This window comes from Vicugna pacos, chromosome 12 (genome assembly GCF_048564905.1).
Source record: "Vicugna pacos chromosome 12, VicPac4, whole genome shotgun sequence".
NCBI classification, from domain to species: Eukaryota; Metazoa; Chordata; class Mammalia; order Artiodactyla; family Camelidae; genus Vicugna; species Vicugna pacos.
Window position 1 is genome coordinate 65,632,604 of NC_132998.1, and position 70,057 is coordinate 65,702,660.

A 70,057-nucleotide genomic window follows, 5' to 3' on the forward strand; every position below is an offset into this window, starting at 1 on the left:
CTTTTTGTTCAGTTTTGTGTTTTCAAAACTCGCTCAAGCACATCCCCACTCCTCTTCCCCCTGACTCTTTGCCTGTGCTGTTGGCTCTGTCCCGGGCGGCAGGCCTCGGGGGACAGTGTCTCCTGCTGCGTGTGGTCGCGCACAGTCAGGGCGAGCGTGGCTGCAGGGCTGGAGGCTCTGGGCTTTGATCCCGAAGGTGCAGACTCCAGAGCAAGTGTCCTCATTTGTGGAGAAGCCGTGCTCCCCTGGTCAGAGGGGACGGATGGGCGTTTGATAGCCTTTGGGGCTGCAGACTGGCCTCACAGAGCTGCATTCCTCTGCCTGCTGCTCCCGTCCCATGAGGAGGACCGTGGACGGGCCCCCCGCAGAGGCTGGGGCTGCCCCAGGGTTTGTCTGTGGGGGGATCCGGTCTCCCCTATGACTACGGGCTTCGGGGGCCGAGACAGGGTGGGTGGCAGAGCCCCTGAGCACAGATGCCTGGAGCGAGGGGCAGTGCAGGGCGGGCGACGAGGCGGGAGAGGCGGGCAGCGGTAAGGAGGGAGGCCCGCGTGGGCGAGGTCCAGGGTCCAGGCGAGGGGGGAGGCTGCCGGAGGGTCGTGAGCAGAGGGAAGTATCACTGAAGTTGCACTTCGTGAAGGAGCACCCTGCTTCCCATGGGGCCTGGGGCGAGGGAGGGACGACGAGGAGGCTCGGGAGACGTCCGTGTCCGAGTCCGAGAGGCGCTGTGGCTGGGGTGGGAGCGGGGCAGGAGGAGACCAGGACCTGGAGCCCCGGGGAGCAGAGATTGCCTGGAGGGCAGAGATGCGTTAACTTCAGACTCCGCAACGTGAATATTGATGACGTTTATTTTAAGGCTGTGGGTGCCCTGGGAGCATCCCTTTGGCCAAGCGTCGTGTCCCGTGTGTCGTGAGGACGACTAACCGGAAGTGCGGGGCTCTCTGTGCACAAAAGTGACCATAACAACGTCTCCTCGGCCAGCGACATGGACAAACACCGCTGATGTCTCTGACTCCGGAGGCCAGATCTCTGTCCGTCCGTCCGTCTGTGGTGGCCGCTACATTCAGGGTTTGTCTCACTGCGTGTCAGACACGACGATGGCCTGGGCTTGGGCTTGGGTTTGGGTAATCCCTGTGAGCTCTGCGTGCTGGTGCACGTTCGTGAGGGCGCTGTCAGCGCTGGACCAGCGCCTGCGCCGACTGTGGGTGGGAAGCCGCGTCTGCGTGTGAACACGGCCCCTCACCTGCTCAGACGTGTGTACTGGAGAGTCACCCGCGGGACACGCGGCAAGTGTTCACTTCCGCTGCGGGGGTCGTGCTCCGGTGCCGAGGCTTTTACTACAGTTTCATTTATATTTGTTTTTCCAAGTGGTTTTTACGGTTGTTCTGTGTGTTTTGCTATTTTATGACGTGCCATGTACATTTTTTTTTAAGTTTTATGAAACTCAGATCCTGTCCCTTGTCCGTGTGGAACATCCTTTTCTTCCTTTTTACTGCGTTGCTTGAGCTCAACTTTGTCCGGTCCTAACAGGACCACAAGCTCTGTCACAAGCAGCCTGCAGGATATAAATTAGCAAACGGTCGCGTGGGCCTCCGGAAGCCGGGCTCCGAGCCCCCCACCCACGAGCCCCCCGGCTGCTTCCCCAGGTGCTGCCCAGGTTACCCGGCTGCAGAAGCTCCGTGGTTGGGGCAAGTCCCATCGAGTCCCATGTTTCCTGAACCTGCAGGTCACTGACACCTGCTGCCGCCGCCCCAGGTCCCTGCCGTGGATGCCCGCTTATGCCCCCAAAGCCCCTCTCTTGAGGTCCAGATCCCCGAGGGTGTTGGGAGGTGGGGCCCTCACGGTGGGATCAGTGTCCTTGTGCAAGACAGGGAGCTCTCCGCCCTCTCCCCACCGTGTGAGGACCTGGGGCTACAGCCCGCCGAGGCCGGGAGAGGGCTCTGGCCAGAAACCCCCTCTGGCGCCTGGTCCAGGATGTGCGGCCTCCCGGAGCGTGGGAAGCGAGCGCCAGTTGTCTGCAGGCCTCCAGGCTGCAGTGATTGGTTTTGGCAGCCTGGCTAAGGCGGCTGCTTCCACCCCCGCGCTGTCCGAGTGCGGGCAGCCCCCTGGTCGGTGAGCTGCGTGTCTATGTGACACTGCTGCCGCCGCCCCGTTGCCCTCCGAGCTTAGCCAGCACCAGAGCTTTCCTCCCTTTTAACTCCCTGAAGCAGGTGCAGATGCGTGTTTACGTGAGAGCAGTCAGAGCTGTGTAAGCCGCTGCCTGAAACCGCCAAGGTGCGTCCACGAAGGCGGCCCTGGCGCCTCCCGCGGGGCTGGAAGGACACCGAGGGGCTTCACAGGGGCCTTGGGTCCAGGGGGCCCCCCTGCCCTGTCCACACTCCAGCCCCGAGGCGGCTGTTTCTGGCCCGCCCGGCCGGGCTCAGCCGGATCTCAGTGGCCTGGTCCCCTTTCTCACCCAGCTCATAGGAGGGTGGGACGGACGGAGTGAGCACAGAACAGAAACGGCCAGCTGGCCCGAATGGATCTGCTTCGGAGTCCCTGTGCCCAGGACGTCGGGCCTCGCCCGGTGTGGGCTCACCCCGATTCTGCTCCTCTGTAGCTCACACAGGCCGCCTGGCCACCTCCCCTCACTCAGCGAGGTTGGGGCGCCCAGTGATTCCTGGGTCCCCACTCAGTGCACCTGCCAGCCACGCTCTTGGCGACTCTGAGCCTTCCGATCTCGCAGGGCCGAACAGAGGTACCTCCAGGCCCCTGAGACGTGTCCTCTAATTCTCAGACGGAGAATTAAAGAGATGGGGGTGCTCAGCTCTGCAGCCCACCCCCCACCCATTTGATGAGTGATACAGGGAAAGATCCCCCTGCTGTCTGCCTGGGTTTTGTTTCTGCTTTTTCCTGTTGAGACAATTTGTTGTTCACGTGGTCTGCATGAGCTCGTTAGAACTGACCGGGGACCCCTGAACGAGCAAACGCTCCCGGCCCTGCCCCCGGGGCTGGGTCTGACGCTCTGGGCAGGAGCACAGTCTAGAGCCCCCGTGAGTGCACCGAGCAGGCACACCTGGCCTGGAGCACCCGTGGGCACCTGCGTGCCTGGGTCACTGCCCCAGGGCCCTCGTCCCTGCCAGCTGCCATCTCCACCGCTGATGGCTAGACCGCCTCCCCCCAGGTCTCCAGCCAGGAGGCCTCCCAAAATGCCGAGGCAGGGAGGGTGGTTTTAATCGGAGATAATAAATCATTTTGTGCTGCAGGTTTTACAAGCCTCTGTTGGTTGTCACTGCGATAAAACTTGATCAAACAGTGTCATCCAGTGGGGAAAGGAGCCAGCGCCTCCCAGGGGGTGGAGTCCCCTGCGCTTCACGCTTTTCAGCCGCATCTGAGAACCCGCTCGAAGTCCAAAGGGCCCCCCTCTGCATGCGTCTTGTTTACACCAGGCGCCCCTCCCACTGTGCAGCGGGGATGGGGGTGTGGAGAATCCCGTCTCTGCTCCGACCTGCCCCCTCCCTCTGCCTCCTTTATTTTCCCAACCACTTTCTTTTCACAAGAGCACAATTTGAATCATTATCAGCTCCTGACAGTTGCACCAGCCTCTGCTATCTCCCCGAACAAAAGGGACAATATTCAATTCAACCCGCTCGCGTGTCAAAGGGAATCGCAGGTGATTAAGCTCGGGAGGCCTCGTTTACTGTGGATTAGACGCGGCGCCTGCTGCACGGCTCACTGCAGGCCCGCCCAGCTCCGCTCCCGCCAGCCAGCTTCGGGAAGTCAGTGTCGATAATCCCGAAGTCTCTTTGGCACCAAAATGATCTTCAAGCTGTGGATGCCTTGGGGCAGATGGAGCGATAAACCCAGAGTGCTTGCAAATGGAAAAAACACCCACTCTGTTTCCTGCAGTATTTCCTGAGCAGCGAGGGGTCTTTGTGGATCAGCGCTGAGGGAGGGGGGCCTCACGCTGCATCTCAGGGGAACGGCGGAGCCCTCTGCACCAGCCTGTCTGGGGCAGTGAATCTGGGGCAGCTGGGAACTGCATCCATTGTCAGTCTCTCAACAAGAAGTGCAGTGACCACAGACCCTCAGGGACTGCCCAGGGGCACGAGCAGGCGGACTCACAGGGCAGCAAGCCCGCTCATCGTGGAAAACGGGGCGCCTGAGCCTTGAGGGAGCGCGGGCTGCCGGCGACCCTGTCTGGGCCTCTGCCCCTGGTCGGGACTCAATTTCCTCGTCTGCTCAATGAAGAGGTTGGGCTGGGTGACCTCAGAGGCTCCTGCCTGCGCTCACATTTTATTATCTTAATTGTGTGCTATCGACTGCTGGAGAGGCCGGTCACCCTGGTGCTGCCAGCGAGCGGCTTTGTGTATTGATCTCCGAGTTACTTCGCGAGCTGTCAGACAAACTTCCCAAAGTGACTTTCGTTTGGCATCGGACAAGACACGGTATTGTTTGAAATTATTTTAACTTCATGGTGATGGGAGCACTACAGATTGGGAAAGGCTGTGGGGCATGATGGGCGGGACCTGGGTCCTGGCCGAGCCCCTCCCCATCTCCGCATCTCCACCTGCGCCTCGAAGGTCGGTGCCTGGTGAGCAGACACACATGTGCCTGCCCTGCGGTCGCCCCACAACAGAACACCAGGGCTTTCCTGGCATTTTTCTCAGATGTATTCAAGAAGCAGACTCAGGAAGGCCCATCTGCAGATGCAGTCACAGTGGAGGGGCGGGACAGGGCCTGGACACATGCATCTGGGGACACAGTCCAGTCCATGGTGACGAGACAGTCAGGAAGCGAGGGTGGGGACCGGTTCTCCATGCAGGTGGAGGACGCCAAGTCAGACAGTCTTGGGAGTCAGGATTTGGAAACAAGACTTTCTACACTGGCATGGTGGGGGTCTTGCCATTGTCCTTGGAGTCAGGGGCTGAGGCGGACTAGACGAGAGGCCGTACTTCAGACAAGGGAGCAGAGAGCATCGAGGACCCAGGTGGCAGGTGCAGTGGCTCCCCCAGGTTGCTGGGGAGTCACACCCAGAATGACAAGGCAGTGAAAAGGGGGTGCCTGAGCCCAGCACTAGGGGCTGAGTTGTGTGTCCCCCAAATTCACGTGTCAAAGTCCTAACCCGGGGACATAGAGTGTGGCTGTGTCTGGAGACGGGTCTTTATGGGGGCAGTCATGTTAAATGAGGTCACAGGTGTGGGTCCTGGTCAAACGTGACCAGCGTCCATATAAGGTGAGGAGATCAGGACACAACACACACAGAGGGATGAGCACGTGGGGACGCAGGGAGAAGATGGCGTCTGCATATCCAGGAGAGAGTCTTCAGAAAGACCCAGCCCTACCAGCACCTTGGTCTCTGACTGCCCGCCTCCAGTATGCGAGATAATAAATGTGTGGTTTAAGCCCCCAGCCTGTGGTGTTTGTTACGCAGCCTGAGCTGACCAAGACTGCCAAGAAGGGCCAGGTCCTAACTTACCTTTGAGTCCCCCCCCTCGGTAAACGCCTGCTGCACAGAGCCCAGTATCCTCTTGGAATGTCATGCGTCCCTCATCTGTCACCAAGGGGGTGCTCACGCTTCAACAGACGTCCTCCTCCCGCTGTGTCCTCAGTACGCACTCCCCCTTCCTCCTGCTGCCGCCCACTGCTGGGCCTGTTAGAGTCCGTGGCTCTGCGGGAGGCACTGGAGCCACGTCCCCGGGCAGGCTCCACCTCTGTTAGCCCACAGCCCCCACCGACGCCCACGTCTCTGCGTGGGAATGCCAGCTCCTCACTGGCCTCATCAGCGACGGCGCTCCCGAGGGACATGGGCGAGTACCATCAGCTCAAGTCAAACACAGGCATCTCACGAGACGCAGGAAATGCCCTCAGACGGTTTCAGCGTTGATGATGTTTCAAGTGTTTATGGCACTGGGATGCTTTTTCTTAGCTCCACTGCCCCATCTTTTCTCCAGAAGGAATTTGCCAAAGGCGGCGATGGAATTCCCAGGGGCAAGCAGTGTAAATGCTAACAGAGGTTATAAACAGCAAGGTTTCCCAGTGCGTCCACTGTTCGGGAACAACTGAAGCCCGCCCCGTGGTTTGGGCAGAGGGGGGCCCGGAGCAGCCTGAGAATGGCCGTCGTTCTCAGAGAGAGGCCGCCGGTCCCAGATGGACAGTGTCCCCTCCTCCTGGGGGAGGTTCTGCCCTTTCGGCTCTGCGGTCTTTCGAGTGTCTGGGAGGAAAGGCGGTGCCCAGGCCAGACCAAGCCCCAGACACCCACACTGAGGGCCGTGCGGAGGTGGGGGCCCTGGAGCAGAGCGGTCAGGCTGTGCTCAGGGCGCCACACACACACTTGGCTCCCTTCTGTCCCCAGATGAGCTGCGGCTCAGACGATCCGATTTGCTCGGAGGCACAACAGGCTGAATTCCTCAGCGCCTGGCAGGGAGCTCTCGGTGTGGCTGCTGGGGTCGGGGGGGACTCACTCATCCCCCGAATAACGAAGTTGCGTCACTGGGGACGGTGGCTCCCCAAGCCCTGAGGAGACCATAGGATCCGATGGTCACGTGACCCCCTCTTCTTCCCGAGAGCCAGAGGAGAGACAAGGGAAGCGAGGGCATCTAAGTGACGGGCTGCCTCTCGCAAGAGCAGAGCCACGGCGGAGGCCGAGCTGGTGATGCCGTGACCCCGGTGCTCTCGGGCCTCCGGTCAGCTGACACGTGCACTGGACGAGCCCCACACCTCGGAGGCTCGGCCGCTAGACCCAGCTGGCAGCAGCCGGATTTTGGCGGGGGCCTCTCCATCCCCCACCCCGACACTGCTCTTCTCAAGTTGTGTCTCTTGGGTCTTGCTTAATTCAGGGTCCCAAGTCGATGGCAAAGCAGCTCTGTGGGGCTTGATCAGCATGTGGGGATGTGGGCAAGCTGCATTATTATCTGATACATTTATCATGTGTGGCGTTGTACTTGTTGGTTATGAAAAATCAGCGGTTGCCTGGTAACCGAAATTGTCTGTCAGCTCCCAAAACCCCAAGGCTGCAGAGCCAGGCTTGCGGGTTTCTCGGGGCCGTAACTGAGGCTTCTGGGCAACGTTGAGAAAACCTGGGAGCACCAGGGACTCAGGGGCCCTTGTTCAAAGCTGTTCCACTTAGAAAAACATCAGGTAACCGTCGTGGCTGTGGTTTGCAGCCACGATCAGCTTTAAGAGGGAAGATGAGAGGGAGTATTTCAGGCTCACGATCACTCCACAGGGGAGAGACCGGACACACGCAGGTAACTGGTGACAGCACACCGTCCAGGGCCCCTGGGAGACCCTGGGTCTGTGCCAGATGCTCAGATCCCGTATATTTCCCACAGCAGCCGAGCTCTGCCTTGGGCTCCGGTGTGGGTCTGGATCCTGAAACCCAGTGATCTTGAAAGTGAGCTCTCTGCTCCCCAGACCTCCTGTGTGTGGTTGCTTCTCAGTGGCTTAGCCCCTCTGGGGGGCCCATCAGTCTCCCCGAAGAGTCTGTGCCATTGGACACGCCCCAGTTCTGAAGCCGTTACTGAGGGAAGGACATAGAAAGCACCCTGAGGGGGAGAGCCCGCAGCCTGCCCCCCATGCCCGCTGCCCTGTAATCAGTCCTGTTCCCCCTCCTCCCATGTGGCCCCAGGTCTACCCCCAGTCTTGAGGTTCTTCCTCTTTTTCCCTTCCCTTTTTCCACCCCCACCCTGATGGCAGATTGCAGCTGGCTGAAGAGGACACAGTGCAGACAGTGGGCCCCCGCGTGGGGCCCTCAGAGTCCCCGAGGTGACATCTGTCTCACCCAAGGCAGTGAGAGTTGTGGGCGCCCGTTTCACCGAAGACTCGGCTTTAACTTTTCCAAACCTGTGACAGAAACAGCCTGCAAGCCCCCAGCTTCTGTCTCCTAAGTGTTTTCCACTAGAGCTTCCTCTGCTGCTCTTTAGGGAGAATGGGTCTTGTAAAGAGATTTACAAATTAAAATTGTGCCAATAAAATTATGTATATAATTCTATGCTGAATGAAGACTGTCATTGGCTTCCCAGACGTTGTTCTAAGAACTGAATGAAGTCTGGGTCGTGGGAGAGACTGTTGTGAAGATGAACAGAACCGAGGGCTCTCCTGTGTCCTGGGACCAGGCAGCGCCCGGGCCTCCAGCTGGGGCCGCGCGGGGAACCGTCCTGGGTGCTGAAGGCACAGTGAGCAGGGAGGGTGGGGAACAGAACTGCCGGCAGAGCCCATGGTGTAGATGCAGGGCAGGGGCTCCCTCATCAGTCCATTTGGGAAGCTCTCGCTGATTCCTACCCCACTGCTCACCATCCACCCACTCGCTCACCCCTCCAGTTGCCTGCGGCTCAGCCTTCAGTATCCCACCCTCCATCCTTCCAAGGCTCCCTGTGACCTCACCTCTCCAGGCTGCCAGGAGAGCCCACCGCTGGGCACCACCAGGAACTGACTGCATCTTGTGCCCTCTCTGAGCATCCCCTGCAGACAGAGCATGATCCTGGCTCCTGGAATCTGGGTTCCAGTCGGGGCTTCACCACTCCCAGCGATGAGATCCGGTACAATTACGTGATGCTCTGTGATTCAGTTTCCTGTCAGTGATGAGGATGATCCCATACGATGATTATGGGGATTAAATACACTAATGGACACAAACCACTGGGAGCTGTGCCTGCCACACCCTAAGCGTGGGGTGTGGCCGCTCGTCTTACTCTCAGCCTGTCCCCGACGGACGAGGATAGGCTTCGTATCTGCCCGCACTGAGCACGGCTGGGGCCTCGGCAGGTTACTCTCTACTTCCAGCATCTTCATCCACCACTCAGCTAGTGATTCTAAAACGACTCCCTTATGCTTCCCCTCCCCCACTAAAATATAAACCCCACGTTGCCTGGGACCTTGCCTGCTCCACCACGGGACCTCCGGGACATCATCCCACACATCGCAGGCACTCAGCACACAGCTGTGAAGTGGATCATAGGCTCTGCCTGACAGCAGCAGCCCCCTCACTTCTGCACAGACCACTCCCCTCTCAGGCTGACCTTTCTGGAGAGAAAAGCGTGTCCCCTTTTCTCTTCTATTCTACTTAATTTCTAGAAAATTATCTTGTTTGCTTCTTCCCAGGAAGAATTTCCTCTCTTATTTCTATTTGAAGCTTATAAACTTTGGAAAGAAACAAGCCCTACTCTTGTTAAAAAAAAAAAAAGCACCCCCACAGAAATGCTGCCAATACCTGCTATGCGACATCATTAATAAATTACCACAATGTTGCAGCATCTTAAATGCTCATCTGCTCCACACCATTTGAAAGGAGCTGCGCTTTCCTGGGCTGGATGCCAGTGGCCGTCTGGTGGCCCCTGGAGCGTGTGCGGTGGGGGGGGAGGGGTGCCTGCTGACGGGGGTCCTTGTTCCCTCATTGGGAAAGTAATATATTGCCTTCTGTTCAATGACTCTCATCCCGAATCTGAGGTATTTCCACTCGTACTTTCCCAGAACGAACAGAGAAGCAGGAATAGTCAAGGCATTTTCCTGAAACACAGTTAAGTCTTGCTATTTCAATGCTGTATATTATACACACCATGTACATATGTTTTTAATGCAGTGGGGATATGGGCTGCATCTTCGTAGCCCTCGGACAACTTGTGGTTCCACTACATGTGAAGTATGTAAGGAATTGTTTAGCAGGCAGACCTACAGCAGATCTCTAGGACTTGAGTTTCTAGAAACTACTTTTAAGCTGTGCTTATTAGCTCAGTGCTGTATCTGTGAATGGAAGAAAAAGCCTTTCAGAACTACTTATACTGAAATGTTTCCCATACAAACAATAAAAACGTTTTAAACAAGCTACTTGCAAGATGAATTCACGAGTGTTCTTTCACTGAATGGAATTTATCCCCAGCGTGTGGTGCAGGTGGTGAATTGTTTAATAGACCTGTAGCTTGAGTGTTTCTAAGGCTACGTAGAAGCTGCCCAGAGCCCGGTGTTCTAACAGCAAATGGACTGAAAACCTTTCTGTCTGCAGGTAAAGCCTTGTTCCTGTACGAGGCATATGTAGATGCTTCTTGCAAGCTGTATGAAAGGCGTTTTTGGCACAATGTCCTTTCAGTGAATGGAGAACATCCCCAGTGTGTGAGGACACCATTACCATTCCCGGAACACTCAGGGCAAGCTCTGCTCTCACTCCTCCCACTGCCCGGAGCGCCCGCCCCGCCACCCTCATGCTCATTCGGACTCTGCTCCGTTGCCCGCTTCCCTGAGAGTCCCTCCTTGACCACTGGTTAAGAAGAAGGACCCCCCTTCTGTTTCCCCAGGGCCACTTGTCACCTCTGGACGGCACTCTTGATTCACGGCCTGGTGTCTTCGTGTTTAGTTGCCACTTTAGGAGCAGCTCGTTCCACCCCAGGTGGGAGAGCAGCACCCTGGAGCAGGACCTGAGTGAGGAGCACTGAGTGCAAGCACCAAGAAGGAGGACCATGGCAGCCTCCTGCCTGCTTGCTGCGGTGGGTCCCTCGCCCCTGCAGGGCACCTGGGAAAGCCAAGTGGGCCATGGAAAGGATTCCCTAGGGCCAGGTGAGGGTCAGCCCAGGCGTTTCCTCAAAGCCCGCTGCGTCTCAGCTCTTCCAAGCCTGGGGTGAGAGTAGGTGGGGCTGAGGCGCCAGGCAGCCAGATGCCGTGGAGGGGACAACGGATGGAGATTCCAAGACCAAGTGTGTCCAGCTGACCACTCAGATCTCTTCAGGGTCAGCAGTCCCAAGGAGGACCAGAGTCTGAGCCCTCTGACCTCACTGGCCAAGGTGGGGGTGGGGCACTTAATGAGAGTGGGGGAAGTCATAGCAGAGAAGCGAGGTCCCTTCCGGGGGGCGGGCTGCGGGCAGGGGCAGACGGCCCCAGCGCTTCAGCACCGCAGGGCTGGACAGCTCCCCCTCCGGGAGGGAGCCACCGGGCGGCAGAGTCCACTCTCAGCAGGAGGAGGCTCAGCCCTGGCCTCCGTCCTCAAAAAAAAAATGTACTGTTTATTTCCACCACCTCTGGGTTAACTTGTCTCGTTTGAAGCCCCAGTTTCCACTTTAAAGCGAAGTGTAATAAGTAGCAATAAAATCAGCTCATCCTGCATTTGTTTTTTCCCAGCAAGGAGCAATCAATTACCTGAGAGGTGTTCGCGGCTGCGGATAAACGGTGACCTGGCAAGGTGCAATCGGCAAAGTGTCACTTTTATTCATGGCCTCAAATCTGAGGATGGGCTTGTCTGCATTTTAATTATCGGAAAGCACTTACCACCTGTGCTTTAATGAATTGTATAAAACTTAAACACTCGCAATTATATTTTATACATGAAAGGCAGCGGGCATGGTACAGGGGCGCTGAGGCCTCCGGCAGAGCCGGGTTAACTTTCTTCACCCCCACCCTCCGTCCCCACCGTCGTCCCCACCCTTGCGTCCGGCCTTTGTTCCTCCGACCTTCTCCCCCGTTGTCCTCTTTGCCCTGTGAACACTCAGCTAAGAGGTGGAGATTCACGCTTCCAGCCTCACTGTCAAGGACTGCGAGCTGCCTGGGTTGGAGGGTGGCCAGCAGCACAGCCGTGCTGGAGCTGACCCCGTGCCCTCACACAGCTGGCGATGCCCACTGCAGGCTGAAGCCACCCGGCACTGCCCCCGCCCAGCTTTTTACGTCGCCCAGCGGGGCTCCACTTCTGGGACCCCACACCCTCCTGTGGGACAGTTGTCACCAGGACGGCCGGGAAGGGGTGACTCGCTCTGTCCACCTCCCGGAGCACAGGCCACAGGGAGCCCATAAGCCCCTCACCCCCAAATTTTAAGTGAACACGTTTGATTATGTGAATAATGATTCTGTTTGTGAAGCACGAAGACATCGTGACTTTATTTTTATCCAAACACATAGCGTCATCATCACAAGTCCATCATCGAAGGCTGAGACCTGGCTAAGCCCAGCAAGCTCCTCTGATGGAGGGTTGGGGAGGCAGCACCAGAGGCAGCCTCACTTGGGGTTCAATTGGGAGAAGGAGGGGCCCAGTCAGAGGTGATGGGCGCCTCCGTCTGGAGAGGGATGCGGTCACCAGAGCTGGGATCTGGACAGGGCACTGTGGCGGGGAGACAGCAGCTGGCCCCGGGCTCAGCCTGGCAGACGCTCCAGGCCCAGGGCAGGACAACCTCTCGCTGTCCCATTTCTGCTCCCTCCCCGTCCAATGCCCGCTTTTCTATGAGTCCATGTGATGTCAGCAGTGGTGGGACGAATAGGAGGGTTCGGGCCTTGGGAAACCAGCATCGTCTGTGTCTTCCCCAGAATCGTGCTGTCCCCAGACAGGGGTTGGGGCAGAGTGACACAGCAGTGTGAGGGCCTTTCTGTCCTTTCCCTACTCAGAAAGCCCTCCGGGATTTATCTCCCCTTTTCCAGCTCACAGCCCTGAGCCCTGCCTCGTTCCCCCACCCCCCTCCGCCACTGACTGGTGACCGGCAGGGATGCTCTGTGCCCGGACCACCCAGAAACGCCGGGCCGTGTCTCCCACTTGGCTTATTCGGGAAAAGCCGCACATCTAACACCTTCTCAGATAGGCACACGTTTGCTAGTGTGAGCCAACGCCATTCCTTCAAAGCCACTTAAATAAAAGGTGAAATGACGCTTGAGTCAGAGGGTGGGTAATCGTCTGACCTCCAGGGCGCGGCCGCCAGGGGACTCGTTACCGGCCTCGGTTTGGTGCCAGGCAAGGATGTGGGGAGACGTCCAGGCCAGGAGCCCAGCTTGGAGGACCCTGTGTCTGCTTCCTCGGTGAACCTCTCTGACTCCCAGTGGCAGAGAGGCTGGGCCGGGGTGGAGAGACTGGGGGGCAGGTGTGAACTCGGATAAACCAAAACCCCCCAGTATTTTGATTGGCTGCCCCAGTTGAGAAAAATTGTTCTAGCAGCTGGAACTTTGTGCCCCAAAACTGTCAGCTTCCAGTCAATCCTAGCATCCTTGAAGGAGCACTTCTGAGTGACCGGGTGCCCTCCTGACGTGCAGAGCATCACCGCCCTCCCCTTCTTGGCAGGCTCAGGGGAGCAGCTGGCCAAGAGCAAGGCAGCCCTGGGCAAGGGTCTGAAGCCAAGGCTCCTCGCTGGACAAGATGCCTGTAGAAGCTGTGCTTCAAAACGTCTCCATCAGTGACACAGGATGCAGAGCAGAGCTCTCACGGGCTTGTCCACCGTGTCCCAGCTGCTCACAGGTGGTGTCCAGGCTCCAGGCAGGCAGTGGTCAGCTGGCGCTCACACAGATGGACCTGCTTACCTCCGGCAATACAGGTGAGAGGGAGGGATAGAGAGAGACAGAGCTACGCAGGCATCGGGAAGTGGTGGTTTGGATCCAGGCCGGCAGGAGACCCAACCCTGCCCTCCCTTCCCCGTCCTGCACTATTGCTGGAGAAACAGCCCCCAGATGTTCAGCGAGGAGCAGGGTTCGGGGAGTTCAGGGCACAGTAGTGTTTCTCATGGTTGCTTCAAGGAAGCCTCGCTGCAGGAGGCAGCCCCAGAAGGGGTAGGGACGGGGGTCCGAGCATCCCCGTGGACAGGGCCAGAGCAGTCGTGTCTCACGCGCCACATGTGTGCGTGTTTGCCTCTCTGTGTCCACTGTGAGCACCGGGCGCTGAGGTGATGCAGACACGTAGGCTGTGCTCTCCCCCCTGATTCCGGGGGCCCCACCAGCACCCCCGGAAGGCACGCTGTGCTCAGTAAGGGCGGCACAGAGAACACAAAAGCTCTTCGATACGGTCACACTTGCCGGCATCACCGTGTTTGAGGGCAACCTTCTCCAGGAAGCTGGCTGCGCGGATTGAAAGTTGACGCAGGTGCCCTGCAGGTGGGGTACGCAGAACCCCCGCACACCTCGCCTCAGCCTGCCCAATGCCTCCCGAGACCCAGGAGGATCAGAATCTGGTCCCTTCCTAACCATCTGCACGAATAAAGCTAGGAGGGAGGGAGGGAGGGCCCTGCGGCCGCGGGAGGCCTCACCGCTCCCCTGTCGCCCGATTCACGAGATGCACAGTCAGCAGGGATGGCGCTTTGCAGGTGATGCGGGCAGCGTGCGCCACGGTCATCGCAGCTCAGGTCACTAGGTTTCCACTTTCCCCCGCGTACTATTATGGCTTATTGTTTATCAACATGAACCCAAGTGGGAGGAAGTGATATTAAGCACGATCTCCTCCGCTTTCTGTGCTCCAACCAGGGGCCCTGTCGGTAAACAGCGCGTCTCCCATTAAGCATCGCTGCCCTTACGAGCTGTTACCAGTGAGGTTCGCACACCCGGGGGCCTCGGGGGCCCCTGGCTCACCGGCCGAGCAGCCGGTGGGTCTATTAAGTCATTAATAGCTTAGCTCCTTAGCTTCAGGCTCTCTGGTGGGGAGGAGGGCGATTTCCCAAGTTCCCCGGAGGAGAGGGAGGCAGGGGGCGGAGGAGAGTCAGCAGGAGGAGTCCAGGTGCCGGGCTGTCCTCGCTGGAACTGACACCCCCAGGGGGCCTGGCAGGCTCCTGGGTCCTGGGTCCTTTGTCCTCTGGAAAGGGCAATGCTTCGTAAAAGCTGGATACTGAGTGACAGGCAGGAGTGATGGGGCCTGGGGAAAAGCGGAGCAGGGGCCTGACGCAGCCCCTGGGCCACAGGGCGGCGTCAGACGGGGCTGCGGAGGAGCAATGGGGGGGGGAACGGTGTTTCCGCACAGCCGTTCCTCCCGGCACTCCGGGGGCAGTTTGCATTCTCCAAACTTCAAATCCCAGGAGAAATGAGTTGAAAACGAGAGAAGAGAGACGAAAGCGTTGCAGCTCTCCTCCAGAGTCAGAGCGAAGCCGCCAGCGCAGGGCTGGGAAGGGTGGGAGGGGGCCGGGCGAGGCCGGGGCCAGAGGGAGCCCGGAGGGGCTGGGGGCGAAGGTCCAAGGGGACGTTCCTGGGACCCAGGTTGGAGGCTCTGGGAGGACCGGGCGGGCAGGCCTGCTTGCATGACGCCGAGCGGCCAGTGTGTGCTCCCAGCCCTGTCTGCTGCTCATACGTCATCCTTGCAAAATAAGACGCATATGAATGTATTTATATATAAAATGTGCATTATATACAAACCGTGTGAGTGGGGCCAGAAGTAGGTTCTGGGAGCAGAGGCCATCCTTTTGGCCATTTGGACGCCAGCCCAGGTGTGCCCGGCCAGGAGGGCGGAGTGCTTCCGGGGCGGGTTGCTCACTGCTGGGCTCTGCTCTCCTAAACACGCCGAGGTGGGAGGTTCGTCAGAAGGCGTGGACCCTGCGAAACGCGAAATCAGAGTGGATCCAACACCTGGATGACCAGGAGAAATGTCAGCTTCAACAGCAGAATCAAGATCAGGATGAGCAGACGGAAGGCACTTCAGTCCTGACAAGAAAGGGAAGCAGTGCCACGGGGTGACCGTCCCCTTGCTCTTTCCCCAGCCTGCTGACCTGGCCCGCCCTGCCGGCAACGCCCCGGACACGCGGTGCCCTCCGACCTCGGGCCTGCCCACGACTTGGTGCCTCTGGCCCGGCCACCCTGTTTCTATATATTTTTGGCCTCAAACCCCAGACCAGGGTTTGGAGGGCGACAGGGACGGCGTGCCTCTGCGGGTTTCCTTCTGCTTTGGAGAACGTGTGCTTGGTTTGTCTTATTCCTGCCCCTGTCAGGGTGGGGGAGGGCAGGGGAGGGTCCGCGTGCACCCCAGTGTCCCCTTCAACTTGCCTCTCCCCCGGCCTTGGCTGCGGGCAGCGGTGGGAGGATGTGCGTGGCCAGGGCAGGCAGTGGGCGAGGCTGGCAGGGAGCCAGCTCTTCGGGCCACTCTCCTGGGTCCCCGCTGAGTGAGGGTTCGCTGCCATGTGCCACCCTCTCAGGGCTGCAGGGCACCCAGGGGTCCGGCTAAGCCTTGTCCTGGGGGTGCCTGTAGCTGTGCCCCGAGATCAGCATCTGGGGACTGAGAAAAGCAGGTGCTGCCCCAGCGGAGGGGAGGGGTGGCAGGGCTCGCCCGACCCACTGACGGTCTGGACAGGACAGAGAGCGGGAGGAGGGAGCGCTCGCCCCGGCCAAGCGCGTGAGCTGGGACAGGGGCCCCCCGCCCGTGGGCTGGGGCTCGCGCCCCTGGCCGCGCTGGGTGTCCCGCCTGACGGGGGCAGGCAGGGGACTTCTCAGCCTCCACGGTTGTTTGAGCCAGTTCCTGTAACAGACTTCTCTGCACAGACGTGTGTCTGTGTCTGTTTCCCTGTCCGTCTCTGTGTCTGCAGTGCGTCTGTGTCCATGCCTGTACCTATGACGTATCTGTCTCTGTGTGTAACTGCAACTGTATCTGCGTCTTTGTATGTAGCTGTGTCTGTATCTGTAACTGTGTCTGTATCTACATCTGCACCCCACTGTTTCTCTTTCTCCCGAGGACCCTGACTAATGCAGGCGACATCCTGGGGTGCCCCAGGCCTGGAGCCTGCGAGACCCCTCCTTCCACAGCCACGTCTTGGAGCAAGCGTCGCCCACACCCCGGCCCCGTCTGGCCCAGGCGCAGCTTGCCCCGGCGGTCACGGAGGGCGGGAGCTAGTGCCCCCAGTGGCGGTTCTTCCAGACTCTTCTCTCCAGCTGATTACTACTCAGTGCCTGCAAATTCAGAGGACTTGTATGAATTTTAAAACCTGTGACGGATTCGCTTCTTAATGTTCTTACGATTGTAGGACTCAGGCAAAGCCACTTTCACGGTTCTCCGACTAAACGCATCTGAGAGAAGAGTAAGGCCAGCCAGGGGCTCTTGAGATGCTGCTGTTTGACCTGTGGCTGCTCATGAATGGTTACACTAAGGTGTCACCTTTATTAGCATTATCTGAAGATGTGACTAAATGTTGGCTTCAATGAGGAGCAGGTGAGGGCGGTGACGAGGCGGGCATCACACCATCCATATGAAGATGCAGCAACCCTTGATGAAGGGAGTGGAGATCGGCCGCTCAAGGAGAAACAGCATCAGACCCCGTGAGTCCCCACCGTTCTGCAGCGACGCTCTGGTTTTCCCCATCCGTCCCAGCCTGCGGCAACGTTGAGTGGGATTCGGCGATTAACAGTTCCCGTATTCTGCTTGCTTGTTCGCGTGCCTGCTTCTCAGCTCTCTTTGGCTGTGTGTCCCCCAGCCCACAGCAGCGTCCTCCACCCTCGCACAGGCCTGGGGGCACCAGCCTGGTGTCTCCAATTCTACGTCAGTTGCACCTGCTGAGCTGGAGATGCTCCCTGGGCTCCCCAGCCCCGTGCCGGTCCCGCCAGAGCCACTCGGAAGGAAAGCAGCTGGCGGCCTCGGCCAAGCCCTGACGTGCTGACTCCCGAGGCAGGACTCAGGGTTCTTGCCTGGTGACCACGTGGAACGATGGCAGGGGCGAAAAGCCTCTCCTTCCTCCTAGCTTTCCTTCTGATGCTGACACACATCCTCAGCTCACTGGCGGCTGTGCTGACTTCATCCTCGGCCTCCTTATCGCCCTGTGTCCGGCCCACCGTTTCTACATGGCGACTCAGCTCTCCAGATGACGTGACCTCAGTGCAGATGGGCCAGAGGGCACTGGAGCTTGGGGCAGAGTCCTGCGGCATCCCCGACCCGTGTGTCTGTGGGTGACGCAGCTGGGTGCTCCCAGAGGAAGAGGGGGGAGGGGAGGTCTCCTCCTCCCAGGACTCTTTACGTCTCGGATGCCAGGAGAGGATAAAGCAGACCCCAGCCCTTAGGGAGGAAGGAGGGTGGACAGGGCCTGCAGGGAGGCCAGCCAAGCAACTTTCTGGAAAAGCCCCTCTTACCAGCCAAGCCAGAGGCTGGATCTGTATGTTGTCCATTTCCTGGGGCTGTTGGAACAAAGCCTCACAGTCTGGGAAGCTGAAATGACAGAAATGTATTCTCTCCTGGCCCTGGTGACCTCATTTTACCCCAGCCTCCCCTTTAAAGACCCTGTCTCCAAATACAGCCACATTCTGAGGAGCTGGAGGCTGGGACCCCGGCACACAAAGGTGGGGGTGCCAGGATGACACAGGAGGTGCGGGGGCCTCTAGGAGGTCCTTGCAGACTCAAGATGGTACACAGCACAGACGGGGCCTGCCGGATCTCCAGGGAGCCAGGCTCTGCCGTGTCTGCCCCTCCCTCCCCAGCAGACCTTCCTCCATTACACACAGACACTGCTGGGCCCCTCCCGTGGTGCCCAGCCCCCAGCCAGACACCACCATGACTCCCCGGGGCTTGCTCGGGCCACCTTGCCATCCAGCTCTGCTGGGGGCTCTCGGGAGCCTGCCCGGGGAGGTTCTCCCTGCACATTCCCTTTCCTGGGGTGCCCCCACCCCTGACCTGCGAGCTCAGCCCTGTCCCCTGGGGAGGTGATGCTCAGGCCCTGAGGACAGTGAGGACTCAGGGGGCAGCAGGGCCTGTCCTTTCTGAGCAGGTGTCACCAACAAATCACAGTTTCACCTTCATTTTGCCCACAGGGCGGGGGCCGGTCCCACGGAGGCCCCAGGTCACCTCAGTGACTGGGCTGCGCTTTCTGCCGCCCCTAAGGCAGTCGCCGCAGGGTACGAAATTGGGGAGAAGGGAGAAGGGAAATAAGAACAAGCTCAGACCCTTGAGCCCACCCCCAGCAGCCGCCTCCAGATGGGGCTTCCGAGGAAGCCTGCAGGAAGCTTCTGGAACCTCCCCGCCCAGCCCCCCCACCCCCGTGGTTCCCTCTCCAGTAGGAGGGGGACACAGAGGGCACTGGTTTCTGATGCTGCCAACACATCCCCAACATTCAGCTGCTGGACACAGGCTTCTCCATCGTCTCGATGTTCAGGTCACGAGTCTGGCAGCCATGGTGGCTTCTCCGCTCGGCCCCACAAAGCAGAGATCCAGGTGTCGGGGCTGGGTCCTTGTCCGGAGGCACCCAGACCCACACTCACTCGGGTTCTTGGCAGAATCCAGCTCCTGCGACAGTAGCTGGGCTCCTGGGGGCCACCTGGTCCACTCCGTCCACCCAGCAGCAATGGTCCCTCACCCCCTCCCTCTCTGAGTCTCTGGAACTTCATCTTCCATCAACACGGGAAACACTCTGCTTCAGGAGTGCTCGTGCTCAGCAAGGGGTGGCCCTGTGGCAACAGTGCAGACTCACCGAGGCCCCCCAGGGGGCGGGCACCCGGAGCCCTGGCCCCGCCTTCCCGGGCCTCGGGGTGGGAGGTGTGATGTTAATTTCACGTGTCAGCTTAACAGGGCCTCAGGGTGCCTGGGTGTCTGGGTGCGTCTGGGAGGCATCTCTGGCTGTGGCTAACGCTAGAATCATGGACTTAGCGAAGTGGAGGCCCTCCCCAGTGTGGGGGCCCCGCTCAGCCCACTGAGGGCTGAACAGAGCCAATAGCCAGACCCTCTCCCAGAGCACTGCCTGCCCTGCTCCCTGGGACCTTTGACTCAAGCTCCCTTTTCCTCCCCCGAAGGAGGGCCGCAGGTGCAATCTTCACCAACCTGGGGGACATGAGACAGGACCGGGGGCTCTGGGAGGGAACGCCCAGGGTCTTGTGCCGACATCGGTCTGTCTTGCCTTCAAGACAAGCAAGAGAGGCCAGGGAGGTCCAGGGCCTGGGAAAGTCTAGGAGAAGCTCGCTGAGTCGCTGACACCTGCTGTGGGCACGGTGCCCCGAGCCCCAGGGAGGAGAAGGGGTCGTGGCCTGGACCGGAGCACCCCCTCCCTCCCGGCAGCCCGCCCTGGGGCAGACAGGCCTGGGCTGGAGCTGCTGGCATCTCAGAGCCCCTTGGATGCTGCGGAGACCATGACATCACCAGTCACGCCCTGGGCTCGGCTGGGCTCTTCCCAGCCTCTGTGTGACGACTCTGTTCTGCTTTGTGAAGACTCTGCTGATTGGATTGAAGGTGCTCTCTGTCTCAGAAGTAAATTTAATCAACTGTCTCCTTCCTTCATGTTATTCAGGTTTGCAAAACGATCTCTCCAACTCGCATCCTCCATTTTCTATGAATTGAAAATTACTACAATTTCACCTCTGAAAGGGGTCTCCTGTCTAATCTAGGAGAAACCTCAGTAAAAATTGCGTATAAGTCGGATAACTGTAGCCTATACGCGTGTCTGGTGTGTGTACGTATGTGTATTTCTGCACACCAGGAATGACTCCATTTTGTAAGAAAAATGCCACTTTTCCCCTGATTCTTTCACAGAATGCCCCATCAGCCCCTTCCAGCGATGGTCACTGGTCACCTCCCAGGACCTGGAGTGGAGTCGGGGATGTCCTTGCTCTGGGGATGGGAGTCCAAGACCCTCCTGGGTGCCCACAGGTCCCGAGCACGGAAGAGTCACTGCCCTGCTGGAGGTGTGGAGGAGGATAAAAATAGAACGGCCTCCTCGGGCCGGGGCGCTGACAGCCACATTACGCCCAGATTGGAATGGTCGCGGGCGCCATCCCCAAATTAGCCCATTTTTTACAAAGACGATAATGGAGGCCGAGGCCGCGTTCCAGTCCACTTCTGCGTCTGTCCTGAAATAGCTGTCTGCTGGTCATCGCTTCTGCATTAATGTTTCCATCCCGATTCAATTACATCGCGCGTATTTCTGGGCCGCTGGTTTATCATGTAAGAATGTAATTTAAAAGTGATCTGCACCTCACATCCAATATCTAGGGGAAAAATTAAGTAAAAAGTAATGAATGCCACCCATCTCCCCACAGCCACACGTTAACACACTTGGCCCTTTAAATTCTTTATTGAGAGCGCGGAGATGAGGCCCAGCAGCGGCGGCCGGGGAACGTCACCGTTAATGGGGCTGTGCTCAGATTATTCAGCGAGACCCGCCATTAAGAGACCCGCGCTGCTTGTTAAGTGCAGCTGGGGTTATTTGGCCCTGTGATCTGTGATCATGCATCAATATTTTAAATGCATTTTCAATTTGGGATGTGTTTTAAAGCAACTCACGATTGGTAGACAAGTGTAAATCAGAGTATTAAATTAATCACGTAATGAGTATGGTGGTGACACCGTTGAGTTTATTTTCCTTTATTTTAATGTGGTTAGAGGACCCTGCACTTTTGAAATGAATTAAAAGCTCTGTATTTAAGACACGGTGACTCCAAATTAAGCTCCAATGGCCTATCCATCTGCAATTCCCATCTGAGACGTCTTTCCACCAGCGTGTGGCCATGAGGGGACAAACCGTGTTTAGGATCCTCGTCACATCTTAGCTCTGGGCTAGGTCTCGTCAATCATAGGGCAACAGACGCTGCCCCATGAAGGCGTCGCTCCAAAGCAAGGCCTTGGACAGTCGAAGCCCCAAGGCCCCCATACCAGGATAAGAGGTAGCCAGATGCGGGGGGGCCTTGACCTACTCGTCCACTTGCCAAAGCAGTGAGCGATGCTGGGGGAGCCTCCCTGGTGGCCTGGCGGGAAGCCTGCACCGCTGCTCAAGGGGCTGGGCTGGCGAGGCCGTGAGAACACGGCGGGGCATCAGCACCAAGGCCAGCTCCACAGCCCTGGTCCTGGTCCTCTTTTCTGTTTTGGGTGCTGATCACCTTGAACTTCAGGCCTCCATGGATTACAGCCTCCAGACAAAATGAGGGGTCCTGGGGCTGTTCTGTCTGAGGTGGAGAGGGACTCTTCCCTCCCCCTTCTCATCCTCCCGAATGCCTCCATGGACTTTCGTGCTGCTGCCTCAGAGAGGGTGGGCCTGGGCCCCTCGGGTGGTGGGGGCGTGGAGGGGCCCAGACACCCCCAGGGAGGGCACCCACAGGCCCCTAACCCCAGTGGCAGCTTCAGGGCCCACATCACGATGCTCTTCCCCTGAGATGCTGGCCTCCTGAGATGAAGGCCCGCACTTCCCAGCACTGAGGGCAGGAGCTGGATCTTTCAGCTGCCAGGCAGAGCCCCCAGGTGATCTCCAACCAAAGGCCGCTGTGGCCCGCCAGGACAGGTGGGCACCTCAGGCCGGGGCCGCAGGGACCACCAGCCTGCCCTCCCCTCAAGGCTGCACTCTGCTTCCAGCCTCTGCATCCCTCTCTGTGGCCCCCTCCTCTTGGCCAGGGCCATCCTCCCAAGTGCAGACCTGTCGCGTGCCTCCTGTCCCGTGAGCAGAGCTCGTGGCTGGCTGCCTGGCTTCTGGGCGGAGATGAGAACTGGCCGCTGATGACGAGGCCTGCAGGACCCACGTGTCCCTGCCCAGCCGTGCCTTCCTACCCCCGCGGCCTGACTGCAGCCACTCCAGCTCCTCGCCAGCACTGAGCTGACTGACTGTGGCTGTCGGCCTGGAGCCCGCAGGAGCCCCGTCCCTTCTCTCTGAAGGCCTTGCCCAAGCTGCTGGCTTTCCTGCGGTCAGCCCCAGTGCTCCAGCCCTGACCTGGGCATCCCTCCTCAGAGCCGTCCACCTCCCTCGCCCACTGGCCAAGCCCAGTCACTTCGCGGAAAGCTGTGTGCCCGTCTGTAACTGCAGGGCGTCACTGCAGTGTGTCTGTCATGGCCCATGTGCCCCGGGCTGTGAGGTCCCGGGGCAGGGGCTCTGCCCTCACGGCCCACTGTCACCCTGATGCCCAGCCCCCAGCCCGGCATGCAGGGGGACCCAACGGCATGGAAGAAAGGGAGGGCGGGGCAGAGGGAGGGAGGGGTAGCCGGTGGATGGGTGGATGATCGGATGAGTGAACTCCGCGCCGTTGTCGGAGGAGCTCCCGTCAGGCGCGGGCTGCTGTGCTGCTGGCTGAGAGCTCAGTGCTGCGGCGTCGACAGTCAGTTCTGGACGAGGTGTCTTGCGTGACGGAGGTGGTGCAGACGCTGCGAGGGGAGGCTCCTGGAACCCAGCCCGGCGTTCTCCCAGGAGCAGCGGCTCAGCGGTCCTGACTCAGCGTCAGGTCGGCCACCTGGAGGGAAGGGCTGTGGGCGGAGAATCCGCAGTTTCCCCTCCCCAGGCCCCTCCCCGCCGGTGGCGTCTGTGATCAGACCAGAGGTGGACTCAGAGCTGCCGGCCCACCGCGCCCCATCCTCACACACCCGGGAGTCCTGTCCAGGCCTCAGGTCCTGCAGACCCACCCGACGGGCACTGGAGTGCGGCAAGCTGGAGGGTCAAGGGCCCAGTAGGGGTCCCACTGCAGCCGGCCCAGCCCCTCAGCCTGGGACCAATCCCCGCGCTCAGAGGGGGGCTGTGAGAAGCCTGCTCTCCAAGCACATCCACAGAGACGGCTCACTCTGGGCGGCGCTGAGCAAGCCCTGCAGGTCGGGGGTGGACAGGGAGCCTTGAATCCCATCGGCAGAGTTGACCTGAGCCCGGGGGCCCCCTTGCAGGACCCCGCAGGCAGGCGGCTCTTCTCAGGGTCACCGGCCTGCCTCGGGGCCTTCGGAGCCCACTGCTGCACTCGGGTGTGTGTCGGCTGCAAACAGGACCCTCTCCACATGGAAGCCGAGCCTCAAGGAAGAGCCACGGGAGGGAGGGGCTGTTCACCCGAGTTCTGTCTCATGGATACTCATCTCCTTATCTGCAGCTATGCCAGCACAGCCAGCGCAGTGCTACTCCTGCAGCAAAAGGTGTCGGGGGCAACTTCCCGAGGAGTGAGGGTGGGATCCAGAGCCAGCCACCAGCAGTCAGGCTCCCCGGCTGGAGCTGAGCCGGGGCTGTCGGGACTCCTGGGCCACCTACGTCCTCCCTCGGGGACCAGAGCTGAAGAGCAGATGGAGCCAGAAGCCCACCGTCCCCCTTGCTACCCAGCCCAGAATGTTCCACAGACCAGGACACAAAGGATGTGCACCCCCTGCCCCCCACCCCCGCCCGGAGCGACCCCTCCCCCATGCGCCTGCTGAACCCTCGGTGGGGTGAGCCTTGCCTGAGCCTTTCTGGGGGTGGGAGGCAGCAAAGGCAGAAATCCTGACCCTTAAGAGGAGTCCCCCGATGTCCTGGCACGGGCACCCCTTCCCCTGCCTGCCCTCTTTGCTCTTTGATGGATTCTCACCTAGGGCTGCCTGGCTGTGCCCGGGCAGACCGTCATGAGTCCCGGGACCAGAAGTGGTTCTGCGTGCCTTGGGCGCCAGCACTGGGTACATCACAGCTGCCCAGGAAATGCCGCCTCCAGGCTCTGAATTGAACGGGTCACGGGTCGCACTTACTACAGGGCGTGGAGGTGAGGCATGCTGGCCGCCCGTCACGTGGAGAGATCCCACAGCTGCTCAAGGTCCCAGCAACCCCAAACAGGGAGGGGGCCCCGTGGTGACAGCACATCCCAGGGGTGGGTCAGCAGCGAGGCCCCGAGTGTACGTGAGCGTGTGCTTTGGTGGAAGGTCAGGAGGCTGGTCCAGCCCCGATCGGGGAGCGCGGACCTGCTGTGAGCACGCGCAGATGAGAACCCCGCCTCGGCAGCTGGGAGTGGGGCCGGCATGGGTTCTCTCCTGCTCGCCCGCATCACCTTTGCCTGGCCTCCGTGGTCTTACCTGTGAAAGGGGGACCGTGACAGAACTTACTCTATAGAAGCACCAGAGGATTAAATAAAATGTTCCATGCAACCTCTGGGCATAAACCAAGCCACGTACCTCACCAGCGTAGGGCATGCACAAGAGCTGAATAAATATGAGTGGATACTACCCAGGTCCCCACTGTGTCACCGGCCCCCTCAGGCCGGGCGACAGGGCACCGCGGACCGGGCGGCTTCTCGCCAGGCACTGACTTCCTCGTGGCTCTGGAGGTCGACACCCAGGACCCCGGTGTCAGCGGGGCCTGTGTCTGTCGCCGGCTCACCCTCTGGGCTGCAGATGCCACCGTCTTGCTCTGTGGTCCCCTGCACGGACCCCCTGGTGCCTTCTTATAAGGACACTAATCCTGTTGGGTCAGGGCCCCACCTCTAGGATCTAATTTAACCCGGATTACATCCTTAGAGGCGCTGTCTCCACATAGTCACGCTGAGGGTCAGGCTGCAACGTACAACCATGGAAGGACGTGAGTATTCAGCCCAGCTTCACCAAGGGCTGCCAACGCTCTGTGGCTTTGTGACGGAGGCGTGCTGATTAGAAAGGCAGGAGGGTGCTCCAAGGGTTCGGAACGAGAGAGAAAGCAGTGGTTGGGCAGCGGTCAGCAAGGGTTTCGTGGAGGCGGACCCAGGAGGAGGGTTAGAGGGCGTGGCGAGGGGTCAAGTTAGCCTGAGCAAGACGTGGACGTGGCATCATGTCCAGTGACGGTGCGTCTGAAGGCAGAAGGGCCAGCGGGCAGGAGGGCATGTCCTCCCACCACCTGGCAACCCTGTGGCTGCAGACGGCAGCTCCAGTGTCACCCTGCTTGATGCCAGTGGCCTGGGAGAAAAGCCACCAGCCCCGCCCACCTTGAGCTTCTCTTTGGATGCAGCGCCTCCCAGCCACAGCAGCTTCGATGGCACGAAGTGGGTCCCCTGTGGCAGTGACACTGGGTCACCTGCTGGATGAAGAGATGGAGGTTCCCCTTGTGACACTGAGATGCCACCAACACTTGGGGTCTGTCACAGGTTTGTGGATAATAGATCCTATCACACATGAGGAGAATTCATAATGTGGAGATGAAGAAAAACAATTTACTAATGTTAATAAATCCTCCAATAAAACTTCCAGGAGGACCTCTGGTGATAAATTGAATAATTATGAGTATAATTATGACTAACTAGAAGTATAATTTCATGCTAATGCAATAATAATGACACAAAAGTGTAGATCATGAATTTTAACTGCTTAGTTATTTCACATTTCCACAAGTATGGACAAAAAAAGGAAGCTCTCCAAAGTCTGATCTAATCACGGTTGACTGAGAAAGAGAGAGTGTTCTCGGCTTAAACAGACATTGTTCTGACTATCTTTACTGGGCTGCAAAAAAAAGGGTTATGCTAATTAGGAACTTGAGGTTGCTGGATTCAGGAAGCAGGTACTCAGCAGTGCAACACTTCTCTGAGTCAGAAAAAAACCTGATGAATCTACTGTCTTACCAGCCTTGGGAAGGATGAAGCGCCACGTCAAAGAAGAGGGGATGGCAGAGAAGTTGCCTGAAAGTCTGGATTTGATGCTGATAAGTGTTCAGGAAGGAGTGGACTCCCGCTCACGGATCTGAGAGGTTTGACTCAACAGAGTATTGCAGGGTGTTGGCGGCAGCCCCACGTTTCCTGTGCGTCTGAGGGGGGGACGCCAGGGGACCGAGGGGAGGTGCATGCAGGTGGTGGGCCTCAGCCTGGACTCGGGACCCAGCAACACAGCTTAGCACGCTGCCCGCCCGTGGGCCTGGGCTTCCAGACCCGGGAGGAGAGGCGCCCTCCCAGGACATGTGGCCGGAAGAGGACACTGGGATCAAAGACTCCATCCATCTGGTTTAAGAAGCGGCCACTCCCCCAAGTGCTTCCGTCCCACCAGTGATGCACCAGCCCCCAGTTCCCCTCCTCCCCAGCGTGGGTAGGATGGGTCTTCAACTTCAGCCGTTCTGACAGACGCGTGGTCCCGCCTCGCGTGGATTTACCTGCGTCTCCCTCGTGACCGGTGGTGCTGACCGTGTATCTGCGCCCTTACTTGTTGGCGCTTTGTCTTCTTTGGCGAATGGCCTGGATCTCCTGTCCATTGTTTACTGGGCCATTTTCTCATTCGGCTTTCAGAATTCTTGATAAATTCTGTGTGCAAGTCCTTTATTAAATTCATTCTGTGACTTGTCTGTGACTTGTCCTCTTACTCTATTAATAGTCTTTGAGACCAGGTTTTAACTTTGACGGAGTCTAATTTATCTATCTTTTGTTTTATGGGTTTCTTTTTTTTTGGGTAGCATATTTATGAGTTATTTGCCAAAACCAAGGTTACAAAGGTCTTTACCTACGCAAACTTCCAGAAGTTTTAGAGATTAGATTTCACCTTTAGGACTATGACTGACTTTGAGTTAATTTTTGCCTATGGTGAGAGGTATGAGTACGTTTTTTTTCCCGATTGTTAGTTACAAGTGCATGCATTACCCAGCAGCGATGCTAAGCTCAGTTAGTATTCCTAGCAGCTTTTATGCAGGTTCCACTGGATTTTCTAAATAGGCTGTCACACTGCCTCTGAATAAAGATAGTGTCACTTGCTTCTTTCAAGTCTAGACACCGCGCACTTACGGGGTATTCTTGCTTTATCCCATGTGCCAGTTAGAACCCCCAGTATGATGGTGGGTGGGGATGCTGAGAGCAGACACCCCGGTCTCGTCCTCGGGGGAGCCACGCAGTCCTTCTCCATTGAGCGCAGTGTTAATTCGTTGCAGACACCATTTATCAGACTGAGGAAATCCCTTCTCTTCATAGTTTCAGAACCTTTATCATGGGACTGTATTTGACTTCATCAAGGACTCCGTTTGTTTGGTTTTTGCATCTATTGAGATGATTGTATGTTTTTAATTTTTGGATTTTTAATATAATCAATTACCTTAAGGGATTTTCAGATGTTAAGAAAAAAAAAAGCCCATGTCCCTGAGGTGCACCCCACCTAGTAATGACACATGCTCTTGTTCCCATGTTGTTGAATTCCACCTGCTGAAATTTTGTTGAGCAGTTTTACCCTTAAATTCATAGGCGGTCTGTGTGGCCTGCAGTTGTCTGTCCTATGATGGCTGCGTGGGTTTTGTGTCTATTTCCGTATCATAGTCCTGCTGGCCTTACACAATGAGATTAGAAGTGCCCCCTTGTCTCCAGTTGTGAGGAAGAGCGTGCGTGGAATTGGCACCACTGCCTCCTCGAACGTCTGGAAGAATTCACCAGCGACAGCATCTGAGCCCGGGGCTTTCTCCACAGGAGAGGCATCAGGTTTTAAACCCTCCTCAGAGAGCAGATCTAGGTCTTGCTGGTTTCCTCTGCTGTTCGTCTGCTTCATCTCTCTTTGGTTTCTACTCTTCATTTATGATTTATTTTCTTCTACTTAACTTTGGTTTAACTTGCTCTTACTTTTGTCTCCTGGACGTCACTGACTGAGGCCTGTCTTTTTCCCTGACATACTCTGCTGCTGTAAGTCTCCCCCCAAAAGCCACCTCAGCAGGATCGCACAAGGTTGATCTGCTGTATTTTAATTTTCTATCAGTCAGAAGTATCTCCTATACATCCTTTTTCTTATTTTTTGGCTTGTTTATTTTTTAGAAATATGTTGTTTAGTTTTGAATATTGGGAGCTTTCTAAAAGATTTTTCTTTTATTGACTTCTAATTTAACTCCATTGTATTCAGAAACGGCCTTTGTATGACTTAAACCCTTTTTCAAATAGTTATGAGTATTTTTAAACCATAATATAGTCTGCCTTGGTAAATGTTCCACGTGTACTTGAAAAGAAGGTAAATTTTACTGTTATGTGGAGTATTTCATAAATGCCAGTTTTTTCAAGTTTTTAGTTAGAATTTTACTCTTGTATATAATCATTTTCTACTTATTCTATCAATTATTGAGAGAATAGTTTTGAAATCTCAGGTTGTAATTCAAGATTTTAAAGTTATGTTTATCATAGCAGTTTTTGCTTTATATATTTTCAAGCTTATTATTAGGTGCATAGAAGTTTAGGGTTGCTATATAATTTTGGTGAATTTACCCCTTTATCTTTATGAAGGAACACAATAGTCTTTATCCTTGGTAAAATTTTTACTCTGAAACTTACTGTGTCTAACATTCACACATTTATTCACATATTGGGGTTAGCAGGTAATAAAATTGTTTGCTATTTCCTTGTCAACCTATACGTCTTTTTTATTTAAAGTAAATGTTTTATAAATGGCGTATATCCGAGTCTTGCTTTTTAACTAACCTGACTATCTCTGCATCTTAGTTGGGTCATTTAAATAGTTTATGTTTAGTGTGAATAGCACTATTGTTTACAGCTGTCACCTTGCAAATTGCTGTCTATTTGTTCTAAGTGCTTTGGGCTCCCTTTTTACTTTTTCTGACTTCTTTTGGAAGGACAAAAATTTGATATAAAATCAAATTCAGGGAATGGCCATTTCATCTTTTGACCAAAAATTATGTTTTCAACCGAAAGTGATCATAGCATCCTCTATTACCTAACTGTGAGCAGGAAAGTCTGGGTCCACCAGCCTTTCATGTATGGCTGGGGAACAACTAAACTGCTACAGGTTTATGAGGGAATACTGGGGAGAACAAACATACACAATAAATATCATTGTGTTCCATTGTATCATGGGTTAATCTTCACCCCATCATAGATAAGCATTGAATTGAATTAGCAGAAACAAGGAGCCATTAATCTGGATGTCAGCGTATTTTGAAATACTTCTCTAAAATATTCCTCTTCTTAAAATACTTTCCTCTTCGTCACTCTATACTATTTTTGCAATTTTTAGTCTGTGCATACAACTCAAGTATCCAGATTTATCCAATGTATGTTGCTGTGAAAACAAGACAAAAAGGAAGAAAATTGTAGCTCTCATATGGCTTGTTAACATAAAGATTTAATATAAGGTGTGCATTGTTGAGGCATAGCACATGTCAAAATAGGTGATGTCACACAAATGTATGACTTACCAAATGAGTCAGGCAGGATGAGCATGTGAATGAATCTAAGTAGACCGCCAGCATCCATCTAGGTGGGGCTGGGCTCCCATACACTGCACTGTCTGAGGCATCATTAATGATGTAGGGAAACCAGAGCACTGATGAGACTTGGAGCTGGATGGTGGGGACAGGGAGTCCAGGGGACGATTCTCTCCTCTGTGTGCCTGTTTGACATGTTCGTTAATAAGACAGGGAGGGAGCAAAGGAGGAAAGAAAGGAAGGAGGGAGGAGCAGGGGCAGGGAGGGAAGGAGGAATAGGGAGAGGAGGGGAAAGAAAGAAAAGGAAAGAGAGTGAGACAAAGAGGGAAGCATTACAGTCCCTACCAGGCCTTTAACCTCCGGCTGCCCCGCCGGCATCCACACTCAGCCCCACTGCAGGACACACTGAGAACAGGAACCTCACAAGCGCTGGCCCACGTCTCTAATGACCAGAACAGACTCATTCTGTTCAAGTGTATTAAAATGTAAGCATCCTGTTCTCCCCTGCATCCCCTGCACCGAGTACCCTGCCAGGAAGAGTTATGAACCCACCAGTTCTTCTGCTGTGGTCAACCAGGAACAGGCATCGCTAGACCAGGAAGAGCCCAGGAACCGCCGGACCCACGGCTCCAGCTCCAGAGTGGACGCTGCTGCTCACAAGGCCCACGGTCCCCAGGAGGGGGGGGGAGGCGTGTATCGCTCCAGGGTGGTGGCCCCCAGAAGGAGCCGGGAGTCAGCGGTCTGCAACTTCAGCCCAGAGACGAGTTGACTGAGATCCAGAAAGACAAGGTGGCCTCTCCAAGGTCAGCTCGTGGGCTGGATGAAGGATCAGCACCAACACAGCTGGACGGAAACCACTTTCATTCAGTTCGTCTCTCTGGGCACAGAGCACACACGGCTCTCCCGCTGTCTTGGCACTGGGCACCCTTGGACAAGGGGGCAGGCAGCTGTACTTAGAACATGGTGTGGTCCAGCAGAGCTAAATTTAAAGGATGCCTTCAAAGCACTTTCCTGGTGGGAGAATAAACACAGACAGTGTGGGGACAGTTTTGCAGTGCCTCCAGCTGCCCCTGGGTCTGCAAATGGCCAGAGCTCCCACCAAGGCGACGAGTGTGAACTGACACCGAAGAGATGGTGAGGGTGTCCAGGGGCATCTTCTGGTGTAAGGGCCAGAAACTAGAAGTGGCTGGTGATGGCTAATCTCCTGTGTCCACTTCCCTGGGCAGCAGGGAGCCCTGGGCTGAGACTCAGCAGGGCTCTGGGGTGGCGGCAGGCCTTGGGCTTCTGCTTTCTGGGCAGAGGAGCAGTTGTTCACAGACCCATGTCCTAAAATACTGTACACGAAAGAACTCGTTTAAATCAGACCCTACATTTGGTACCAGGGCTGCATCTATAACACATGATCTTATGGTGTGAACGAGGAAGGAGTCTCACCCAGCTTTGGTTTTTCTCCACAAGCATGTTGACCAGGGAAGGTTGAATTAAATCCATGCTTCTCTTCTGGACTTAGTGGAAACACAGGGGCACCGGGCAGCCCTCTGATGGGCTGGGTGTCTTCCACTGGCCCCCTCGACGCACCCTTCACCCTCTCCTAGCTGCAGAGGGTCCTCTGTGGGTGCTGCCCATCGCACCCCTGCCCTCTGACGTCCAGCAGGGCTCAGCCGAGCACGGGCAGGGCAGGAAGTGAGGGAGGAGGAGGAGAGGCTTGGGGCCCCCCTGGGGTGCTGGGGTGATTGCTCTGCTTCCCCAAAGACCCTGCTCTGGGCTGGCACAGAGCCCAGCTAAGACCCCCCCCCAGGTCTCAGGGGCCACTCCTTACAGCTTCAGCGTCCCTGGTCACATGCCCCAACTCCGCCGACGAGCAGCCCTTTATCAGACTCTGACCAACCCCCGCGTGCTGTGGCCCCAGGTTGCGCCCTTCTGCCCGGAGCTCACCTGTAAAGCCCCCAGGCTGGGGGGGGCCACCTGCTCAGTCTCGGCAGGGCGAGGGAGGCTGTTCCTTTTCTTTCTTCTTGTCTCAGTGACTCCTGCTGTCGAGCCCTTCAACAGGCCCCTTCTCAAAAGTCTCACCAGAAGCCTCTTCCCTGGCAGCCTCTGGGCGGATTCACAGGGAAGCCCGTTAATAAAAGCCGTTAATGGAATTCTCTGCATCACCAGAGAAGAGCCGCAGGGACATCCCAGTGGACGGCGGGGAAGCGGACGATGAAACTCCACACAAATTCCTGTTTAAAAATCACAGCCGGCGAGGACCCAGGGGGACGTCCTCCGTCTGACAGAGGCCGTGCTCCCAAAGTGCCCGGAGGAGACCACGTTCAGGAGCAAAACCTCAGGGCCGTTCCCCGTGCCAGGCCACCGCGGTCCCTGTGCCCCTCGCGGTCTTCTGGGATCCGTACAAACAAGAAAACCGGGGGTTGAAGACGGCTAAGCTTCTCCGCCACGTGCCCACGCGCTTGGCACGCGGTGCGCAGTGCGGTGACCTAACGACCTATGACCCAGGCGGGGTTAGGACCCCTCCACTCAGAACTGAGGATCGGAGAGGGCCCAGCGCCTGGCGGGCGCACACAGGCACGGGAGCGGCACCGAGTCCCGAGCCCGGCGTGGCCTCATCGTGCTGCCCTGTCAGCAGCCAGCAGACGCAGGCGTAAACGCACATCAGAAAGGAGAGCGCTTATTGGAAACAACGTGTTTAGTCGCCTGGACATTTAATTGGAAAATGACCAGCAGAAGGAGGGCCCGGCACTCTGCAGCAACACGTGCCATCGGGAGCTCTGCTCCGGCACGAGCACTTCGCGCTCGCAGTCGCCTTGTGCGCTGGGACTGTCTAGCAGGCTTAAGTGTGCATCAGCAGACGCAGAGGAAGTAGCAAGAGGTCCGCACAGAAGGGCCTGGCCCTGCGCACGGTGACGCCAAGGAAGGCAGGGAGGGGCGTGGACTGAGGGCCCGCACCAGCCCCCAAATTCACAGGCTGCAGCCCTGTGCTCTGAGGGGGTGGGGTCCGGAGGCAGGCGTTCGCTGATGGCTGGGCTTCGGTGAGGTCGTCAGGGTGGGGCCCCTGGCGGGACTAGAGCCCTTCTGTGCGGAGGAAGGGACGCCCGACCCCCGCCCCGTGAGGACGCAGGGAGGAGGTGGCCGTCTGCAGCAGGAGGACGATGCTCTCCAGACGCTGGACCTGCCGGCACCCCGATCTTGGGCGTCCAGCCTCCAGACTGTGAAATGAACGTCTGGTTTAAACCGCAGTCTGTGGTCAGAGCCCCCGAGCGGGCCGACGCGCGGTGGGCTGACGGTGAGCGCGGTCCCCTTCTGGGGATAAGCCCCCCGCTGTCAGGCTGTCCCACCAGGGTCCCAGAAGGCTGGACCTCTGTGTCCCCCGAGGGCCAGGACCCGGAGCAAAGCCGGAGCTCGGCGAGGGTCCAGCGAGGGCAGGAGGGGAGGGGCTGGACCCTGGGCCCGAGAGGGATCCTCCCGGAGCTTAACGTGCTGACCTGAAACGCCGCCCGGAAGGGAAAACAGGCGCAGCAGTGCCGGTGCCACAGAGAGGAGGGGCCCCAGAGCGCCAGCACAGAGCAAACAACAGCCCCCAACGCCCGAGCTGGTCAACGACAGCGAGGCGGCGTCACAGACAGCGCGGCCGAGCCGCGGGCGGCGGGTCTGAGAGCCCGGACCCTCCAGCTTCGGGACAGCACGTCCCGGACAGAGAGGGAGAAACACCAAGTAGGTCGTGCCGGTGGGCTTGAACAGAATCTGCGGGAACCTGCGCTGTGTTTTGGTTGAGTTTCTAACACGTGAGGAAACGCACACTCCCAAGTTGGCGCATCTGCCCCTCCCCCGACACTTGTCCCCCGTCCCCTTCCACCCCCGGGTCCAGCTGAAGAGGTGGGACGCTCCCCCGGCCCAGCCCCCACCCCCAGAGGGGTCCTTCCTCCGCCTGGGGTGGGGAGCTGGTTGCACCCCCCGCTGGGTCTCAGGGCTTCTGGCTGTTTCCATCCCCGAGCCCCGCCAGGCGTCCGCAGGAGGAACGTGGAGCAGCCGCGCGGGGAGCTGTAAGCCAGACGCTTTGCGCTGCGCCAGCATCCCACCTGGCTCCCGAGGTGGCAGACACGCTGCTCCTTCCACACGCCCCGCACACATTCCCACAGCTGACGGCTCTGAAGGGAAGCCGTGCGATCATTCTGTAGTAAAGATTCACACGTTTTCAAGATTTCCAACAAGTTGTGAGCCAAGAGCTGTTTCTCTTCAGTTAGCCATCCTGCAGCCACACGGGGCCCAAACGACGCACTTCCCCGGCGCGGTCGGCCCTGGGGCTTCCGGGCCGGCAGGACGGAGGGCACTGAGGCAGGAGGGAGCGCCGGCTTCCGGCAGCCGTAACAGAGCTTGCTCATCGCGGGGCACAGCCCCGGGTCGGCCCTGAGCTCCTGCCCCCTGGGTCGGGGTGGCCCGTATCTACTTCCTGGCACAGCTGGAGAAGACTTCGTTGAACTCTTTTTAATTATTTTCCAGAAATGATCCATTTTCCATGAAAATGTGCATAGAGTTTATCTCATTCCTGGAAGTCATTACTACTTTGTCATGAAAAATTCCCAGTGCCCTGGAGCACAGGGGCATCAAATTAGCCTCGACGCTCATCACAGAGCAAAGGGCGATTTGGCTGCGGTTCTCGGACACAAGTCTTTGATCCATCGTCTTGTTCTCCACCGCGGGCGAGGTCTGCTTTTCAGAGCCTGGGGCCCGCCTGCTGCCCTCTGAAAGGTCTGAAGTCACAGAGGGCCCTGCGGCTGCAGCGGCTACGCCCGGGAAGGCCCCCCATCCCTCAGCCTTGGAGCCGCGGGGCTGCCAAGGGAGGGAGGCCCCGTTGCCGGTCCCGATGCGCCGAAGCAACGCTGCCCGTCTGTTCAGCTCCCAGGTCTGCGTGCAAAGGTGCTGCTTCATGCACCCAGGGAACAGGTACTGAGCGTTTGCCTGGCTCTCAGCGCTGCGAGACAGCAGGGCTCTGCTCTCCTGCTCCGCGCCAACACCCTGCAACTATTTTAAATGTCGCTTAAAAATACTCAGTGCTCTCACATACATTCCGCAGTTAATCAGCACAGCCCCACATCCTCGATAACGCAGTGGAAGGGTCCGTGGTCACTCAGCCCGCCTTCCAGGCTGTGTGTTGTGTGTCCCGCGGCTGAAGACGGTGGAAGCCAAGCCTCCTCTTAGCCAGGACCCTTCTTCCGAGTCACCTCGGGGGATGCAAAAAGGAATCATTGCAAAAACAGCTTCTCACCTCCATTAACAACTCACTCTATAAAGACAGTGTCAGGCTTAATCAGGACCTGAAGGTGTGGGTGTTAAGTCAAATGCACAGGAAATCTCTCTGAATTCCCAGACGCCGCGCAGGGGGAGCACGCTGGCCCAGGAAACGGCAAAGCGCACGGTGACGTTTACAAGAATTGATGACAGGCCCCGGACACCGAGCCCGATTTCCTGCCGCCAGTTACACCAGCCGCCGGCGAGTCCCCAGGGCCCGGCCTCCGGCTTCAGCCCCTCGGCCGGCAGCCTGCTGTGACGTGGCGGGAAGCAGACCGCCGCTCAGGTGTCCACACTGTCTTGCTGGTGGCACTTTGGACTTGGAAGAGTTCTTATGTGAAAGCTGGCGCCTTCATTCTTTCATTCATTCATTCACTCTGCTCAGGGCTCTGATGTTTCCCAGATGCTCTTCCGTGTGCAGGGCCCTCAGCACACACCCAGCCGAGTCATCACCCCACCATCTTGCTGAGGAGACACAGACACGAAGCAGATTTTAAAAAATAAAATGTGCCAGAAAGCGATCGGGGATTGAAGGATGACGGGGCGGGCAGCAGAGAGCAGCGGTGTGCGGTTTTATAGCTGCGGACCCAGGAGGGCCTCTCGGAGGAGGCAGCATTTAGACAGAGGCTGCAAGGAAGTGAGAACAGGGAAGGAGCAAAGGGCGGTTTGGAGGACGGCCGGGAGGGAGCCGCAGGCAGACCCTGTGGGTCTCACTGGCAGGAAGCCCTTCAGGGCAGCTGTGGAGGGGTGGCACGGGCTCTGGTTAGGAGCCCCCGGGGCGGCCACACTGCAAACAGGGGGCAGAGGTGCAAGTGGACGTGGGAGACCAGCCAGGAGGCCGCACGCAGCGATGGGGACGTGAGCCGTGGGGAAGGGCGATCTCATACGAGGGCTTGAGCCCAGGGGTATCCAGGGGAGACCCTGCTGGATTCCTGACCAATCAGCTGTGGGCACAGAGGACTCCAGGGGTCCCCCCTGGCTTTGCAGGGAGTGGAAAGAGTCATGCCTGCAGCTCATTGGACCCGACAGATACAGTGATGGATAGAAAATGTCGTTTGTGAAAATGGAAAAGGCTGGGGAGGGCAGCTTTAATTAGAAGAGCGCACGGTGCTCAGATGTGGACACGCTAAGCTCCAGGTGCCTCCTGGACATCCTGGTGGACTGACGAGCAGACGTGGTCCAGAGTCGGGGAGAGGAGCGGGGGCTGGAGAGGGACCTCAGGCCCCCACTGACCCCGGTTCCCCATCTGTGAGACGGAGGAGAGGCCGCTCTCCCATGGAGCAGGCCTGCCCCCCAGCGCCCCAAGGGAAGGGCGAGAGCTCCAGGGGACAGGAGGACGCGGCGCAGGAGGCCTGGCAGGCACCTGCCCACGGCCCTGCGGTCTGCGCGACTCCGCTGGGAAGGTGAGCGTGAGGCCGGCCGCCAGGCGTCGGTCCGTCTGGCCAGAAGAAGTTGCATCAACCTCGGCGTGTTTTCGGATTTAGCTCGTCGCGCAATTACGAGCTAATGTGGGTTGACGAGCCGGAAAATAACGTTATTTTTATTATTTTTATTTTAAAGACAAAGTCCTACACTCTCACCCTCACCACTTGCCACCAGGTGCGGGTCTCTCGCCTCGTGGCTGGCGGTGGCGCTCCTCCTGACTGCCAGCTTTCCCGCGTCCTGGGACATGGCCCGGAAGAAAGGCCGCCCACGTGCCACGCAGTTAGCCTCTGGTCCTTTGTCTCTTTCTTTCCTGTTGTTTTTTTTTTTTTTTAATTTTTTTCTCCCTCAAGGAGGCACTGGGGGTTGAGCCCAGGACCTCGGGCATGCTAAGCCCGCGCTCTCCCAGGGCTCTCCCTCCCCTGTCTCCTTCTGACCCAGATAGCGACCTCGACCCTGAAGACACGGAGAAGCTTAAAAAGGGCTGTAAATTCCCAGCAGCCTTGCGCCCCCACCCCCACCCCGGAATCACCTTCGTTCACTCTGTCCCTTTTCTCTGGGGCCAGCGGCCTTCCCAGACCAGAGCTGCCCTGGCGGGAGCCGCCCTCCCAGTGCCCCCAGCCTCCGTGCTGGTCTTTGGAGCAGGAAGTGGAATTACTCCCCTGTGCATCGGGCCACCTCTGGGGGACAAGTCCCCTCGTTTTCTCCTGTCACCTCAGGGTGATGAGGGCCAGGTTCTGTCCTTTGTGGACTCGGAATGTCACCTGCCTTTGTCAGCAAAAAAGGATGCTGCGGCCATCAAGCCATTAGCCACTGCAGCTGCCCCGGATGGCGGCCCCTGAGGGGACGCAGGGTGGGAAAGCACAGGGCAGTGGCCCTGGAGCTCTCAGTGCAGATCAGAGGGGTGATTTCAACGAGCCCAGACCTCTGCACCTTCCCACACAGAGCAAAAGGCTAAACTCCTTAACTTGGGGTGTCTGGTTTCCTTTAACTGACAGTCATCTTTTGATGTTCCGACTAGCTGTTCTCTGTTACAAAAACTCCTGTGTACCCTGGCTCCTCCCTTACCTCTTGGCACCAAGCAATCTGAGAGGCTGCCTCCGTGGCGCGAGTCCTCAGAAAGTCCTCCAGTGAAGCAGAACTCTCAACGTCTAGGCTGTGCATTTTCCAGTCAACACCCCACACCCTCGCTCCAGGGCACTTTGCCTCCTGCCAGGTGAGGCACTCCTGCCCGACGTGTCCAGTCTCGTCTGCATCCATCATTCCACCAGTGTCCTCCCTGCGTCACAGACGAGAAAACTGAGGTCCAAACTGGTGACGCCACTGACTTGACGGGACAGAGCCGTGCAGGGCAAGGGCGGGAGGAAGTCCAGATCCCTGGGGAGCAGTGCCGTTAGCCGCTTCCCTGGCAGAGCTCTCCTGGGCCCAGGCGCCCCACCGTGGCCGCGGCAGACCTTAGAGGCTTGGAGCGCAGGGGCTCGGGAATCCGAAGACGGGTCTTCTTGGTCACTAGGGCTGCTTATTTTTAATTAAAATTTTTATTGTAAGATAAACGTAGATTCACAGGTAGTTGTAAGAAGTTACACAGAGAGGTCCACACCCTTTCCTGGCGCCCGCAGTCCTCACACCCGGCAGAGCTGTGGTGACTCCCAGCCAGCGGGCTGCCACCCGCACGGTTGAGGCAGAGAACGTTCCGTCCCCACGTTCACTCCATCCTCCCCACGTCTGCGGTTTATAATTTTATCATCTCTGTCTTGGTCTAGGACCTGGGGAGACAGGACTGTGTTTAAATGGACCCCTGGGGCATAACCGTCCAGGAATGTTTTCCAGGAAGGCCCCCAGGGCTCCAAGTAAGGCCTGGGGGGTGGAAGAAACCTATCAATTATTTAAAACCCTGACGACTTTCGTGGGGTGTTTGCTGAGGAGGCGGGTGAGCAGATCAGGATTTACCGCAGTGGCTCCCGTGACTAGCGGAGGTGGGCGGGGCTCACTGTCTGTATTTACAGCCAATGGCCTCATTGGTCTGATGCGACGTTTTTCGTTGTCTCCTTTTCCCCTTCTGTCTACAGCATCTCCGGCTGTCCTTGTCCGTGAGCCGCGCGCCGGGGCGGGCCGTGGGCTGCCGGGTGGGCGGGGCTGCGAGGTACCTGGGCTCCTGGTCCCTCCCTCGCTTTTCCCTGCAGCTCTTCCACAACACCCCGCCAAGCGCGGCCCTTCAGGAAGAGAGTCTCTTTCCCGCTCTGACTTCTGCTTCTGAGTCAGGTCTCGGGTTCCGGGCTGAAATTCACTGGCAGGTGAGGAGAGGGCGCCGTGGGACGGCACCTTCTTCCCCTCCCGGACCCCGTCGCCCACGCACCCGTGCCCTGAGCACCTGCGGCTCCGTCTGCCCTCGGCGGCCCTGGGCTCCCGGCAGTGTGTGTGGGGTGTGACTTATGTTTGGGGCTTTCTCCCTTGACACTCAGGTTTATTATGGAAAGGAGGTGCCTGTTCATTCTCTTCTGCATCAGCCCAGTTTTTTCCACCCAGGATTTAACATCCGAGGTTCTGGCCGACATGCGTTCAAGTTCACGTAGGCCAGGAACCCTGTGTTGCAGGCACCTGAACGGTTCTAGTGTCCTGTTATCCCCTGAATGGTTCCTGGGCTATTCGGGGCTTAGGGGAGCCCTTAATTGCAGCTCTTGTGCCAGTCAGGACTCTCCAGGGAGACAGAACCAGTCAACCAGCAGGCCAGAGGGAGAGGTGATGACAGATAGATAGATAGACAGGTAGATAGATAGATAGATAGATAGGGACTTGCTGGTCACCAGGGATCGGCTCACACAGCTATGGAGGCCAAGAGGCCCTACGACCCGTCACCTGGAAGCTGAAGGCCCAGGGAGCTGGCGGTGCGACTCAGTCTGAGTGCGGAGGCCTGAGCCCGGGGGAGCCCCGGTGTAAAGCCCCTCCGTCAGGTGAAGGTAAGATGCCGCAGCTCAGCCGAGGGGCCAGCTCCTCCCTCCCCGGCTCTCGTTCTGTTTGGGCCCCAGACGTGAGCCCCCTGCGTGGGGACAACGTCTCGTTGCTCAGCCTCCAACACAGGAAATGGGGCGCGAGAGGACGGTGAGTCCCTGGGACGCGCCCCTGCCCGAGTGAGGGCCCTTGGCTTTGGGCAGGAAAGCATTCAAGAGCGAGCCACGGGGTAGCGAACGTAGATGTATTCAGAGAGGCGCACACGCCGCAGACAGAGCGCAGCCGTCTCGGCGGGGAGGGCGGCCGCGAGGCGTGGGGGCTAGTTTTAAGGGTTCAGTTATTTCATAAGCTACAAGTGGGGGGGTCATGCCAACCAGTCGGGGGAGGGGCGGGGACTCCCTGGACTGGGCCGCTGCCCACCTCTTGCCCGTTCACGGTCGGCTCGGGACAGCTGCGGCTCCCATGGGAGTGTCATTCGCGGCGTTAACACGTCACAGTGAGCGCACAGTGAAGGTCAAGGTCGACTGGCACTGACTCTTCCGCCATCTTGGTGCTCATGTCTGTGCTGTTCCTTGAACGGCTGGTCCCTGCCCACTTCCCTTCGGTCTCACCCTGACCCTAAGCTCATCCAGAGACACGTCAGACTCACGGAGAAGCGACCCAGGCCAAGCGCCCTGCGGCCCGACAGGGTGACACATGAAGGAAAACCCCAGCTCTCAGCCCAGGTCCCGACTCGAGTCCCACAGTCGTCTGCGCACCAGCTCGGGGGGAGACGGACCCTGGGGGGCTCCCGGCACTGGGGTCCCGGGAGAGCCATGGGCAGAAGGCGGGGTGTGGACACGGGGAGATGAGGGGGACAAGGAGAGGGCTTGGGAGGAAGTGAGCCCGCTTTGCCGTGTGAGTTTATGAAATTGCTGTAGTTTTGGCCAAAGAAATTTTTAGTGAAGCAATTTTAAATCAGAATTTTATTTCGAGGCCTCTGAATACCAGTTAAACCTGGCGCGCAGGCAGCCCGAGAAATGGTTCTGCTTTTCTCTACAGCACCTCCCCAGTGACCAGCTGTGCTCAGTGTCCGCACAGTGGCCCCGGGAGACCCACGTGGTCCTTGGTGGAGCCGAGCCATTCAGGAAGATGGGTGTGAGGATTAGGGCCCCTGGGAGCAGGAGACCCCTGGGGGAGACCGGATTTGGACCCTGACGTCCAGGCAGGGCTGCTGGTGGACCTGGGACGGTGACCCTCTGGTGCCTTGTGTCTCTGACCCCAGCTGGGTGCCAGCCTGTGGCCCTGCAGCAGAAAGCCAGAGAGAACCCCGTCTCTGGACCAAAGCCAGGCTCTCAGGGCACAAATCAAGGTGGGAGGCAAACTGGTCCAGTGTGACCAGTGCCCACAGCGAAGTGTGACAGGTGGACGTGGTCCAGTGAGAAGGGCAGCGCCTCCCATCCATTGAGCCAGCTGGGACCACAGTCTCACACAGCCTGTGCCCGGGGTCCCCTTGTGAGACGCCGCTTTCCAACGGCACAGCACACAAGGCTCCCACAACAGCAGAACTGCACGAGAAGGAACGGCCTGATGCCACCAAGGACACCAGACGAATGGGACCAACGGCAAACCTGGTGCCAAACTGAGACCAAACGGCCAAGGGCCTCCACCCAGACAACAGAGTTCAGACGGGGCTGACCGACCCGTCGGCACACAGCAAGGCCATGGGGCCAGGAGCTGGGAGGTCGGGGTCCTGGTGACGGGATGGGCAGAGCTGACCACGTCATGGAGGGACCACCATGAAAACCGTGAAGAAAAGCATGACCACCCAAAGACAGAGGCCATTTATCTGAGATGGCGGAAGCCAGGGCGCCAGCCCATCGTGGTGACAGTAGAGACGAGCAGGCACGAAGGGCAGCTCGGGCGAGCCCTGACCGTGCAGCACACAGAGGCAGGACATCCAGTGTCACTGGTTAGCGGGCAGATTTGCTTTCTCTGGTTGCTCCGAGTTGGAAGCAGGAACGAAAATTAGGACAGCAGGGGGTCAGTCCTGGGCCGACGGCGGCAGAGGGACTGGGCGCTGCTCCCTGGGGGCTGGCACCCTCCTGCCGCGTGTGGTCCGGCGCCGTCCGTCCCGTCTACGTGTCCACCGTCCTCTGATTTCCCCTCCTGTAACCACAGCAAACGCCGCTGTAGTTTCAAGCAGAAGTGGCACCACCCTCATTAGTTCTATTCACTGTGCATCGTTTCCTAAGCTGCCTTCCGTCTTCACAAGCAGGCACGCATCCCTCTTCATGGGGCGCCGCCCTCAACGCCGTCTCTAGGGGGGCTGATGCCCCATCTGACAAATGAGTCTCACCTAAGACTTAGGTGGTTTCTACTTTCCATTATTATAAACAACCCTGCAACCAACAACCGATAGCAGCTCCTTGGCGGCGTCCATGGGCGGATCCGTCAGTCTCTCCGCAGATCCGGGGTCCTGAGCGCGCTGCAGGGCCGTGCTCATGGCAGGAGACTGTCAGCTTTCCTTGCATGTGTCCAGACCTCCTCCCCGAAAACAGTGAAAATTTAAGCAGCAGTAGGGGGGTTGCATTTTTCTAAAAGCTGCGCCGCTGCTGAGTCTAAAGGAGACGAGGAGGACAAGGGCGGAGGTGGCTGTGACGGCTCTGCAGGACTGGAGGGCTCTGCGCTGTTCCCTGTCCCCTCCTCGGCCACAGCAGCCAGAGAAGACGCCTGCCCACATCCAGGCTCCCAGCTGGACGAAACCCACGTCCTCCGCCCTGTCCGGACCCCACCTCCCTGGGTGCTCCGCCCAGCCCTCAGCATTTCACCCCGTCTGCCCCAGTCTCACCGGCTGCCCCCAGCAAGACAGCTCACCCCTTGGGGTCTCTGCTCTGAGCTCTCTGTGCCCCGTCCCCGCGCCCCGACCTCCCTCCATCCAGCTGCTCAGATGAGAGGTCTGCATGCCAGATATTTATTTTGTCCTCAACATCCAGCCCAGTGAAAATCTTTTTAGATTTCATCATTTAAATGTCAGTTGTGGGGCCTGCTTCCTGCTCCCCCAGGGAATCCACATGCGGGGGGTGGGGGGCAGGAGGTCAGCAGGTGCCTCTCGCCAGCCGCACCGCTGGACGGCTGCCGGGTCAAAGGGTGAACGGGTGAGGGGATGGACCAGGGTGCCCTCTGCTCATTCTCTGTTAGAGCAGGAACCCCTCCCCTTCCTTTGAGCTGCAAGAGCCTTTGCCTCCGCCATGCTTAACCCCTTCCTGACGGCGCAGCTGCTTCTTTGTTGCCTGCAGTGGGATTATTTTAGGCGTCTTGAGACTCCATTTGTTTGCACGCCCGAGTCAGATATGCCAGAAATATCCACTGTTTTCTGCCTTTGATTCCACTCTTTTTTTAACTGACGTAGACTCGATGTACAGATTTACCACGCGGGGTCAGTTTCTGGTGCCCAGCGTCGTGTCTCAGTCATACGCACACACACCTATGTTCCTCTCCATGGTCTTTTTCATTGTAGGTCACTGCAAGGTACTGAATATAGTTCCCTGTGCTGCACAGAAAAAACCCGTTGTTTGTCTATTTTATATATAGCAGTTAGTGTCTGCAGATCTCAGCCTCGGTTTATCCCTTCCCACCCTTTTGCTTTCTGTGTCTTTGAGTCTGTTTCTGTTTTGTAAATATGACTCCATTCTTAACACGAAATTGCCACCACAAAGGTTGAATCAATAGTCATGTCTCTTTCCTGATCTCTTTGTTTACACTAAGATCGTTAATCCTGTCGAGATTTGCTCAAGAATGTAGAGCAGGGTGACCTCTCCTTCCCGAGTTTACCTGTATCCAGCCCCACTCTGCCTGGCTGAGTCGGCCATCCTTCCCTGCCCCTGCGGCACAGAGCGGGTCCAACACCTGAGCCCCCAGCGTGCTCCCCCTTCCCTCGCCAGGCGGACCCTGCGCATCCACTTCTGCCCACGGCCAGTCTCCAGGGCTCTGTTTCTCTGGGACCCTGTGTGTCTGCAGGTGGCCACCCCCGTCCCACCCAGGTGCGAGCACAGATGCCAGTGGGGCTCGCAGCTGCCGCGTCATCCTGGACCCAAAGTCAAACCCCATAGCAGCTCCTGGACGGCACGTTCCTCTTAGACTACAAAGCACACAGACCACAGCCAAAATCCCACAGCCAACCCGCCCTCCGAGCACACGACCGTCCTTCACGAAGACCCCAGGACCTTCAGAAAGAAGCTTCCCTGAGCCCTGGGTGGGGGCTTCCCTGAGCCCTGGGGGGGGGCTTCCCTGAGCCCTGGGTGGGGGGGCTTCCCTGAGCCCTGGGTGGGAACCTCCCTGAGCCCTGGGTGGGGGCTTCCCTGAGCCCTGGGTGGGGGGCTTCCCTGAGCCCTGGGTGGGGCTCCCATCTCCCTCCCGTGTGCACCGACACCGAGGAGGGGGCTGCTCTTGGCCTGGGTCTTGGGTCTCCATGAAGCGGACTTCCATGCAGAACCGTGACTTCAGGGCCACTTCCCTCCCGTGGGAGGGAGATTCATCGCCACTCATCACCCGTAGGAGGGGCGCCTCCTGCCCGTGGGTGTCGGCCGCGGCGCTGGGCCGCAGAAGGCGGGCAGGCCGAGCCCCCGTGCCTGACAGGAGTGCGGGGCTTGTGCCCGGCGGGGGGTCCTCTCCCCAGAGCCACGGGCGCTGCAAGGGCTGCTCCCACCGCAGACGGGGCAGAGGCCGCCTCCAGCGGCCAGGCCTCCCGGAAGTGAGACGTCCTCGCTGGGGCTTGTTCGTTTGAGAAACGCCTGGGAGGTTGTGTGAAAGCAAACTGTGAAGCTGTGTGGAACCATGTCCTCGCTGAAAGTGTGACTCGCTGAGTCCGTCATCTCTGTCCTCCCCCGCCCCCGGAGACCGGCGCCTCTCCCGCCTTCACAGTGACGTGGATCCAGTGGACGGAGCCCTGGACCGGGGCCTGGGACCTCTGTCATGTGACCAGCCAGGGACTCTGAAACACCTGTCACTGCACTTGGACGCTGGTGAGGAGGGGACTTACTTCAGGCCCACCATCCTTTCTGGAAACTGATCACAGACGACAGCGGCCAGAGCTTTGTGAGGAAAACCGTGGACTCAAGTCAGGAGCTATTAGGCTGGGTGACACCTAACTCCTCCTTCTGCTGCAAATTCTGTCTTTACAAAGGAAAATACCTCCATTCATGATTTCAACTCTTACATTTCTTATTTTCTTCTCAAGTTTTCTGGGGTCCCAGTTGACTTCAATCTAATACATGTATTATTGATGGAGAACACAATAAATTTCAACCTTCAAACACTTATTTTAAACTAAGAACCATTGGATCTTGGGCAAAATCTTTAACTGTCCTCCACATTCTAGTCATAGCTTTAAAGAGGCCAATGTAGATGTACCTGTCAGTGCTGCCACAGCAGTGGTGCGTAACAAACTACCCCCAACCCAGCAGTTCCTGTAAGATGTGCTTATTCATGCTGACAAGTCTACAAGGCGACTGCAGAGGGACTGGTCCAAACCGACCGACCCAGGCTGCAGAGCTGAGGGCCGGGATCACATCTGCTTCATGGGGACCATGCTGTGTCCCAGGCAGAAGGGGCAGAGCCACCTGGGGCCTGATCACAGGACCCCAAGGTCTCCAGGGCCAGGCCGTGTAAGCACACTGGCACAACTCATGCCCTTTGACACTCAGTTGGCCGCGGCAGACACCTGGCCAAGCCCACACTTACTAAGGTGGGAAAACGCTTTCCAGGGACATCAGCAGGAAAAGGGTTTAAATGTTTGCAGAATAACTGGATGTGATGCACCCACAGGAGAATCAGGTTTAAAACACCTGAAAAAGAAATTACTGTTAAGGAAGCAACCGTGGGCTGGTTGAACCCTGTTCGTGCAAGCTCTGACCCGACGTCTCGTGCAGGGAGACACGGACTGGGGGCAACTTGCCAGCGTCTGCAGAGCACACCGCGGCTCCTCCCGTCTGCACCTCGCGGTCTGACGCTTTCCTCACAGGGCGAAACAAAACCTCCGTGCAAGCCAGGAATCTTCATACATTTGTGAAATTATTACTACTGTCATGTATGTATTAATTTTGATATTATTATTAATAACCACGTAAGTTCTACTGGTGTGGTCCCTGCAACATTTTTATTTATAAATTTGTTTATGAATTTGCCAGTTGATCTCTAAATAGGGTTAGGGTTCACACCGCTGGGGAAAAATTAGCTCCACATCAGCGATCCGACATGAAAATGTTCTGGCGAAAGCCGCGGGCGAACCCCTCACAGTGCTCAGGAGACGCCAGGGCTGAGCCGGGAGCGCTCAGTCCCTCGTTACTGAGTCTCTGGAAACGGTTCGCAGCTCCACGGCTGAGGGGTGCTTCGCCGGGGCCGTGTCCTCCTCCGTGCCGCAGTGTGGTCTTCGCGTCGCTGACCGGACCACCTCAGAAACCAGCCTGTCTGCCCTCCACCCGCTGCCAGAAACGAGAGTTTGAGTTCAGTTATTCCAAAACAAAAACGGACATTTTGCGGGTGAATCCTTCAGCGTTTAGCTGGACCGTATCGGGCACCCCTGCGCAGAGGGTCCGCTCCGTCAGTCCCCAGGGCCCCTGTCCCAGCAGCTCACCTGCAGCCACGCACCCCCACCTCGGCACTCACAGCGTCTTCATCACCCGTACGTACAGTTTTCCATTTGAATCACTCACTTTTTCCCCCGAATACTTCTGTTTTGAAGAAAGAAGATACAGGTTGGAAGGCTGGTTATATTTTTTACAATACCTTTAAGATATAAGCATTAAAATTAAAAAATGATAGTCCCTGTGCCACCACAACCATCCCACATGCCCCACTTCCTCGTCTGCGGACGGGCTGAGGGTGCTCAGCGCGGGGCGGCCCTGGGCTGCGGGGGCCGTGCCCCTGGGACGTGCTGGACGCCGGTCGCTGCTCTTGCATCAGTGCCAGATCGGCCTCTGTTCCTGGCCTTCCAGCCCGATGCTCAGCTGCGCCCGGCAGGCACGCTCAGGTCCTGCTCTCCCAGGTTGCGGTCCCTGGGTCCCTGGGTCCCTGGGTCCCTGGCCTGTCCTGGCCACAGTCACAGCTCACAGCTATCCAGCCGGCACACTCTCGGGCGGCTGGGCCCTGCACCCACGTTTACTCACTTAGCACTTGTCCACCGCGCAGCAGGAGCGGTAGGCAGGGAGGTTATGAAGCTGCTGCAGGTCCCCGGAGTCCACGGTGAGGAAGGCGCCCAGGAACGTGCGCTGGGGGCGAGAAGGAGCCAGCAGGTGCCACGCAGCCACCGGGCAGCCATCCAGAAGCTGACCCGGGGAAGGAGGTCTGAGAGGGGCCACCTTTCTGTAAAGCGGCAGGCTCGTTTCACTGTGGCCCTTAAAGGCGGTCCCCTCCTGTCTTCCCTCTGCTGGGTCAGGCCAGGAGCCCCCTGTCCCGGGTCGTGAGGGGTTAGGGGGTGCCTGACCTTTTCTCATACGACAGTCAGGGAGAACTGGGAGAAGGTGGGGGGGTGGGAATTGCTAAGACTTAACAGAAGTAGCTCCCGTTTCGCTGGTCCAGCCGGGTGGGTGGGCCAGATCTGCGCAGCCTTCTCTCCTTCTTTGCAGCCCGCTGGTAGCTCGTCTGGGACGTGGGCGCACAGACGGGGGCCAGCCACGTTGTCCTCGCCTCTGGCTCAGGGGAGGCTCTTCCTGTTCAGTGTGAATTTGCCGTGTTCCCCGCCCCCCGCCCCCGCCCCCGCGCACACGTAACCTACTTGAGCTGGAATATGCGTGTGAGACTCAGAATGGCTTCTGCGTGTTTTCGGCTGACACACTGGCCCCCACTCTACACGGTGCACAGTTTGCACACGTCCGCGGCCCCGGCCCCAGCCCATCCCTACACGGCCCCCTCCCCTTGGGCCACACTGACCAGCTCAGACACCCAGGAGCCCTGGATCTCCTGGCAGACCCTCAGGGTCCCTCTGGGACGTCCCGAGAGCTCTCGGACCTCTGCGCCCTGCTCTCACGCAGACGCCCGCGTCCCCGTGCCCGCCCAGTGCCCGCAGCGCCGTCCTGGGGCCGAGACGTGGCCTCTCCCTCTTGGGCTCTTGTGCGTCGTGTGTGCCTCCGAGGACCGGCGAGCCGGCAGGCGGGTGTGTGGGCACGCTGTGGTTTGCCTCCGCGTTCCGCTGGGCGCTGGCTTTTCCTTTCTGGATGCGGCGCTCCTGGTGCCATCTAGGCAGGATCCCTCACAGTGATGGATATTGTAACATTTCCTCTCTCCTCTCGTCTGAGCAAAGCATCGCTCACCGAAGGTGAGCCCTGAGGTCTGATACAGACCCTGAGATTTGACTTCTCCCACCCCGGGCGGCGGTGAATCTCCCCCGACCCTGAGGCACCAGGGATGTCTGTCTGCTTGTCCCGCTGTCGCTTCTGACGCTCCGCCTCTCACGTTCACTCCGCGTGCACCCGACACTGTCTTGCATGTGGGGTGTTGGGGAATCCAGCTTCCTCTCCCCCCATACAGTGCGTCTTCCCCCACAGCGTCTCTACAGAGCCTCCTTCTCCTCATCAACTGGGTTCCATCCAGCTCCCCAGGTGCCTGGCTTTGCACCAAGGCCACTGTAGCCATTACCGCCGCCTCCTCCTTCACCCTCACCCTGACCCTGGGGCTTTACCACCCGGCAGGGCCAGCCTTCCCGCCTGGTCCTTCTGCTGTCACAGCTGACCATGCCCCTCCCCTCCCAGAGGGATGACTCAGCAGTGACACGACCAGCCCCAGAGCAGAGACGCCATACTGATGTGACCTGCGCGACGAAGCCCCGGATGGTACCGACTGTTAAAAAGAGGAGGCCGTGATGGTGGTTCCTGGAAACGGGCAGGTATCAGCCCGTTCATTTAATAAAATTATACTGACACCTACTACATGCCCAGAGACAAAGCTGTACCAAAACTGCGAGACGCGCTCTCGGCCAGCTTGTCTAGGCTCCGTGGGGCAGAGAGGGGACGGGGGACAGGTGGGGAGAGGGCATGTGGCGATGGAAGAGGCGGCTCAGGGTGCCCGGAAGAACTCGTCCGCGACTTCACGTTCTCTCTGAAGCTCCAACGGCTCCTGGTGCCAGACGTCCTGCACTAACTTATTTATGGCTCTAAAACTGGCGCTTGGCTGGGCCGCGACCTGCCGCCGGCCGCGGGCTCCGCCGTGCCCCTGGGCTAATTTCCGGGGCCCTGCCTCATCTGGAACACTTTGAACGGCCTCTAAACTGCTTCATTTATTAAGCGTTCACCAGCAGAATGGAAGACAGGACGACTGACTTCAGTGAAAGGTTTTTTTCTTTCCTAAAATCTTGGTAGAAAACACCCCATAGTGATTGTGTGTCCAGGCTAGTCGGGGGAGGGGGGCGGGGGAGATGTGCACGTTCCGTGGGACGGCGGGACCAAGCCAAGCGCGGGGCTGCCGGTGCCGGGGGCCGGAGGCTGGGGAGCTGGGCGTCTCCCCCTCCCTCCGTCGGGCCCCCCGGGCCCTCCCAGGGGTTCGCACTGAGCAGCCGTCACCCATCACGGTCCGGAGCCCAGCACAGGGGCCACAGCTGCCCTGGGCTGGCCGGGGACTCGGCTCCTGTTGACTGGGGGGCGGAGGGCGTCTGACACGCACACAGGCGCCTGGAGTCCCAGGCGTCCTCTCCGGCGGCACATGTAAACCGAGTGCCCAGCGCTTAGCTGCTGCTGCCAAGCCCCTAACAGCAGATTTATTATCCACGTGCTCCTTCATTAGGAGTTTGAAAAAGGAAAAACATTGTATTGTGAAATAACAGGAAAGGCACCCACTGGTCTCTGCCCCTGGCTCCCCGCCCAGGGCTCTTAAACCCCTGGGACTTCCTGGCTGATAGAACATGTTCTGCTCTGGGCCCCTGGGTGGGGACTGGTGGTCACAGGAGAGACCGCGCCAGGATGAAAAGCTTGGAGCTTTCAGCCCCCCCCCCCCCCCCCGCGCCCTCCAGGACGGCCGGAGACCGAGTTACTGAGGGATGGTGTCCTCGTGGCGAATCCCCGGGCACAGGGCTCGGGGAGCTTCCAGGTCAGCGGACACGGCCTCGAGCTGGGAGGGTGGTCGCCCGACTCCAGGGGCACAGGGGCTCCCGCACTCAGGGCCCCTGGCCCCCGCCCTGTGTGTCCTCTCCTGGCTGTTCAGCTGTGTCCTTTGCAGGTAACAAACCCCAAATGTCAGTACGTGTCTCCTGAGCTCCATGAGCCACCCCATCACATTACCAGACCCAAGGCGGGCGTCACGGGAGCCTGACTTCAGCCAAGTGGACAGAGGTTGTGGTGACCTGGGGACGGGCATCTGCAGTGGGGCTCAGTCTTGCGGGGTCTGACAGTGCCTCCAGGTGGCTGGCGTCAGAACCGCGTCGGCTGTGGAAAACCCAGCGGGTGTCACAGAATTGCTTGGTGGGGAAAACCCACAACCCTGGTGTCAGAAGCTTGTGCGTGTGGCAGGCGTGAGAGTACAGGGCACACGGGAGGAGCACTGAGGTTCCTAAAGCATCTGTGCTTCCCATCAACTACCAAGCAGCACATACCGTTTATGACCACGCTTTCTAACTTTCATTTCAAATTCAAAAGCACGCAACAGCTGAAATCATGCAGGTCTGAAAAGGGGAAGGTGGAGACGCGCGGTTGGCTGGCCTCCGCAGGCGGTGCTGGGGTGTTTCCAAACCCAGACGCTCTTTGCCGGAGGCTCCAGAGGGACTAGTTACGAGAAGGGTTAATTTTCACACACGCAGACACAATACTGCTCAAATGGTCAGACGTCAAAAATGTCAGCTAACTTGAAATGTTTTTCTCCCTGAAAGATAACTCACACACCATAAAATTCAGCCTCTGAAGAAGCGTGCGGCCCAGTGCTGTCTGTCGTGGCTGCTGCAGCTCGGCAGTGAGTTTGGAAGTGGGGTTGCAGTCTCCCAATTCCGTTCTTATTTGTCAGGACTGGCTGGGCTACTTGAATTTCTGCAGGAGTTTTAGAAGCAGTTTGCCTATTTCCTCAAAGAAGCAGCTGAGATCTGACAGGAGCTGTGCTGCGTCTGCTGGTCAGCTGGGGAGATTCAGCTTCGTTGCTTTTTCCCGTGGCTTTCTGTCCACTTTTCATGTGTTTCCTCACTGAGTTGTTTCCTTTCCTCTGCTTATTCTGGCTGTAACCTGATCTTAAAGTGGGAGATTAGGTCATCGATTGGAGATCTTCCTTCTCTGCAATGTTGGCATTTACAGCTATGAATTTGCCTCTGTGTGCTGCTTTAGCTGCTAGATCTCAGCTGGCTTCTGTGAAGAAATGGACAAACGGCACCTCCTAAGTTTCAGGATGTGACTTTTTGCTCTGATTTATCTTAAAGCATTTTCTGATTTCATTTGCGATTCCTTCATTGAACCACCGGACGTCTAGACATGTGTTGTTTGACTTCCAGGTATTTGTGGTGCTTGCATATTTCCTTGAGTTGTGATGTCCAACTGTATCCCATTGTGGTTTGAGAACATGCTTTGTGTGATTTCAGACTCATCAACATGCCGAGGCCTGTTTCACGGTCCAGCACGTGGTCAGTGCTGGAGACCATGGAGGACGTGCATGGAAGACGTCCGTGCATGTGCTCTGCCGCGGTGGGACCAGCGTGCGGTGCTGCCTCCTGGGTCTGGCTGGTTTACACGGCTGACCGGTCTTTTGTCTCCCTCTGGGTCTTCAGCCTGGTTGTTCTATCCATTATTGAAAGTGAGATATTAAGGTCTCCAACTATCATTGTTGAATTGTCTATTTCTCCCTTCAGTTTTTTCAGTTTTTGTCCATGAATTTTGGGGCTCTTTTTGAGACTCATATATGTTTATAATTTTTATATCTTCTGGATGGATTCACTCTTTTTGCCTTACAAAATGTATTTATTTTTGTTGAGAAACAAATTTCCCCTTAAAGTCTATTTTATTTGATGCAAGGTAGCCAGTCCAGCTGTCTTTCGGTTACTGTGCTGTGCTACAATGCCCCTCCTCTTACTTTCAGTCCATTTGCATCTCTTGTCTATAAAGGCCATCCCTGCAAAAGCATATAGCTGTCATCTTGCCATTTGTTTTCTTTTTTTTAACATTTTTTATTGAGTTATAGTCATTTTACAGTGTTGTGTCAAATTCCAGTGTAGAGCACAATTTTTCAGTTATACATGAACATACATATATTCATTGTCACATTTTTTTCTCTGTGAGCTACCATAAGATCTTGTGTATATTTCCCTGTGCTGTACAGTATAATCTTGTTTATCTCTCTACAATTTTGAAATCCCAGTCTGTCCCTTCCCACCCCCCTCCCCCTTGGCAACCACAAGTTTGTATTCTATGTCTGTGAGTCTGTTTCTGTTTTGAATTTATGCTTTCTTTGTTTGTTTAGATTCCACATATGAGCGATCTCATATGGTATTTTTCTTTCTCTCTCTGGCTTACTTCACTTAGAATGACATTCTCCAGGAGCATCCATGTTGCTGCAAATGGCGTTATGTTGTCGGTTTTTATGGCTGAGTAGTATTCCATTGTATAAATATACCACCTCTTCTTTATCCAGTCATCTGTTGATGGACATTTAGGCTGTCTCCATGTCTCGGCTATTGTAAATAATGCTGCTATGAACGTTGGGGTGCAGGTGTCATCCTGAAATAGGGATCCTTCTGGATATAAGCCCAGGAGCGGGATTCCTGGGTCATGTGGTAAGTTCATTCCTAGTCTTTTGAAGAATCTCCACAGTTTTCCAGCTATTTGTTTTCTTACATCTAATGTCACTCTCGTTCTGTTCCTTCACGGCTGCTCCTTTTGTGTGAAGTGTTTCTAGCATATATTTTGAGTTCCTTGCCATTTTCCTCATTCTGTTGTTTTGAGTTGCGTTCCTAGTTGCTGCCCTGAGGGCCACAATTAATACCTTAGCTTATGTGGATCCAGTTCAGAATGACACCTGCCCCATTTCAGCGGTGTCAAAGGCCTTTGCTCCTACAAGCCACCTTCTCCCCCACCTGCGCTTTGAAAGTCATACACGTGACATCTCTGTACGCTGACTACCCATCAACAAAAATGTATAATTATTGCTTTATGCAATTGTCGTTCAAATCAGTTAGGAAAAAAGAGTTACGAATCAAAAAGTTCCACTTAAACGGTGCTTCGTATTCACCTACATAAACCTTTACTGGTTCTCTTCGTTCCTTCATGGGGGTTTGAGTTGCCGTCTAGTGTCCCTTTATCCAGCTGGAAGAACTTCCTTTCGTATTTCTCTCGGGAGTGGTCTGGCAGCAGCGAACTCCCTCAGTGCTTTGTTTTCTTTTAACCTGGGACTGTCTTAATTCCTTCTTCATTTTCGCAGGAGGGTTAGGATGTGGGCTGCTTGATTGGCAGTTTTGTTCTCTCAGCACTTGGAACAGCTGGTCCCACAACCTTCTGGCCCCCGTGGTTTCTGATGAAAACTCAGCAGATAACCCTTGGATCTTACACATTGTGAGCCACCTCTCTCCTGCTGTCTTTGAGGTCTTCTCTTTGTCTACGACTGCTGACAATCTGATTGTGATGTGTCTTGGTGTGACTCTCTTTGAGTTTACCTGACTTGGAGTTCTCTGAGCTTCTCCATTCAGTAGATGCATGTTTTTAATCAGATGCGAGAGGTTTTCATCTGTGGTTTTATCAAATATTCTTTCTGACCTTCATCTCCCTTCTTCCCTCCTAGAACTCCCATTATGAGTATTTTGATAATTGCATGGTGTGCCGCAGGCCTTTGAGCCTTTCCTCATTATTTTTCATTCTTCTTTGTTTTCTTTCTTTCTTCTCCTCAGATTGGATAATCTCAGCTAACCACTTTTAAGGTTTCTGATTCTTTTTCTGCCTGTTCAAATACGTAGTCAAACCCCTCTAGTGGATTTTTCACATTAGTTGCAGTACTTTTCAACTCCAGAAGTTGCACTTTGTTCTTTTTGTAAATAGCTTTTGTATCTCTATTGAACATACTTTAAATGGCTGGTTTTGCCTGTTAAGTCCAACGTCTGGGCTGCCTCAGGGATCATTTCTACTGATTGTTTTTTCCTCTGTATGGGTCAGACTTTTTTGTTGCTTTGCATATCTCATAATTTTTGCTGAAACTGGACATTTAAAATAATATAACGTGGCAACTCTGGAAATCAGATTCCTCCCCTTCTGCCCAGGGGTTAATGTTGCCGCTTGTTTTTATCGTTGCTGCTGTCTTTGTTGTTTATTAAGTGATTTCCTTAACTAATCCTATAAATTCAGCATCCTTTGCCATGTTTGGACACTAAAGTTTCTGCTTGGTTCGCTCAGTGATCAGCAAGTGACTGCACAGAGATTTCTTAAACACTTGGGGTCTGTAAGTCTCCCAGTCTTTGCCAAGGGGTTCTAAGAGCAGATTGGGACACGCCTTCAGCACGTAGCCATGTGGTTGGCATCTCTGCCTCCGCCGTCGCTCCTGCATGTACAGAGCCTCGAGGTCAGTCAGGGTGAGAGCTCAGGGTCTTCTCGGGTCTTCCTGGATGTGCCCCCTGCCCTGTACATGCAGGATTCCCAGGAATATGTCAGAGCTTTTTGAAACCCTGGTGGACATCTCATTCCCAGATTTTTTAAAAGCTTTTTAGTTAGCCTCATGTTTAGCTGTTATCCACCGCCTCAGGTGTCTGAGGCATTCCCCTCTAATTGTTTTTGACAAACACTTCCCAGGGAAAAGGCTTTGCATTGTGCAAGCTCTGAGTCTGTTTAAATAAAGACAACCTTGTACGCAGGGTCCGCCTGGGAGCTATCAGACAGGTCAAATCGTGACAATCCTCTGCAGATAAGACGTGGAAGGACCTCCAGTCCTGCTCTACCCCTCCCAGGGGTGTCAGGCTGCTGGGCTTCACTGTGATCAGAGGCTGTTGGTCTTTAAGGCTCCCGCGGAGCTGCAGAAAGGGGAATGAGAACAGGACAAAATAAAACACCACAAGGCTCAGTGTCCTGCCCAAGATTCTGCTGCTTTTATTGAATAAATGCCCTCCAAGCTGCTGAGAAGATTTGGTGGACTTCAAGGCTCTGAAAAAGTTGATTCTGACAGCTTTTGTAGTTTTCTCACTGCTCTGTGAAAGAGAGAATTTGGGAAGGTTCATACTCCACCTTTCTCACTGACCTCTCTCAGCCGGTTTTCCTGTCACTGCCTTGTCGAGGGCAAGGGTTCATCTCCAAGGGAGGCCAGCAGCGCGCATGTGCGGATGGGGGCTCTGGGCCTTGTCGCCTGTGTTTGCTGAGTGGCTTCCCCGCCAGCTGCGGCTGGCACAGCCCTCCGGCTCCTCGCCATCCACTGCACTACGTAACACGTGCCGGCTCAAAGGAGCGGCTTCCAGGGCAGGGCTGTCCCCAGGGCCCGGCCGTGCCAGCACCCTGACCTTCAACCTCCACCCTTCAGAACTAGACGGAATGCATCTTGCTTTTATAAGCCACACAGCCCACAGTACTTTGTTACAGCCGCCCGAGCAGCCCTAGTGCAGGGCGGAATGGATGCAGCCGGCCCTGCAGACCCTGGGATCGCCTGAGACAAGTCCTTGGAATAAGCCTCTTTTATATACAAATATCCTACTGGTGCTGCTGCTCTGGAGAACCCTGGGACGCTGGGTATAGTGAATTGTGCTGTGGCTGCATCTCAGGCTTGTTGCTGGATTCAGCGAAGTAATGGAGGTGGAAGTCTTTGCAAATGGCAAAGAACAAGCCGGAAGTTAGCAGCGATCTTCATTTAGAGCTTGACTTTTTCACCGTCTGTTTCTCTCCAGTGGCCGCACTAGTTTTAGCTGCTGCAATCCCCAAGTAAGGGATGAGAGGCTTCGAGCCCGACACTGTGGCCATGCCGTGGAAGAACCGCTTCTCCATGGTGGCACAAGGGCCCCTTGCCCACAGCCGCTTGACCCCCCACATGACCTTGGCCAGGGGACGTGCATGCGGATGAGTCAGCCAGTGTCCTCATTAGAGCGTGAGTTTCAGTCTCAACTTCTTAACAACGTGATCTGACCAGACAGCTAGAACCACATCCTGCCGAAACGTGCTGGCCTCAGAGAGTTGGTGAGGGGAGGCGGGTGGGAACGGGGCTCTCTGCAAAAATTAGAGATGAAATTTCACTTGCTTTAAATTTTGCTTAGCAGATACTTATCGGGCCAGGGACCATTGGGCAAGATGCTCTCCCAGCAGAAAAGACACACGTGTGTTTGTAAAAATTTAGTGGGAACCATAATTACAACTGAAAACTCCATAGTTTATAAACAGTCATAGGCCCGGCCTGTTTCTAGGAAACTCTGCGTGTGTGTGCGAGCACCCCAGGGCTGAGAACTCCAGAATCTGGCATTACGGAATTGCAACGGGAAACAAAACGAGGTGCCACTACACCCTGCTCGAGCAGCCCGAATCCAGACACTGGCAACCCCAGGTGCTGGCACGGACACAGAGCGGTAGGAACCCGGGCTCACCCTGGTGGGAGTGCAAAGTGGGGCAGCGCTGTGGAAGACAGGGTGTGGCTTCCCACAACACTAGGCACATCCTCGCTGTAGGCCCTAGCACTCCCTCTCCGTGGTATTTACCCAACGGAGTTGAAAACTTACATCCACGCACACATTCATTTATTGAAGCTCTATTCGTCACTGACAACACTTGGAAGCAACCAGTGTCCTTCAGTAAATAAGTGGGTGAGGAAGCTGGTACCTGCAGAAAATGGACTGTTGCTGAGCACTAAAAGGAAGGGACCGTCGTGGAGACACGGAGGACCTTAAGCGCACGTGGGTAAGTGAAACAGGCCGACCGGAGACCGCGCACCGGGTGAGCCCTGCTCTGTGCCGTTCTGGGAAAGGCAAAGCTGTGGAGGCGGTGCAAAGGTCAGAGGCTGCCAGGGGCCGGGGGGGAGCAGGTGGGCGCAGAGGGTCCCCGGCAGCGAGCTGCTCTCGGCGGTGCAGAGTCAGGGACGCACTCATCACACTTTGGTCAGAGCCCAGGAATGCGCCCCACCTGCAGTGAGCCTGGGTGTGCGCCGCGGGCTCCTGGGCAGATGACAGGTTGGCAGGTTCCTCGGCTGTAGCAAACGTGCCGTCCAGAGGGGGTGCTGGTAACAGGGGAGACTGCGTGTGTGCAGGGGCAGGGGGACACAGGAAGTCTCTGTCCCTTCGGCTCAGTTTTGCTGTGAGCTTTGAAGTACTCTGAAAAACAACGCCTATTTTTTTAAGGTGAAGTGGGGAGGCAGGAGGGGCAGCTGGAGCTCTGTGTGCAGGACGGGCCAGCGCTGCCCTGCCGGCCGGGCAGGGGAGGCAGGGCCGAGCCGGGGCTGCCAGGGGAGGGGGGGGAGGCCCGGCACTGACCCAGACCCGCCCTGCAGGGTCGGAATGGGAACCAGCCCTGCCGACACCTCGCTGCGGCCGTGCCCGCCCACGGAATCGCGAGACGGCGACCACACACACAGCCTGTGCGTCTGACAGCGCTGAGGCGCAGGGGGCGGCCCGACGGCGGCCTCCCGCCACCAGCGCCGCCTCCCACAGACGCCGCCGCCTCCTGGCTGCTCCGCAAGCTCATCTCTCCCTTTCTTCACTTGGCAGCGTGTCTGGGGGTTATTCTCCATCTCATTCTCTCTCACAGCCGCGTAGTATCTCCGTAAATTCTTCACCCCATCTCTACGGACAAACGCAACCCTGCAGAGCCGTGCAGTGCTTTATTTTAGTTCCAGCGATGCTGACGGGACAGGCTGGTCGGCCCACTGGTTCCCCCGGCACCCTCGGTCTGGCTGCACATGCGGCTCCCAAGCCCCTCTCCCGGGGCAGAGGTGGACGAGTTCTCGCCCCGTGGGCCTTTGACACCGCAGGTGACTCCAGGACCCTCCGTCAGGAGTCACACACGTCTCAGCACCACCTTGTCGGGGACTCGGACTGCTAACCACCGATTTCCAGCCTGGGTCTCTCCCCTCTTCCTCCAACGCCCGGGGGAGGCTGAGGCAGGACCACCCCCGGCTGAGGCACCTCTCCGACGCTGGACTCCTGCCCCCCACCCCGCCCTCCGCCCGTCGGCGCCTAGGAAACCCCAGGGACGCCGGGACCAGGAGCCCAGGGACGGCGTCTGCAGGAGCAGCAATTCAATCTCAATCGAGGAAGAAAAACACGCATTTTCTCTCTGTCTCTGCCGATTTGGAAAGTGGAGAAAGTTGATTTCAAGGGGGCCTTTGGGAAATAAGAGGAAACAGGTTTTGGAACAACTGTGGGGAGGAAGGTGAGCGAGTAATTACAGCCAAGACGACAGCAGTCCTGAGACGGAAGGAGGGTGCGCGCGGGGGCTGCGGCCGCCCAGGGGCTGTCGGGGGGAGGGGCCCCCCTAGAGGGGCCACAGGTGTCCCAGAGCCCTGAAGGCCGCGAGCACGCACGCCGTCCTGCCTCTGCCTGTCAGACGTCCCAGCATCCATGCGTGGTGGAGACAAGGCCCCAGGCGGACGCTGGTGACTCCGGGCTCCCCGCGGCGGGTGCTGGGCTGACTCGGCAGGTTGGGGGGCAGAAAACCCACGTTTCTTACAAGCACCCCGAGATGTGGAGGTGAGGGACCCGTGACCGGGTGGGTCCACCTGGCTCCATCGCGGGCTGTTCTGGCTGAGAGGGGACTTTCTTTGGTCCCACTGAGCAGACACGAGGAGGGAAGAGGGGGTTCAGACAGACACTGGGGGGAACGTGCCGCTTCCCCCGCAGACCAGCAGGAGGGGGCTGTCAGGCCCTGCAGCCCCTAGAAGTGACCGATGGGACAAAGCGATGACCAGGACGATGTGGTCCGAGGTCCAGCCACACTCTCCCCTCTGTTTGGCTGAGACGCCCTGCGTTTGCACGTCAACCAGATGACCACCTCTTTGTCACCGGGGCAGAACGTGTTCTTAAAACCACGACGGCCGTGCATCAGAGTGACACCGCAGCCCGCTCAGGGCTCCGACGGCCACAGCTGCGACAATCGGAGCAAGAAGATGAACAAGGTCGCGCTGGGTCGTAACCCTGAATGCAGATAAGTGTCCGTGAGGCAGACAACTTGAGCAAGTAAATGAAGGGGAGAAGCGACAGCAGCCCCATGCGAGAGAATTCCAGTGGTTTTTGCAGCTGCCCCGCCCTCGGGGAGAAAGCTGATCTCAGCCAGGCGTGCAAGGCCCCCCAGCCGCCCGTCAGGCAGGCTGGCAGGACGTGATGAGAGGGGCCTCACCTCCGTGGCCCTGAGGCAGAAACCCGTCGCCCTGTCCAACTAGGAGGAAAATGCAGGCTGAGCCCCTCCGCCGGACCTTGTACAAATCACCCGCGTGATCCTCCTCAGAAGCCTCACGGTCAGCAAAGACGAGGAAGGTCCGAGCCACTGTCATAGCCACGAGGAGCCCAGGGACACGTGGCGACTGAGCATCACGTGGGACAGAGAGGACGGCTTTTAAAATCAGACTGAAGCGTTGACGTGGGTAAATGTGATTAAGAAGAGAAACATCCCCAAGCCCAGATTTTTCACTCCACGTTGCCCCAGAACCAGGGGCTCCTCCTGCTCCCCCTGCTCCCCCTGAGGGTGCGGCCACCGGGGCCGGGCGCCGGGATGTCAGGGATCAGTCGCGGGCCCTGGACCATCGGGCGCTGGGACCCAAGTCTGCCAGGCGCTGGGCCTCTCCAGGCATCTGCGCGCCACGCCCTGACTCCAGGCTCACCCGCAGGTTGGCTCCTCCAGCTGTCAGCCCGAATCTCAACATTTGGACATTTCTCCCAGTGAAACTTCCCAGTCCCTCTTTGGTGGATGCTGGCCGCACACCAGTGGCCCTCACGGTCTGGCCTGTGCCCAGAAGGAACGCAGGAGAAGGTCCCACTCTCCAGGCCCCTGCCCGTCCCCCCGGCGCTGGTCACCCCAGGGCCTCAGGGAAAACCGCCCCCCGTAGGGTCCCCCGCTGGTCCTCCCTTGAGGACCAGGCCCACGCTGACCCCGCTGCCAGAGGCGGGACGCAGACAGGCGTGTGTCTGCAGGGCTGGGGGCCAGCCTGGCTCAGGAGGCCTGCGGCCAGCCGAGCATCCCCCCCACCCCGTGGCTGCTGCAAGGCGAGGCCTCCCTGGGAGGAGAACTGTCACTTCTTTTCCTGAGTGTAGCGTGCGAACCATCGGCCAGAGCACGCGCCTCTCGGCGGGGCCCGTGGGCGTGGTCTGCCGCCTCGCAACTGTAGGACGCCTCTCTCCACCCGGCTTCTGAGTCGCCCAGTGCCGGGGCAGGCAGGGCTTCAGGCTGCTTGACAAGGGTCCCGGGGCACGGGTGGCGGTCGCGGCCTGGACTCCCGGGGCAGCTTGAGGGTCCTGTCACGGTCACTCAGTGGTTTTGTGTCCACAAAGTTCTTAGATCAAAGTCTTAAGATACGAGATCCCAGAACACCTGGGTGGGTGTCAAAGGGGCCTGGACAGGCAGGCCCACCATGGCGTGTGGGGAAGACCCCGGAGGAGGTGACACGGGAGCCCAGCCAGGCGGCCTGAGGGGCAGCAAGGACACTCCCAGCAGAAGGACAGCTCGAGGAGACGGCCGGTGACAGGACCACGGGGACCCACGGAAGCCGTCGTCCAGGCCTCTGGTCTGCGGGGACAGAGATGGGGACGGAGACGCCTCGGCGCAGGTGACCAGAGGCTCCAGCCTTTGTTGCAGGGGCGACACAGCTCCCGCAGGGCGGCCGGCGGCCTTCACAAACCTCTGCGCCCTCAGTCAGCTCCCCAAGCAGCTTCATGTGCAGGCGGAGACAAGCAGCATTATTCAGGCAGCATGGGCCCCACCCGAGCTGGGGGCAGGAGTGCTGCGGGTGGGACCACGCGTCCTGGTGGGACCGTCCCAGGGCGGCCGCCCAACAGCAGGGCAGCAAGGACGAGGAGGACCCCTGTCCCCCTGGAGAGCTCCTGCGGCTGCAGCCCCAAGGCCCAGGCCCTGAGGACCCCAGGGAGGCCACATGCGGAAGGCCCTGCGGCCCCCGGAGGGGTGGGCGTCTCCCGTCAGACCTAGAGGCTGGCCTCGTGGTGGACACGGGGCCCCTCACACACTCCCCCAGGGGCATTTGCAAGGAATTTCCGTGCTTCATCAGCTTCTCTGTTACTTCTGTGAATTCTGCAAGTGTTTAGTTAATTGATTAATTGTAAAAGGAACATTTAGCCAGGGAGTTGCAGGCCCTAAGAGGAGGGCCGGCGAACGCCCGCCCCAGGAGGCCCTGCAGGGAGGAGGGACACCCTGGGAGTGGTGCCGCCCCGGACTGGCGGGGGGTCCTTGCGGAGGGGCCCGGACAGGCCAGCGTGGCCCTGCCTCCCTTGGGGGGGTGGGGGGCCGTCGGCTGCCCCAGCCCAGCCCCTCCCTCCCCTCCAGACACCAGGCCTCGCCCGGAGCTGCAGGACATTAAAGTTTCAGGCCTCCTGGTGCACCTGGAGCCGTCTACTCTATTTTTAATGCCTTCAGTCATCAAACCTGCCGAAGCCGACGTGCCCACAGCGAGACGTCTCCGTCTCCGAGCAATGTGTCATTTTTTCCTGTTAATTTCACAGCAATGGCGAGGGGACAGGAATTGGCCAAACTAAATGAACTTGCAAGTGCCTCGCTCTTTATGTCGGAGAGGAGGGGCGGACTCGGGGCATTTTGCTGAGGCAGCTCCCCCTCATGGGTCTCCTGCTGGGGGTTAAGGACTGAGCGTTTAACCCAGGCCTGTGTGGGGCTGTCCCCGGCTGGGAATCCGGTCGGACGAGGCACCTTGGCTCCCTGGATGTGGCCCCCGCTGCTCGGGCACAGAGGCCAGCCTGCCCAGGAACTTTATGGGCCAACGTGACCCCCGGATGTGGTGCCGGCCCCCTGGAGCCACACAGGAGGCTCCGAGAAGGTGGGGAGGACAAGGGGTGGCTGCCAGCAGAGCCCCTCTGTGTCCGGGGAGACCTGAATTCGGAGCAGAACCAAAGAAACCAGCCGACGTGGCCCGGGCCTCCCGGACTCCTCCCCGGAGAGGAAGCCCGTGAACCCACGATGGGACGCGGGGCTGGCAGCCTCCCCCAGGGCCTCCCCCGCACCCTCCTCCTGAGCTGCCGCAGCGTGAGCTGCACCGGGCTCCCCAGGATGGGCAGGCGGGGCCCTGGGGAGTCTGGGACAGCCGTGTTTCCGGGGAGAGTCTGATGTGGGAGGACAGTGCCAGGGCAGACGGGGGTCCAAGTGGGGTCCTGGTGAGGGATCTCCAGAGAAACGAGCCAAACCTGAGCCTTTAAATGATCTGCCTGCTTCCTTTTCACTTAAACTAATAATGACCCCTGAAGAAAAGCTAGAAACTGCAGGTAAGAAAAAACAAGCCCGAACGTGACCCCTGACTTGAGAAGGGTCAACCCCGTGGGGACCCGTCCCATCTGCTGACCCTCACCTCCGCCTCACAAAGTGGCCGAGCCCCGGCCCAGGGCCCCCTCCCCGCCGGACACGGGCAGGAGAGGCCGCGTCCTCCGCCTTCGGGGCCCCGCCCGGTCGGCCACCCCTGCGCAGGCAGCCTCATGGCCCCGGGGTCCTCTGGGTCACCCGCACCCATTTTTCCTGAGCGTTGGGCCTCTGAGCCGCCTGGACTTTCCAGGGATCCTCACGCACCCCCGCAAACCCTCAGCTCGGGTGCGGGTCCCCCGGAGGGGCCCTCGAGGCCCAGGCCCACAGTCCTGGGATGTGGCCCATAAATGGAGGGGAAGTTCTGATGAGAACAGGGCAGGAGAACCACCCCAGGGCCGGGCGGGCAGGAGGGGAGGGATCCCGTGCCCACGCTTGACACAAACACCGGAAGTCACAGGGTCTCGTGACAAACTGTGAAACTCAGTACACGACCCATCACCCACTTGGACAAACAGCACAATTCAAAAGCGTGGACAGTCGTGGTTGCTAAGTGGGGCCGAGCCTGTGAAACACCGGGGAGAGCGCCCGTCCCCATCACGGCCGCCGCGTGTCCACCGGCGGGGCCAGGGCGCTTCTCTGAGCCACAAAATGAAACGTGCACGAGTCACACATTCAGTCTTCTTCACTGTGTTTCAGCAAAATCACTAGATTTTAATCAACATTCATCTACTTTGTGTTCGACTAAAAATCATGAATTAAAGGTTTAAGTAATAAAATGTGCTTGTGTTAGAAGCACACACATTGTGGACACATTTTCATAAAAATGCCAGCGAAACTTAAGAGATAAAACTAAAAGCATGTTCTGTGTCTTTCAAAGAAGTTACTTCATTCCAAAACATCAAGGATTATACATTAAAATTAAAGAGCAAAAGGTAAGTCCTAACTAATGAATGTTGTGGAAAACCACTGAAACAACAAGGGCGTCTTTGTCGAAGAAAACCTCAGGGGATTTAAAAATGCAAACGTGCTGCCGTAAAGTCTAAACTTTTATAACATTTTTTTGTTGGGTGTTTACAGTCCTCCCGTTGCCGTTCACTTAATCTCACAAAAACCTGAGCACCTAAATTAAAATGATCTCAATACGAATGAATCTGGTTTTACTTGTTTTAAAATTGAATTAACTGGTATTAAAGTGTCATAGAAACTGATCCTATTTGTCAGTCGAATGTTCTTGTCCAACTAGTTGTCAAAACACCGTCACTGCCAGGCGGTGGTCATGGGGGCCTGGGAGGGAGGCACGAGGTGTCGGTCAAGGGGCCGAGTTCCGGCTGCGAGACGTCAGCTGGGGGTCTGCTGGCAGCGTGGGCCCGGGGTTCACCCGGAGCGCTGTGTGCGTGAAGCCTGCCCGCAGGGTCGATCCCACACGTCCCCGGGACGAACGAGGTCCCCCGTGAGGTGGTGGAGAAGTTCCTCAGCTCGGTCGTGGCGATGGTTTCACAACGCGCACGTGCACCAAGCCGCCAAGCTGTAGACCTCACATACGTCCACTCTCTAATTGGCAGTTTCACGTCAGTAAAGATGGCAGATGCACGTTCCGTCTAGACCTACGAGGTGCTCATGACCTCAGCCACGCTGGGCGCCCGTGTCCCTCCAGACCAGGTCTGGCCGGCGCAGGAGCTCAGAGCGGGGAGAGACGCCTTCCCTGGGGGAGACACCGTGCTCCCCCGACCTGGGCAGCAGCTCAGCATCGACCTCCAGGCACGAAGCATCGGAGGGGCAGGAGGCAGGAGCATCCAACCTGTGGCTGGGGCCACGTGGTCAGGGCTGGAGTCTTGGGTGTGAGGAGCAGACACAGGTCGGGGCCAGGCCCCCCCCCACCCCACCCTGAGGAGGGGACGCTGAGCTACATCCCTGGGGAGGGGTCAGTTTTTGGGCCAGAGCTTCCCCGCATGGCGGGCAGGCAGGGCTGGTTCCCAGCAGGTGGGCAGGGGGGTCCTGGGCCGGGGGGTCCTGGGCCATGCGGCCCATCCTCCTGGGCGGCAGGACTTGCTCTGAGCTCCGGGTGCTCCGTGGGAGTCTCCATCACAGAAACGCTGGCAGAGAGCAGGAAACGGCCGAAGGACACCGGGGACCCTTCGCTCCGGAGGGCGGCCTCTGAAAGTCAGCCCCGGGCCCCCAGATGGCCCCTGGGACAGCGCGCAGCCCCCACCCCCCCGCGTGTGCGTGCAGGGCTGCCTGGGGTCTCGGGCCATCAGCACAACACGCTCCAGAGAGCGGCCTCGGCCGGCCTTCCCCTCTCCTCTTCCTGTGACCCCCACAGCCCCAGCGAGCCCCTGGCATCACCACCCCGTCCTGCCCACACCCCATCTGGTAGGGTCCGCACCTCCCCTTCCCTGAGGGACGGTGAGGTGGCCCCGCCCCCTCCAGGGCAGCCGAGTGTCCAGCAGGGATTCCCGCAGCGTCTCCAGAGGCAACAAGGGGCCAAAAGGAGCAGGGGCCTCGTGAGGCGGGGAGCCCCAGGACCCCGGCTGGAACGCACCCCCAGCCCCTCCAGCAGGCAGAAGCTCCTGGAACATCTCTGACTCAGGTGGTGAGGGAACGGGCGTTTCCCCCAAGACCAGTGAGCCATGGGGTGGGGGGGTAGCTGCAGCTGTGGGGGGCAGACAGGAGCCTAGTCCTGGAGGTGAGGCTGCCCTGAGGGCCAGAGACGCAGCGGCTACTGATTGACCCCAGAGCAGCCTTTCCTCTGCAAACAGCCATGTGACATCAGAAAATGCCAGATGGACACGGGGTTTCCTGGACCCCCCACAAATTCACCCCGGACAGAGCACAGGGCACCGGGGCAGGGAGCAAACAGCACCTTCACGTAGGGTCCCCACAGTGGTCAGCCATTCCTGCAGAGGGCAGTCTGCACTGCCGGGTGAGTCGGCGGGAGGTGGCCCACCCCCGGGGGGGAGGACCCGAATCCCACGGCCCCCTCCGGCCCCTCCCACGGCCACCCCTGTGCTGACTTCTGCTGCCACCGGGCAGGTGGGGATCTGGGCCCCCGAGGAGCAAGCCTCATGACCCAGGTCACTCAGAGGGCAAAGTGACAGCTGTGCAGGCGGTCCAGCTGTGGGGCTCTGGACCCCTCAGCCGAGGCACTGCTGAGGTCACGCCGGCTCGTTCCCTGAGTCCTCCACATCCCCTGCATCCACATCTGTACCCCACAGAGCATCATCACCTGTCACCCCACATGGGGGCTGGGGCAGGGGTCTCGGGAAGGCCTGTGGCAGGACAAGGACGGGGCCTGGGGCCCAGCTGCCCCTGTGAGTAAGGCCTGCGGGGCCCAGCGACACAGGTCGGGGACAGGGCGGGAGGGGACGGAGGGACGCTCGGGGGCTGGGTCCCAGGTGTCACCCTTTGTGGCGGCGCTGAGCAGGGCTTCTCGGGGCAGCAGCTGGAGGTCTGGGAGCCCCCAGCAGTCCAGCAGGTGGCCAGCTGTGCGGGGGGCGCCCTTCTTGGCCTCAGGGCAGGTCTTCGTCCTCTTCCCTGGCAGATGAGCTGGCCTCTCGGGGATCTTGCTTGGTCACCGGTAAGAGGACAGCTTCTTTCTCTGGTCTGTTTGACAGCGAAGCGAGGATGCTCAGAGGAGCCCACCCCGCTCCTGGGGCCCACAGAGCTTATTTTAAGAATCATGCCGCTCAGAGCTCTTTGCCCAACAGAGGAGCAGACCACAGACCGGCTCACGGGGTCTCGCAGACCCAGCGCCCTGGGGAGGAAGGCTGGCTCGGCACAGGGAGCTCGCTGGAGTTAGTGACGCCTCCCCACGGAGAGGTCTGCTCCAGGGAGGAAATGCGGGGAACGAAGAGTGACTTCCTGCAGATTGGATACCGGAGAGACGGGCCAGGAGGGGCTTCGCCTGCCCCGCAGCAGGGTGGCTGCCTCAGCAGAGCTGCCCGCGTGGGGTGTCTGGGCATGCAGAGAGATGAAGGGGGGTCCTCGATGCCGAGGCAAGGGCCTCCAGGGGCGCAGAGGTCCCGGGAGGGAAGGAGGCCTTCTGCAGACAATCGGGAAGGAATCAGGCTGGACACACAAGCAATTAATTCCCACCAGGCTTGGGAGACAAGGAAGGGCGTCACAGTTTCATTGGGGAAGAAAGCGAGGAAGGAGTGGCTGGATGTGCAGCGGGGATGGGGGCCGGCGGGCGGGGAGGGGCTGTGAGCGTGGACGGCGCGGTGGGGGGCGGAGCCCCACAGGGAGGACCGCCCAGACCGGCGGGGGGACTGCGGAAGGCTGGGTCTCTGAGCTCAGGGCCCCATCCAAGGAGGCACTCTGGGGCCCCAGGCGGTCACCCACTCCATGGTAGGCCACCGCGATTTGCCCTCTGGGCCAGGAACCGGGGAGCGGTGGGAGAGGAAGGGGTGGGGGCTCTGCCTGCCAGGCCGCTCGGGTCTCGTGGCTGCAGGTGGCCCAGGAGGGTCGGCTGGGACACAAGGGTGGGCCCGGGCTTCCCAGTGGGGCAGGGGAGGGACACAAGGCCCCTCGCAGCCTCCCAGCTGGCCGGTCCCCAGAGAGTGAGCTTGCATCCCCGAGGGGCCTTAGCTGCATTTCCAGAGGCTCCTCACTCCCTGGGCCCCCGACCCCCACGGAGCCCCGGTCTCGGCACCTCCGGCAGCTCCCAGTCTGTGAATCAGAGCAGCTCCTCCAGCCACAGCATCCGTGGCAAAGCCCGGGGAGAACTGGCCAACAGTGCCCCCCGGTGGCCGCCGTCGCCTCCGCCGCCACCAGCAGCCTTCTGGGGTCCGCCTGGGAGGGACACTGGGCGGTGGATGCCGTCCGTCCCGGTCAGGCCTGTGTGAGCTGCGGAGGCTGGTTGTCTAGGTGAGTGTCTGTGTGTCCGCTGTCAGTCCCACGGGCCCTGCCACTGCAGCTCCGGGGCTGCCTCTGTGTCTCGGCCAGCAGGAGGCCCCGCTGCCCTGGGGCCCTGCCAGCCTGGCCAGACAGATGGGTTTAGGGAGGGCTTCCTGGAGGAGGTGACACCGCCCTGCTGAGGTTGCAGAGTGAAGACAGAATTGGCCAAAGCAGAGATGTGAGCTTGGGGCACACGGGGGCCTATATAGAGAGGAATGGGGGTTGGTGGGCGATGAGGGGGCGAGGGCTGGGAGTGAGACGGGGCAGAGTGTGGGAAGGGCCGGACCCCGGAGTGGGGGCGGCTCGGCTGCGTCCTCAGCCTTGTGCAGCCCTCGGGTGTACCCACCCGCCATGTTGCACACCCTGAATGCCAACAAAGCTGCGGGTCAATCGTGTCTCAGTAAACCTGGGGAGAAGCCTCTCCGCGCAGCACAGTGAGGAGCAGGCGGAACACAGGTGACCTGGCGTTCGGCTGGTGGTGAGGGGCGCACGGCCGTTTCTCGCTGTTGTGGGGGACGTGAGATGCTGGCATCCGGGAAACCTAGGGGAAGGGGTGCAGGGACTGCCGGTCCCCTTCTGGTTAATTTTCTCCAAATCTCAACTATTCTAAAATACAGAAAGTCATTTTTTAATCCACCTGCTCTCTGACCCCATCTCCCAAAACAGTCTCTACGGACACCCGAGGATTCGCCGGAGGCTTTAGCGCTGTGGCGTTTGGGCTCAGAGACGATTCTGATTCCCAGGCCAGGAGGTGCCCTGGCTCACAAAGCCTCAGACAGAAACAGTGACCCTGCCCCAGGAGGCCCCGGGGGCCCGGTGCCGGTGCCACACCCAGGCTTCCTGCGAAACCGTGGAAGCCACCTCACCGCCAAGAGATGGTTCCCCAGCACTTGTCCCGGCGCGTGTTCACTGACGTTGTCGCCTCTCTGGGTGAAAAGCTGCTCTTCGGGACGGATTCCCAACGAAGCAACTGACCACACCTGACTTGTTCAGGCTCGCTGGGACTTGGAGCAGTGACAGCACAGCGTGCGCTCCCGGCCCACGTTCACTTCACAAGGTGTCGGATGACTTGTTGGTGACTCGGTGGGCGCAGACCAGGCCGAGGGAGCCTGACTCTGAGTGGCCTTGGAGGGCCAGCCCCTGGCCCAGAGCTGCCCCCCTCGGCCATGGCGTCAGCTGTGTGGACGACGGCACGCCCGCCACCCAGGTGATAAATCCCCGAGGGGAGGGCGTGGCTGCGAGCTGAGGCGCAGAGACGGCCCAGAGACTGCTCACCCGGAAGGGCCGAAAGTCCCGGCCCCGTGCAAGGCCGCGTGTCCATGGCTTCGTCCCGGGAGGCCAGGAGGAGACTTCAGGTCAGAGGTGGGTGTGGCCAGCATGGTGGCCCCGGCTGCCACCGAACTCACATCGGCCCCCGTGACACTCACCGATGGCATCACGCGGCTGGGGTGGGGTCAGCCAGGCCTCCCCTCCACTCAGTCGCTGGGCAAGCTTGGAGCTCTCTGGACAGGAAGTGACCCGGTCACCATGTTAGGGGTCCTCCACCTGGGAGGGGGCCCTGGAACACATCAGAGCGTCTCCCTGCTCCAGGAAGCGGGCTGAGCTGGTTGGGTGAGGCCCTGAGGGCTGGCCGCACAGTTCGGGGTTCGGTGCAGAAGGACCCGCCCCGCGTAGGAGCGAACGCCCTCCTCCCCTCCCCGTTCCTGCCCCGGCTGTGTCTCCACCCTGGGGAAGGGGACAGGATTTTGCTCACGTCACAGGAGAGTTAAGCATCCCCCCGGGTCCCAGGAGCAGTGAGTTCAGCCCGGGTCCCGGCCCCCACCCCGGGGTGGCTGCCCCACACCCACGCTCAGCCGCTGGGGGGTGGGGTCGGGATGCTGGGCTTTGTCCCAGATGGCATGTTTTGCTCCCGATGACGTTGGCTGCGAGGAGTCTGGCCTGCCCGTGGGGCCCTTTTCCTAACAGGGCTGGCCCTTTCTGTCCACATCCTGTGAACCACCCCTGTCTGTGGCCCCTTGGGGGCCCAGGACTGCAGAGATGGGAGAGCCTGGTGCTCCGAAAGTACAGGCTTTGTGAGATGTGGGCAGACTTGCTCCCTCCTCAGCTGGCCGGTCCGTCCCCGCCTGGGCCACCGGCACCCCCTCCATGCGTGTCTGGCTCCGTTCCCCCCTCCCCCACAGCCCAGGGTCCCAGGAAAGTGACGTTTTTCTTCCTTTATCACTCCTGAGTGCGCACCTTCCCTCAGCCACGTGCTGCCCCCCGAGGCCTGCCCCCCGTTTCTCTTTGTCTGCTCAGTGTCCCCAGAGCCCCTCTCCGCCTGCTCCAGGTCAGACTGGGATCCTCCAGACTCAGACCCCTCCCAGCACTGTCCACAGCTCTGAAATGCCGCTCGGGGCTCCGGGGCCAGGCCCCTCGATCCCAGGGCCTGCTGAGAGGAGGTGATTCATGGTGTGATATGCCGAAAGCATTCACTCACCCTGTGACCATCTCCCAGCTTGGGCAGGACGCAGCGCATTTAATAAATGTTTAATAGCAGCAATAAAAGGCCAGCTCGGCGCGACTGAAGATGCTCGTTTGGGGACCTGGGCTGTGCGCTGGGTCAGTGATAAAACGCATCTTGGCAGAGCTACAGAGACGCAGGGGATCAGGGGACCGTTTCTGCAGGTCCTCTGTGCCTCGTTCAGGGGAAGTGACCAGAGAAGAGGCGTGACAAGCCACCAGTACGTGCCCATCTGTCCCTCCTGGAAAGCCCTGACCAGAGGGCGGCGTGCGGACCAGCCTGCAGTGGGTGAGAGCCGCCCCCGTCCCCTCAGCCAGGTCCGGATCCTCCTCCACCACGTGGGGTTGACGAGGGCACGTGCTCTAGGGCGGCTGTGACAGCTGTGTCCCGCAGGTGATGTGGTGAAGAGAGAAGGGCTCAGCCAGGTCCAGTTCACTGGTCCCCCGTGCTCAGCAGGTGGCCTCCATGGACGGGAGCCGGGGGGAGCCACGGAGGTGCTGTCTCCCTCTTGTCCAGGGTCCCTCTGTCCCTCTGATGAGCCAGGGGCAGCGTGGTCCTGTGAGCGCTCCAAGAGCTCCGGGCCTGGGGTCCCGGGGGGGCGAGCTCAGGTGGGGAATGGAAAGAGCTGAGAGACCCCCGAGGCGGCGAACGGCATCAGGACAGAACCAAGGACTCCCAGCACCAGGTCAGTGCCAGACGCGGAATCGTGTCTGACATCTCGGCCCCCAAAGCCGTGGGGGCCGTGAGCGGGGGGAGCCCCGGCCCCGTGAGGCTGACGTCACCCCACCGTCCGCCCTCCGCCACCCCCTCCAATGACCCCACAATCGCACACCTGAGGGAGCCCAGGACAGAAGTCAAGGGCAGGGGCACCAGTGAAAAGGCCACCCCCGGGGCGGGACACCCCAGTGACACGCCCCCACCAAAACGAGACAGACAGGGGCCTCGAGGACAGGGAGGGCAAACCTGAAAAAGGCTTTCTGGGGGAATGAGAAGATTTTCAAAATACAAACAAAACAATAAAATTTGGTTTAACAGTGAGGCCGCCACACTGATGCTGTGACGTGCAAACCTCGAGGCGGGAAGCACAGAAATGCAGGGACAGGAAACCGTGGACGAAGGATGAGGACCGTGGGGGAGGCGGGGCGTCCGGCAGGCGAGCCCCTCAAATTCCAAAGGAAAGAGCAGAAGAGAGGCTCTCGGTGAGTAAGTGATAGGCGCCGGTCTCCGTGGAAGGAGGCGGC

The 70,057-nt window shown here is 58.3% G+C and overlaps 1 long non-coding RNA gene across 1 annotated transcript; it reads right to left on the reverse strand.

Annotated features, from left to right (window-relative positions):
• Positions 1-28,489: 28,489 nt before the first annotated feature.
• On the reverse strand, positions 28,490-30,031 carry LOC140700534 (uncharacterized). The gene is made up of 3 exons (XR_012078947.1): positions 29,967-30,031; positions 29,406-29,599; positions 28,490-29,269 (listed from the first exon to the last, which is right to left on the reverse strand). It is a non-coding gene; the product is annotated as an uncharacterized lncRNA (long non-coding RNA).
• Positions 30,032-70,057: the final 40,026 nt, after the last annotated feature.